This window comes from Dipodomys spectabilis, unplaced genomic scaffold (genome assembly GCF_019054845.1).
Source record: "Dipodomys spectabilis isolate Male_0828 unplaced genomic scaffold, ASM1905484v1 ptg000098l, whole genome shotgun sequence".
In the NCBI taxonomy this organism is placed as follows: Eukaryota; Metazoa; Chordata; class Mammalia; order Rodentia; family Heteromyidae; genus Dipodomys; species Dipodomys spectabilis.
In genome coordinates, this window is record NW_024870775.1 from 3269585 (window position 1) to 3341673 (window position 72089).

At 41.7% G+C, this 72089-nt stretch overlaps 2 protein-coding genes and 2 pseudogenes across 2 annotated transcripts; all 4 read right to left on the bottom strand.

The window, feature by feature from the left end:
- Positions 1–4529: 4529 nt before the first annotated feature.
- On the bottom strand, positions 4530–8689 carry LOC122113776 (procathepsin L-like). Its single transcript, XM_042686861.1, has 7 exons — positions 8564–8689; positions 8166–8288; positions 7919–8068; positions 7510–7731; positions 6885–7047; positions 5682–5799; positions 4530–4629 (listed from the first exon to the last, which is right to left on the bottom strand). The coding sequence occupies exons 1-7, from the start codon at positions 8687–8689 to the stop codon at positions 4530–4532; spliced, it is 1002 nt and encodes a 333-aa protein (XP_042542795.1).
- Positions 8690–25108: 16419 nt separating this feature from the next.
- On the bottom strand, positions 25109–29254 carry LOC122113778 (procathepsin L-like). Its single transcript, XM_042686864.1, has 7 exons — positions 29129–29254; positions 28731–28853; positions 28483–28632; positions 28075–28296; positions 27449–27611; positions 26250–26367; positions 25109–25208 (listed from the first exon to the last, which is right to left on the bottom strand). Exons 1-7 carry the CDS (start codon positions 29252–29254, stop codon positions 25109–25111), a joined length of 1002 nt encoding a protein of 333 aa, XP_042542798.1.
- Positions 29255–45665: 16411 nt separating this feature from the next.
- LOC122113770 lies at positions 45666–49803 on the bottom strand (annotated as a pseudogene).
- A 16418-nt stretch (positions 49804–66221) lies between these two features.
- LOC122113773 lies at positions 66222–70359 on the bottom strand (annotated as a pseudogene).
- Between the last annotated feature and the right edge of the window lie 1730 nt (positions 70360–72089).

Below are 72089 nucleotides of genomic sequence, written 5' to 3' on the forward strand. Positions count from 1 at the left end.
TCCTCTTCCACCATGCACCTGTGATGTCTGACCACTCAGGCCAGTCATTGTCAAGAATTGTGTCAGGACTGTTGAGACAGAGTCACCTACCGTTCTTTTTCCTTGAGGTGTTTCCCTCCTGACCCTTGGCTGTTGAGTGGAAATGAATTCCCACTAGATCTTGCCCATGCTGCTTTAGGGGTTAAGGCAAATCTCTATCCCTTACTGACGGAACCCAATACAGTAGTAATACAGGAATACCGTCCCAAAGCCTTTAAACAAATATTCCTAGCTGTGCTTTGACAAGTGTCATTGTATAGCTTATGTCATTACTTTATTTCATGGTTTTTGTTGTGCTGGGAATTAAATTCAGGGCCCTGTGCCATGCCGCCAGAGACCTGTTGGCCTTGGTTCCTTGCTTTATGATAGGCTGGGATGAATTTCCCTTCTCCTATTTGCTTCCCAGTATCATAGGAAGATAACAAGGACCTGCCACGTTCCCCAGCCATCACTAAGTAGTCTGTATAACCTGTATGCCCAGGCTACTCTTGAAGTTTGATACCATGATTTCTACCTTCCAAGTAGCTAGGATGATAGAAGCTTGGGCCTATCATTATTGCCCTGGGACTAACAGCTATACGCCTGCTTTTCCTTTCCAGCAGGACAATAGTGAACCCACATCTGCTCCAAAGTCTTGATGCTGGCTCCTAAGAGCCTAGAGGCTTTACCTCAATGTCCTGAACATTGCATTCCATTTCTGCTGGCATAAAGTAGATGGTGAGTAGAGCTGTATAGAGAAGAAAAGTGCAAAACCTGAGCTTCCTCTACTAAACCCCATTTGCTGGCTTACACTACAGTTATTTCTGAGTTTTAGAAGGGATTTGACACTCATCACTCTTCTGATTTTGTGCACCAGAACTAGTGCTGAAACTCAGGGTTTGGCCGTGTTGCAGGATGGCATTCTACCACTTGAGTTACAGATCCTCTTCTAGCTTGCTGGTTGCTAAAGATAAAAAAAATCTCACAGACTTTCCTCAACCAGCTGGCTTTGAACCATGACCCCTCAGATCTCAGACTCCTTGGTAGCTTGAATTACAGCTAGAATTGCATGTGCCACCTGCCCCAACACTTACCAGGCTTACCTCTGCATTCCTCTCTGCCTTGACCAACCTCAGATGTAAAATGGGCACAGAGTGACCTCTGCACAACTGTTTGTTCCCACTCTCTTCAATATTGTGACAATGGAACCAACATTTGTGAACAGACTTGCAGGAAAGTACTTTTTCATTTCCCTTTGAATACCCAGGATACTAATCGTATGCATAACTTTCTGGAAACTGCCAGACTATTTCTACAGTAGCTAAACTGTCCTGTTTTCACTTTAATTTTCATCCATATCATGGATGAGAAGAAGGTCATTAGAGACTTGTCTGAATTTTTATTTCAGTTTGATCTTTTTGTTATTCAATCTGGATTATCAGAATGGTGAGAATTTGTATGCTTTTTCTGCTTCCTTTGTTAATTTAATTGATGTTTGTTAGAGTTGTTAAAAAAGAACATGTTTACTGAAAATTCTAAACATTGATAACCCAAGTTACCCAACATCAAGAAGCTTCTACTTAAAAAAAAAAAAAAAAAAGAACCTTCTACTTAAGTAAATTTTATGCTCTATATTTATGTCTACATTTATATGTAATGAATTAAAAATTTCCATGAGTTAAGCAGCACATGTCCAGGAAGCTTGACCCAATTCTACTTGATTATATGGTTTTCAATTGTAAATAATTTTCATTACATTTATTAGGCATGAATATAAGGAAATAATATACCATCCCTAAATGTTGATCATATCTAGTATAAAAAGTGGATAACACCAGTGGCCACACAGAATTGTGTTGCGAATTTAATGAGACAAGAAAGCACTGGTTAACCAGTCATGTTCTGATTTTTCACTTGAACTATATGTATACTTGAGATACGACTTTTCATCAAAGGCTTATTAGTCCTACAGTAGATTGTAAAAACCTCTATATTGGGGCTGGGAAGATGGCTCAGTGGTAGAGTGCTTGGCTTGCATGCATTAGGCCCTGGGTTCCATTTCTCAGCACTATATATGCAGAAAAACCTGAAGTGGCACTGTGGCTCAAGTGGTAGAGCTCTAGCCTTGAGCTGAAGAGCTGAGAGACAGTGCCCAGGCTCAGAGCTCAGGCCCCAGGACCAAAAACAACAAAAAACAATCTATATTGATGGTCTTTATTGCCTAGAGCTTACCAGTCATTCACATCTGGACTATAGTCAGATTCAAGAGTTTATCTTGATCCTAGAAAACCCTGAAAAGGACTGAGCAACCTTTCTGCCTGTCTTCTATTTAGAATGGGTCTCTGTCCATATATACACAAACTTATGTGTATTTACATATTGGTGGTTGTGCTGGTAACTGGGTCATCAACTCAGGGCCTGCACACTATCCTTTAGCTTTTCCACACAAGGCTAGTGCTTTACAATTTGAGCCACAGCTCTACCCCTGGCTTGTTGGTAGTTATACTTTACATTCTCAGGAACTTCCTCTTCAAGCTGGCTTTGAGCTCTGATCCTAAGATGTCAGCATCCTTTCTAGTCAGGATTACAAGTGTGAGCCACTGGCATCTGGGCAATTTGCTACTTTTTAACTTACTGTTTGTGGAAGTTCTTCAAAATCCAGCTACTTCCTTGCTCTGGGGCAATTAGAGCTGGAGGAAACAAAAGGAGGAATCAGTGAGTCCTTTCCAATTCCCATTTGCTTGTCATCTATGTAATGAAGTGGGTTATTTTCTCAGTTTATTCAGCTACTCAATGAATAAATGTTATGGATGTTCAGCGCAGCATAACCTCCATGTTTTTCCAGGATGAAGAAAGAACTCTAAATGACAAACTAGGAAGTTGAGTCTAGCCGGAAAAGGGGGACATTGTTATTTTTCAGGCCGATGGGTTTTAGGTCATTGTTTTCCTAGAAGAGACTGCCTGGAATGTTCTTCTACTCCATGCCACGGTGGTGCCTCTGTGTCCCAAACCCACCCATCACCAGTATCATCCTCCACATCTCAACCCTGTATCTTCCTCAAGGGCTCTAACCACATCTCTTGTCTCTGGGGTTTTGACCTCTGGTCTCTGCTAAGATGCTCATATCTTTTATTCCCATTGATCACTATTCTGGCTGATGCCTTCCTCCCACCTCATGCCCTGAGTAGAGCAGCACCTGCCCACTGAAGTCAGAACTGTGTTCCACAGTGGTGATGGCTGGTACTCAGTGGGTGCTATGCACATTTCAGTTATATCAGATCTGGGTCCCATCCTGCAGAGGAAGGGTGACTCTCACAAGTCTCCCTACAACACTGCCTGCTGGTATTCAAAACCCAAGGAGCTTCACTGCTGGTGTGACATTTTTCCTTTAGTTAAAAAATAAACAGTATCTCATGTAGTAGGGAAAGCCAAAAGAGAATCGAACACCACATAGCACCCAGTCTAGAGGGATGTGGATGGATTGTGCTGTAGGCTCTGTTGGCTGGGTCCAGTTTTCTATCTTACTATCCCCTCAGGGAGGATGAAAATATTTCACTAACTACTTCTAGCCTTCCTTTATGTTTATCTGGGACATTTAAGGCTTTTGAAAACACATGGATGATGAACCTCTTTACTATATACTAATAATGTCTGGGAGTCATTTCTGTGAAACTTTTTCATAATGTAAAGATTGTATCTAGCTTGGTCATAAGGAAGCTCTCATTCTCACTTAGGATTTTCCCTCTAGGATTCACCTCCCAAGTCTGGAACTATTTTTCCCAACAAGTCTCAAAACCAGGTCTTTCTCCCTTAATTCCCGTGTGTCCTATTTCACACGGGCAATCTACCAGTGTCCTGTTTTTCTTCACTGCAAGATGACCAGAGGTCTTCACCAGTAGTTGGAGAAGATGCTCTAGGGGCTAGCTCTGAGTCTTTGGTGCCATACCTCAACTCGACTGCCTTCATCTTGAATGTAATGCATGTATTTCCTCAGATCATTTTGTAGTAGTAAAATAATGCACGCTTCTCATTGCTTTTGTGATCTTTTTTCTTTATTAAAACTATTTTCCTTTATCAATATTTGTCTAATTTGACTCCAGTCAATGATTGCCTTAGACACAGCCCTGGGAAGCTGATTCCAGAGATCTGCATGACTGGAAGACCAGACCACCCACTTCTCCTAGCGGATGATTAGTCTCTTCATGTCTATGTTTCTGACAGACTTAATTGCAATCTTGATTACACACACACATACACAAAATGAAATAAAACAGAAAACTTAAAACAAATTAGTCATTTGAGTCAACACATTATTAAGTGAATCAGTAATATACATCCATTTATGGTAGCAATCACACGCGTGGTATCATCTTACAAGTAGAAAAAGATCTTAAAATGTACATCACAACTTGGATCATCAAGCATTTGGTCCTACATAGTAGGACGGGGTTGCGGTGAAGACAATGCCCCCTTCAGAGAAGGCTGTCCCAGACTTATGTCCATCCAAGATCTCACACAGTGGGATAGAGGGAAAAGGAGGCAATTCCACAGTGGTTGTTTCGGTCTCGGGCCACCTTTGCATAGCCGTTTATGCCCCAGTTTGTGCCATAGCTGAAGAAGAGCAAGTGTTAGTTTTAATACATAACATAAACTGCAAGGGCTTTAGGAACAGTCACATGCAATCAAAACCGTGCTAAACACAACACAGTCAGCAGAGAGAATTGAGATGGGCCAATGTCCTTCACCCTTCCTTGATCTAAATCTGCTCATAACCTCTTGTCCATGTCCAATGTGATGAGTTCACAAGGGATTACAACAGTAGAGGTAGATGGTCCTGGGGCTCACACCTCTAATTTTAGCTATTCAGGAGGCTGAGATCTGAGGGTCCCAGTTCAAAGCCAGCCCAGGCAGGAAAGACTGGGAGACTCTTATCTCAATACAAAAAAAACTCAGAAAACCATATGTAGCACTGTGGCTCAAGTGGAGGAGCACTAGGCTTTTGCTGAAGACCTAATGGACAGTGTGCAGGCCCAGAGTTCCACCCCATGACCAACAAAAGATAAATAAAATATAAAGTAGAGACAGAAAGGACATTCTGTTTCAAAACTTTCAGAATGTATATGAAATGGTAAAAATACCATATTAAAAGCCTGTCCCTAGAGAGCTGATGTCAGAATCTAGTTCTATAGTCCCACATTCATAGGTCAGTAGAATAAAAATTGGTAGAGCCTGTATACCAATACTGACTCTCCACATTAAATTCTCTTTGGACTTTTTTCTACAAGTAGGTTAGGCAATTTATTGCTCCCTCCTTCACTTCCCATCTTTCTTTTTTCCTTGTTTGCTTGCTTCCTTGCTTGCTTGCCTGCCTCCTTGCCTGCTTGCTTGCTTCCTTCCTTTTTCTTTTTTTTTTTCTTTTTTTTTTTACGATTGTGCTAGCACTTGAACTCAGAACCTGGGTGCTGTTCTTTTTGCTCAAGGCTGGTCTTCTACCCCTTAAGCCACAGCATCACTTCTGGTCTTTTGGTGGTTAACTGAAGATAAGGGTCTCATGGACATTCCTGCCTGGCTGGCTCTGAACCTTGAACCTCAGAGCTCAGCCTTGTAGTGAGTAGGATTATAGTCATGAACCTGGAAAGCTGCATGTTTTGGCCATTTCTTACCTGTTCTTGATCAGCCAGTATTTGTTGTTTTCTGTTTCTTCTTCTCCTTCATATCCATAGCCAACCACCACAACGCCATGAGTCAGGTACTTGGGGCAGGTTGGATTATAATGAATACCTAAAAAAGAAAACCAAACCACATAGGACGCTCCAGGAACCTGACAGCACCCCACTCTGAGGAACAATAAGGAAAGTATTTCTACATTCACCAAAATTATGTAAAGTCCAGGTAAGCCTTCAGAACTACATGAACAAAGTTAGGAATTAGGCTGAAAACTGACAGAAATACATATTAGCACATATGCCTTGGTAAAAAGGTTTGTCTAATAGGAGAGGAGACCAGTGTGTGAAATCTGGGCATTTTATTTCAAGGACACTGCATAAAATTCAAAGTTCCTTGAACCAAGGAAGGTTGTCCAGGTGCAGTTCCTATCTATAATACTAGAAGGAAGCTGAGATTACAGACTTGCAGTTCCAAGCCAACCTTGGCCGGAAATTCCATGAGACTCATCTCTAATTAACAAGCACAAAGCTCAATGAAGAAAAGGGTCTCAAATGGGACACTATTAGTTTTGAGTGAAAAAAGCCAGGCTAAAGCACAGGGCCTGTGTTCAACTTCCAGCATTGACAGAAGTCAATGAATATGTGAACCTAAAAAATATAAACTATTAAAATCTTTGGCCATTTATAAATATTCCATAATTGAATAAAATTTCAATTATACAACCAATACTTCATGATGCAACTACTTTTACTTTGACAAATTTAAATAGGGATATGGAGACAGGCTTGAAATAATATCTAATGGGCCGCTGGGAAGGTGGCCCAGTTGTAGAGCGCTTGCCTTGCATGAATGAGTCCCTGGGTTCAATTCCTGAGCACCACATAAGCAACAAGACAAAAGCCAGTAGTGGCACTGTGGCTCAAGTGGTAGAGGGCTAGCCTTGAGCTGAAGAGCTGAGGGACAGCGCCCAGGCCCAGAGTTCAGGCCCCACGACCGTACCCCCCACAAAATAATAATAATAATAATATCAAAAGGGAAAATAAAGTCCAAAAGAATTGTATGTACATATTGAAAAACCAGGTGCCCTTTCTACACCAAAACATCTATGTTCCCTGACCCTTGCATGACAAAGAATCAGTCGAGTGTTAGGATCCTTTTGTCATTTGTCCTGCATCTATTTCTACAAAGAACACACTTACCTCCTTTATAGTACTTGAAGGATGAATGGGCCGAATGAAACCCAGTAGCGATGGGACCCACCGTGGCCACAGCCCTCATAAGGGCCTGCTCACTGGGAGGTAGAATAACGTATCCAGTGACATTAGCAGCAGAATTCTCAGGTTTGTACCTGCAGGGTCCATTCTTTGAAGGGAAAGAGGGAACAGATGTGATTAGAGACATCCAGCTCTGAAGTTTCACTTTGCAACTTAGGGTTTCTAAGTCAGCACTGTTGGAAACCAGAAGGTGAAATTCTATTCCTAGCTCATTTGAAACGGAAAATCTTCTCTGGTCTGTTGAGCCAATCAGGCTATCTCTATCTCTTCATACCAGGTGTTCACCATGGACAGATCCTTGGCTAAAGAATAGCATACATATGCACTGGGTCACACAGCAATAAAAAAATCACCCGATTGTTACCCATCTATGTTCTCCAGTCCACAGAACTCTGACCCAGCTAATGATGACAGTGACAGAAACAGAGAGTTGACAGAAAAAGACCCTATCATCTGAAGTGTGAATTGGGAAGAGCAAGTCTTATCTCTGAAGTTGTGGACTGTCTGCAATGCAGGCAGGAGTGACAACAAGGTACAGAGCTGCAATTACCTTTGCTTCATAGGGGTAGGATTCCTCTGAGTCCAGGCCTCCGTTGTTCTTAACATATTGATAAGCAAGGTGTGGTAGGCCACCAGTGCAGCCGTTGTTTTGGGGACGAGAACAGTCCACTAGGTTCTGCTCACTGAGGGAGACCAGTTTGCCCGTTTTCTTGAACATCTGTCCTTCTAGTGCACCAGTTGCGCAAAAAGCCCAACACGAATTACATTGACCCTGATAAGAGAAGAAAATTCCCTCATACACAAAGCAAATACCAAGCCATGGACATCAGCTCCTGTGTGTGAACAGGCTTCCAAAAGAACCGCGAACTCCAGGACACTACAGAGTCTGCCAAACCAAGTGACAACTACTCCTGGCTTTGCTATGGGCAGTGAAAGGGTCGACAGTGACACTGTCATACCTGATCCTTCACAGGGGTCACATAGCCTTTCTCTCTCCAGTCCACAGAGGCAGGCAGGTCACCGAATAGAAGATCTGGATATATTTGTTCCTCCTCATTGGGCCTAACGGGCTGAAACTCAGTTTCCCCCTGCTGCAATTCTTCATCAGTCTTCAGGAAAGAGTAAAGAAGATATTTCAAAAGCAGGTCATTTTGTGGAGAAGTAAGGAGAGCAAGCCCCGTTGTAAGCAAAGCCCAGGACACTTACCATGTCTCCAAAGGCGTTCATTTCCAGGGTGTAGGTATGTTTCCCTTGGCGCTCTTCCTCATTGTGCACTTCAATCATTTTCCAGTTCTCCTCCCATATTGCTCTCCTCAATCCTTCTTCATCCTAGGAATAAGCACAAGGGATGAGCACTCTGTCTACTTAAACCCAACCGCCGTTCACTAAATGGAACTGCTGACAAAGATGGAGAGAGACGCTGTCCAGGATGTTGTGCATTTGGGGAAGCTGTTTTCTGGAGTCAGAGAACAGCAGGCTATCTGCCCACATCCTGCTTATATGACTGGTATTAGCTGACTGCCTTGGAGACCTGGCTTGGATAAAGTTAAATCAGCAAGGATCTCGTCTGTGGCGTCCTTCAGAACACTTTCCATATTACCCACCGAATGGTAGCTTTTGCCATATTCTGTCTTCCACTTTGTCCACTGTGCATCCAAACTGGGATCCAACACTGGAGCAGCTGAGGCCATTCCCAAGCAAAGGATGGCCAGCAACAGAGAAGGATCCATATTGGAAAGCCTGGAAAGGGAAATGAAGCCGGGATTTCCAGTGACTCATGATGTCAACAGTCTGCTTAGTCTTAGCTAGAAAAGAATTAATGCCACCATGAACATTTAGATATTTAAATAAGACTTTCCAATATTTGTCCAGAGCCATATTAAGGCTTAAGGATATACTTGGGTTAAAACATCAAAGTAGAGGTATGTGGTCAAGCAATGGGCATGAACATTATCCTGGCGAGAGCTCTTGGAGTTGAAGCAAAGTGTGCAAGGTTAATGGTTGGTTTAAAGGTTAGGATTCCAGCTAAAATCTCACCCAATGGGATATCTGATCTCAGCTAGGAGCAATGCTATCCCCCAAAGCTCAGAGTCCACTGACATCTCCTTAGCCAATGCAGAGTAGAAGATGGATGTGTCGTGCACTGCCTTCTCCCCTTCTTGGGTGAAACCCTCTGGAATATCTTTCCTAGACAAACTAGGAAGACAACACCCCACATTCTCACTTTTACACATCAGCTTCCAATATCACAACCTGCTGTCACATTCATGCACTTGGTCATGTACTGCACAGAGTGCAATCTAGAACTCCAAGGTCGAGCCCCTGAGCAGGAGCAGGTAGCTCATGGGGCTCCATGCTTAGGTTTGGATCAGCCCATGTTTCTGCCCACTGCACGTTACCTGATAATGATGCAAAAGAGCATATTACCTGATGGTTCAAGAATGGGAGAGCATTACAGTGCAGTTTGCAGGCGTCCAGCTGCCTTATGCAACCTGGACAGATCCCGAGTCTGACCAAACTGCACGACCTGAGATCTTCTGGCTGATGGAGTAGCCACCCTTGGGTTTCACTCCACCGCCCTATGCCATCCCCACCACCCTTCTCAGCTGGCCCCCAATGTCCATGCTGAGGCAGAAATGGAAGTTGATCTGCTTGTGCTCTTGCCCCTGAAAGGCCTTCTATTCCACCCCTGTTCCCACCATGCCTCTGTGGGCTGGGATGCTCACCTGAACTTGAAGCTGTGCAGGAGCCCTCTGCAGTGCAACTCTCCAAAGACAGCTGTCCTAAAAGCACCTGGCCCTGAGATCAGGTTTTAAAGTCTCAGGACACTCACTGGCCTGCAGTCCTCCCCACTTCCTGAACTGTGATTGGCTCCTGCTGCCCCAGGGCACGACCTGTTCAGCCTTTTGGCAAGGTCAGCTCCACTTCTTTTTCCTGGATCCATCCTCTATTCTTCTGCCATATGATGCCTTCTGCCATGGCATAAGCCAGCAAGATGGCCCTTCCTCGATGCTGGCATCTTGATATTGAACTTCTCACATTCCTCATCCACTTGCCATCAATTTCCTATGATCCATTATACAATCTGTTGAATTCCACTATGGCCACATGTAATAGACTAGGTCCTGCACAAGTAGAACCACACAGTATCTGCCTTTTTGTCTCTGGATAGTTCACTTAGCATAGTCTTAGCAAGTTTGCTCTATGTTGTAACATGTGTCATAGTATCCTTTCTTTTGAACCTGACTAATATTTTATTCTATGTAGACAGAATATTTTGATTATTTGAGTGTTTGAGTTATTTGGGCATTTTAGAAATATTCCTATCCACACGAATGTACACATGTAGGCTTACATTCCTTGCTTTAGATTCTTTTTTATATGTACTTAAAACTGGAATTGGTAGATAAGTAATTGTGTGCTTGAGTTTTCCTCTGTATTTACCACAGCACATGTCCCATTTTCATTAACACCAGCCATGTCCAATGGTTCCCACTTATAATCACTGTTCACTGTGCTTTACTTCCTTTCTGTTTTCCTTCCTTCCTTCCTTCCTTCCTTCTTTCCTTCTTTCCTTCCTTCCTTCCTTCCTTCCTTCCTTCCTTCCTTCCTTCCTTCCTTCCTTCCTTCCTTCCTTTCTTGCTTCCTTCCTTGTTTCTATTTTGCCTTCCTTCTTTCCTTCTATTCTGACTTCTTTCCTTGCTTCCTTGATGTTTCTTTTTCCCTTCTTTCTTCTCACCTTTCCCTCTTTCCCCTGTCTCTTTTTTCTACAATTACTTGTCTTTCTCCTTCCTTTCTATTACTCTCATGAGAAATACATACAATATAAAAAATATTTTCATATGCTTCCTTGCTTTTTTTATATATTCAGGAGAAGAATAGCTAGTCCAGTCTCGTTTTTGACAGTATTCGATGGAAATACTTTGTTATTCCTGGTGATCTTGAGTTTTATTTAGGAGCTGTTTATATTTTCTTTCTTTTGTGGGGGGGATGGGGGTCCGGTCGTTGGGCCTTAATTCTAGGCCTAGGCGCTGTCCCTCAGCTCTTCAGCTCAAGGCTAGCGCTCTACCACTTGAGCCACAATGCCACTGCTGGCTTATTTCTTTTTGTTTATGTGGTGCTGAGGAATCGATCCCAGGGCCTCAGGCATGGAAGGCAAGCACTCTACCACTGAGCCACTTTCCTAGCCCCTCTTTATATTTTCTAGGTTTAATTCCTCATTACCTCTATGCTTTGCAAATATTTTCCGTGGATTCATTTTGCACTCTAATCTAGGACCAAAAAATGCTCAAAAGGTTTTCATCATGATAAGATCCTATTTACATATTTTTACTATGATCATTTTTACTATATTTAAAAATCATTGCAAAGTTCCATCTCATGCTGTTTTTACTTCTTTCGTCCTCAACTTTCCCTTTATGTTGAAATGCTTGATTCACTTGAGTAATTTCTATACCCCTTTTTCCTTAAGCAAAGGTGGTTTTCTAGCATTGTTGTAGAATATAATCTTCTTTCCCTAAGAGAAATCCTTATCTTTCTCAGTTAAGATTTTCTAAAACTCAATTTCTGCAGATTCCATTCTAAGACCTTTGAAGAACTAGGAACCTTACTTCCCATAGCCAGGGGCTGCAGCACAGGTGATCATGAAACTATACTATATTGCTAGTGACTGGAAGGAGATTGTTGATTGTTCTTCGTAAATAATTCGTGGAATTCAACAGAGTCATTCAAAATGACTACACAGAATTCTAAAATCGAGGTTTTACAGTTGCTTCTGAGCCTCCTCTCCAGGAGATTCAGGTAGAAAACCTTGTGACTGCCTAAGCCCCACCCACCCATTGAACTTAACCAGCCTGAGTGGCAGCTGCTACTGTGAACAGCAGCCTCTTGGTTCCTTGGAAAGCAATCTCAAGCTAGGGTACACACTATGGACTCATTTTCTATCAAGTGAGCCTGAAAGAAATTAAACCAGGGCCTCATTAAACTAACACTTCTCTAGCTGCAGGAGGAACAGAGAGAAGGCTGTGTTCAAAAGAAACTACAAGACATCAGCTCTCCCACTTACCAATGTCTGTTTATGCAATACCAGTGTCTATTTATACAAAATCTCCTCAACAATGCACCAAGCAAAGGAGGGTTCTAGCTTTCCTTTTGCATCCCAAGTCTTGCAAACACCCCACTTCACACATCATGGTATAATCCCTTTGCTGGGGGCTGATGGAAGCATTTAACCATATCACCAACGCTGCATCTTTAATCAAAACCCAGGTTGGCAGAGCTTCCCAGTTCCTAGGTTAAGTGCATATTTGTGAAAGTATGTTCTTCTCCGCATCTGCCAAGGTTCTTTTTCACATTAAGGAAGCAGGACAGGATTCCCTCTCCCACCCAGGATGTTCTTAGCTACAAAATACCTGGCAAATCTCATGTAAACCAGACACTGTGATGTCACTTAACAGTTCTCCCCATTGGACCAACCCAAGGTTATGAGTTTAAAACAACTGGATTAGGCAATGAGTCACCATTGTCAGCATTGTCCATGAAAAATTTAATTGCAAGATGATACATATATATCACAATATATACTATAGTTATATGGAAAAGTTAGTCAATTGGTATTCATATGGCTCCTGAAATAGCTGTATTTCTGAAGATTTTTGTTTTGTTTTTGTGCAGGTACTGAGACTTGAATTCAGTCTCAAATTATTTTTCACCTAGGCCAGTGCTGTATCACTTGAGTCAAATCTCTTCTTCCAAAACTTCGCTGGCCAATAGGAGATAGGTCTTGAGAATTTTCTGCTCCAACTGGCTTCCAACCATGATTCTGAGATTTCTTTTATTTTTTAGTTACATGTATTTATTGTAAAAATACTGAACAGTGGCGGCACAATTACATGAGGAAGGCAATGAGTACATTTCCTATCAAGCATTGTTACCTCCTCCTTTGTTTTTCCCCTACCATCCCTTCCCTCTCCCACCTCCCCAACTCCCCCCATCCCTGAAATTGTAAAGTTTTCAACATAGTGTCTTGTGCATCTCTTTGATGCCATGGGTTATCCTGTACCCTTATTTCAGCATTTCATTATTTACCTTCCCTTCCCACAATTAGAAAAATGTATAAGCAAGATGCAGGGCACTGGAATAAAATACAGTGAAAACAGGAGTTATACCATGGGGGAAGAACATAAAAAAGAAACAAAAAATCATATACTACATAACAAATACATTCAAAAAAAAAAAGAGCGGGGCTGGGAAGGTGGCTCAGTGGTAGAGCGCTTGCCTTGCATGCATGAGACCCTGGGTTCGATTCCTCAGCACCACATAAGCAAAAAGAAAAAACCCGGAAGTGGCGCTGTGGCTCAAGACATAGAGCGTTAGCCTTGAGTTGAAGAGCTGAGGGGCAGCGCCCAGGCCCAGAGTTCAGGCCCCACGACCGGACCAAAAAAAAAAAAAAAAAAAGAGCAAGAAAGGTATAACCTCTTATGTTCCTATCTTGGGTTTCATTTCACTTAGCATCATCTTATATGGTCATATGTACATAGCTTTTGAACTTTTCTGCTTCTCCTAGACATATACTAGTTATTGCAAATAAAGGAAAACGCGACCTATGTTTCTTTGAGTCTTGCTTACTTCACTTAATATAATTTTTTCCAAGTCTTCCATTTTCTAACAAATGGGACAATGTCATTCTTTATGTTGGAAGCATAGGATTCAATCATACATACATACAAACACACACACACACACAGAAACACACACACACACATATCACATTTTCTTGATCCATTCATCTACCAAGGGCATCTGGATTGACTTCAAACTCCAGAGTAGGGAAGATTATAGACATGATAAACTCCTGAGCACCCACCAATTCTGGTTGTTTATGCCTTGTTTTTTCTAGAGAATTAATCATCAGCCCGAGCAGGACAGACCAGGAGACTCTTATCTCCTGTAAACCACCAGAAAACTGGAAGTGGTGCTGTGACTCAAGTGGTAGATTGATACCCTTGAGCTGAGGAGTTGACCAATAGTGCCCAAGCACAGAGTTCACACCCCAATGTGGACAAAAAAATTGATTTGTATGCATTTTTAGAATTGGTCAATGAATGAACTGCATGTTTATGTTACCTTTAGCTTTCACGGAAGCATTTTGCTTGATTTAAGTTATCAAAATAGATGTAGAAATATCCATTCACATCCTTGCTCTTGATACATTTGTGAATGTACTTAAAACTGGAATTGCTAGATAAGTGATTGTATGCTTGATTTTTCCCTGTATTTCCATAATATATGTGCCATACTCATTAACACCAGTAGAGTACAATGGTTTCCAATTCTAATCACATCTTCTATTTTTTCCTTCCTTCCTCTTTCCTTCTCGTCTTCCTTTCTTCCTTCCTTGTTTTCTTCCTTCCTTCCTTCCATTTTTCTTTGCTGTCTTCCTCTTTCCCTCCTTTCCTTTCTTTCTCCTTTCTGACTTTTCTCCACTCTATTTTTCTCCTCTTTCTCCTTCCTTTCAGTGCTTCTCCTAATGCCTGTGAGCTGGTAGTTCATTGTGATTCTGATTTGTCTTTTCCACATGAGCAATACATATGATATGAAACATATCTTCATGCGCTTATTTGTCCTCAATTCTCCTTTTGGACCCTATTCAATGCAGTTATTGTGTTAGTCGTGGTGGTGTTGAGTTTTATTTAGGAGCTCTTTAAGTTTTCTTGATTTTAATTCCTCATTCCCTCTGTGATTTGCAAATGTTTTCTCTGGATTGCTTTTCCCTTCTATTCTGGAGCCTTTGAATGCAAAAATTTTTTCATTATGAAGACATCTTGCTTATCTAATTTTCCTATAATTACTTTTACTACATGTGAAAATCATTGCCAAGTTCTAAGTCATAAAGATTTTACCTTATGCTTTTTTGTTAACTTCTTTGATCATCTTTACTTTTATCTTTAAATGTTTGATTCATTTGATTAACTTCTATACCCACATCAACTATGAAAAGATGGTTTTCTAATCATTGTTGAAAATAATCTCCTTTCCCTAGGAGATAACTTTTACCCTCTCCCTTAAGGATTTTAAACTCAATTTTCCAAGATTCCATTCTGAGATTCTGAAGAACTAGGAATCCTTCTTTCCATGTCCAGGGGCTGAAGCACAGGTGATTGTGAAACTATACTATATTGCTAGTGACTGGAAGGAGATTATTGATTGTCTGTTGTTTGGAAATACTTCCTGGAATTCAACAGAATCATTCCAAATATCTATATTAGAATTCTAAAGTTCAGGTTTTACAGTTGCCCTTGGGCTTCCTCTGCAGGGAGGTGAAGGGAGAAAACCTTGTGACTGCCTTGGGCCCACCCACCCATGGAGGTTGGCCAGGCTGAGTGGCAGCTGCTGCTCTGCCTCTTGGTTCCTTGGAAAGCAAGCTAAGCCTAGAGGACAGAATGTGAGCCCAACTAGAATTAAGCCAAGAAGTCCCTAGCTGCAGGAGAAATAGAGAGAAGGCAGTGTTCACATGAAACTACAAGACATGAGCACTGCAAGTTATCAGCGTCTGTCTAGACAATACCAGTTTCTATTTAGTATTATTTTTTTACTGTGAAAATGCTGTACAGAAGGGTTGCAATTACATGGGCAAGAAAATGAGTTCATTTCTTATCAAGCATTGTAGCCTCTTCCTTTGTTTCTCCTTCCCATCCCTTCCCATCCTCCCCCTAAGCCCCCACCCAAACCTTCCCCCACCCCACCAAAATTGTGAAGTTCGTTTTCGACAGAACGACTTGTACATCTCGTTGCTGCAATGGGTCCATCTGTATCCCTATTTATTCAATTTGTTTTTCCCGGGGCTGAGAAGGTGGCTCAGTGGTAGAGCGCTTGCCTTGCATGCATGAGGCCCTGGGTTCGATTCCTCAGCACCACATAAGCAGAAGAAAAAAAAAAGCCGAAAGTGGTCCTGTGGCTCACGTGGTAGCGCGCTAGCCTTGAGCTGAAGAGCTGAGGGCCAGCTCCAGGTCCAGAGTTCAGACCCCACGACCTTACCCAAAAAAAAAAAAAAAAAAAAAGAGTCAATTTGTTTTTCCCCTTCCAGTACACAAATTATACCGACATGAAATAAAGTGAAAGCAGGGGTTATACTGTGGGGGAGGGACATACAAAGCAACAAAGAAATAATCTTATAAATGTGTTAGAAACAATCACATCAGAGAAAAAAAATACTTGAATACATATCATTTCCCTAACAACAAGATTTTCTGCTTGACTCAGACATATACTAGATATTGAAAGTAAAGGAAACCATGGGACCTATGTTTGTTTGGGCCTGGCTTACTTCAATGAATATAATTTTTTCCAATCCATTCCATTTACAAACAAATGGGACAATGTCATTCTTTCTGATGGAAGCATAGAATTCCATTGTGTATATATACCACATTTTCTTGATCCATTCATCTTGATCCATTCATCTTGGTCCATCCATTCATCTGGGTTGGTTCCAAATCTTAGCTATAGTAAATAATGCTGCAATAAACATACTGGTGCTGGTAGCTTTAGTGTGGTCTTGTTTGTGAACATTTGGGTAAATGCCCAAAAGTGGGATTTCTGGGTCATAGGGGAGCTCTATGTGGAGTCTTTTGAGGAACCTCCATACTGCTTTCCAAAGTGGTTGAACAAGTTTACACTCCCACCAACAATGCAATAAGGTTCCCTTCAGTCCACAACCTCTCCAGCATCTAGAATGGAAGAAAGACAGCCTCTTCAGTAAATGGTGCTGGAAAAATTGGTTAAATACTTGTAGAAAACTAAAGCTAGATCTTTATATATCACCCTGCACCAGAATCAACTCCAAAGGGATCAAAGACCTCAGGGTCAAAGCAGACACTCTGAAAACATTACAGGATGGAATAGGAGAAACCCTAGGTCTTGTTGGCACCAGTTTCTACTTAGACAAAATCTCCTCAACAAAGCACATAGTAAAGTGGGGTTCTAGCCATTTCTTTCACTTCCAACTCTTCTAATCCCCACCCCCAATGCCATGGTAAAATCCTTTTGATGGTGGCTCATGCACACATATTAGGCACAAACCCACCCTGTATCTTCCCAGTTCCTATGTAAAGTGCAGTATCTGAGAAAGTATGTTCTTCTGTGCATCTGCTGAAGTTCTTTTTCACATTAAGATTTTCCCTCCAGCCCAGGACGTCCAGAGTTACAAAAAAAAAAAAGTGACAAATCAAATGGGGAGCAGACACCTCTTATCACTTAACACTTCTCCCCAGTGGAACAACCTGAGATCAGAAATTTAAATTAACTGGATTAGCCAAAAAGTCAGCATTATCAGCATTAGCCAATATAACTTTTCTTGCAAGGTAATACACACACACACACACACACACACACACACACACACACACACACACACACACACATCCTAATAAATACTATCTATGGAAAAGTGTTAGTTAATTGATATTCATATGACTCATGAAATAATTTTACTTCAGAGATCTTTTTGGGTTTTTTTATGCAGGAACTAACGAACACTTGAATTCAAAGTCTTGAATTCTCAGTGAGCTTTTTTACTCCAGGCCGATGCAGTACCACATGAGCCAAACCGATTCGTCCAAGTTTTACTGGTTAATTGGAGATAGGTCTTGAGAATTTTTCTGTCCCAACTGGCTTCCAACCATGATTCTCAGATTTCAACCTCTAGAGCACGGAAGATTATACACATGAGAAATTAGTGAGTACCAGCAATTTCTGAGTGTTTGTGCCTTCCAATTTGTGGAGAATAATGTCATCAGAAAATTAACTGAATAGGTAAGTAAGTCCACCATCAAGAATTCATGAAACTCTACCAGGCATCTGTGTCTCAATTCTGTAATCTTAACTATGTAGAAAATGAGATCTGAGGATCAAGTTTCAATGCCAGCCTGGGCAGAAAAATCCAGTTGACTCAGCCAATTAAATTTCAAAATGCTGGAAGTAGAGCTGTGGCTCAAGTGGTAGATTGCTAGCCTTTTAGAACAAAAGCTCCTAGGCATTCTCCAGACTTCCAGTTCAAGCCTGAGAATTCTTATCACAAGGGGGGGAGGAAGGAGGGTGGAGTGGGAAGGCATGGGAAGGGAAAACAAAGGAGGAGGCAACAATGCTTGATAAGAAATGTACTCATTATCTTGCCCATGTAATTGTAACCCCTGGGTATGGTATTTTCACAATACAAAAGAAGTATAAGAATGATGATGGTGATAATAATAAAAATAATAGCCATAACTAATGAAGATAGCTTGGTGCCTGTGTCTGAAGCCTGTAACCTAGCAAGTTGGCAAACTGAGATCTGATGATTGTAGATCTGAGCAGCCAGCACAGGTAGCAAAGTGCATGAGAATCCTATCTCCAATTACCTACCAAACATCACAAAGCAAAAAGTGGCTTAGGTGGTAGAGCGCTAGTCTGGAGCAACAAAAACTGTGACTACAACCAGGCCCAGAATTCAAGCCCCAGACCACCTTCACACACACACACACACACACACACACACATAATGAAGGTATCACTTTCTTCTCATAGTCCCTGACTTGTAGGTTGAACTTTCCCTTAGATTCCATCCATGTGTGCCTTTCCTATCAGCTTCTCCAAGCCTCAGCCTCCCCATCTTAGATCTGAGATGACCACCTTACTCTTATTTTCACTGAGAAAAAGCTGAAAATGATATTGTGTTGATCAAATGGTAGGACATTTACTTTGATCACAAAAAGCCTCTGGGACAGCACCTAGGCCCTAAATTCAAAACACTGGACCATGCAAAAGAAACAAAGAATAATAAATAGAAAATGCATATTAAAACTGTAACTCCCTGAACATAGACCAAGCATTCCATAGTGAGCTCTTGCTTCTTAGTGCATCTGGCTTCTTAGCATCGGTCCAGAAAAACACCAGATACCATACTCAGAGGCTGGCTTCACTCTCCAAACAGAAACTGGCTTTTCAGTGACTCATTTGCAGTTGAGGATAGCACTGGGGAGCACAGCTCCAGGAGTGATGTGAGGACAGTTACATCAAGGCAGAGGCAGCAGACACCAAAATGAGCAGGTGTGCAAGGGAGACTGGTCCCAGGGAAAGCAGAACCCAAGGGAAGTCACTGGTGAGTCAAACCTTACAGACCTTATATTGTGCAGACCTTGGTTGTATGAGAATCATGAATGAAATTGAAGATCTTCATTACCAGATTCAATTACTTTTTCATGATCTTGTAAGATAGAAAGCGATTTGTATGTGTTTTTAGACTTGGTGAATGAATGAACAACATGTTTTTCTTTCTTTTTTTTATTGTGAAAATACTGGGGGTTACAATTACATGGGCAAGATAATGAGTACATTTCTTATCAAGCATTGTAGCCTCCTCCTTTGTTTCCCCTTCCCATCCCAACCTTCTCTGCCCCCCAAATCCTCCCCCCTCCTCTGCACCAAAGTTGTAAAGTTCCTTTTCGACATAATGACTTGCACATCTCATCATTGCAATGGGTCCACCTGTATCCCTAGTTAAACGATTTGTTTTTCCACTTCCCCTCCACAAATTATACTGACATCAAATACAGTGAAAGCAGGAGTTATACTGTAGGGGAGCTACATACAAAGCAACAAAGAAATAATCTTATAAATGTGTTAGAAACAATCGCATGAAAGAAAAAAAATCATTTGAATACATATCTTAGGGTTCATTTCCCTAACATCACCTTATCTGACCTTTTCTGCTTGACTCAGACATATACTAGATATTGAAAATAAGGGAAACCATGGGACCTATGTTTCTTTGAGCCTGGCTTACTTCACTTAATAGAATTTTTTCCAAGCCTTTCCATTTCCTAACAAATGGGGCATTGTCATTCTTTCTAATGGAGGCATAGAAGTCCATTGTGTATATATACCACATTTTCTTGATCCATTCATCTACTGAGGAGCATCTGGGTTGGTTCCATATCTTAGCTATAGTAAATAATGCTGAACAGCATGTTTTTAATACCTTTACCTTGAACTGAACCATTTATGCTTGATTTAGACTTAAAGGCATGCAGCTAAATGAATCTAGCAAGGGGCTAAGCTCTTGGCTCCTAAAAGCACCAAGGGAGGAATCAGTCATGAGGCACAGGGCAAGGGACATATTGAGCTCTTGAGCCAAAAAGCTGTGGCTTCCCATCCTCTCTACAAACAACTCTTCACATTTTGATAACGGTTACTCTGATCACACTGCTGAATCATATTTTAGTCCTGTCTACATACCTCTAGTCCTAGGAAAGAATCCTGGTTTTCTTTCTTTCTCTCTTTATTTCATCCTTTCATTCTTTCTTTCTTTAGTGTTCTTTCCTTCTTACATTCTCTTTGTCTAGCTTTCATTCTTTGTATAATTGCAGAATTGGGACTTGAATTCGGGGTCTTGTTCTTGCTAAGCAATTCCTGCAACCACCTGAGTCACACTGTCAACCTGGTTTGCTCTAGTTGTTTTTCAGCTAGTGTCTTCCCTCTTTCTTTCCTTTGTTAGCATCCACCATTCTCCTTCACATTAGCTAGACTTGCAGGTATGACCCACTGCACCTGACAAAAAGATCCTGTTCTTCATATTTGATCATCCTTCACATCAGTTCAGATTCCTCTTCCACCATGCACCTGTGATGTCTGACCACTCAGGCCAGTCATTGTCAAGAATTGTGTCAGGACTGTTGAGACAGAGTCACCTACTGTTCTTTTTCCTTGAGGTGTTTCCCTCCTGACCCTTTGCTGTTGAGTGGAAATGAATTCCCACTAGACCTTGCCCATGCTGCTTTAGGGGTTCAGGCAAATCTCTATCCCTTACTGCAGGAACCCAATACAGTAGTAATACAGGAATACAGGAATAATACAGGAATACAGGAATACCTGTCCCAAAGCCTTTAAACAAATATTCCTAGCTGTCCTTTGACAAGTGTCATTCTATAGCTTACGTCATTATTTTATTTCATGGTTTTTGTTGTGCTGGGAATTAAATTTATGGCCCTGTGTCATGCCTCCAGCCATCTCTTGGCCTTGGTTCCTTGTTTTATGCCAGACTGGCATGAATTTCCCTCCTCCTCTTTGCTTCCCAGTGTCATAGGAAGATAACAAGGACCTGCCACCTTGTCCAGCCATCACTAAGTAGTCTGTCTAACTTGTATGCCTGGGCTAGTCTTGAAGTTTGATACCACAATCTCTACCTTCCAAGTAGCTAGGATGATAGAAGCTTGGGCCTATCATTATTGCCCTGGGACTAACAGCTATACGCCTGCTTTTCCTTTCCAGCAGGACAATAGGTGAACCCACATCTGCCCCAAAGTCTTGATGCTGGCCCCTAAGAGCCTAGAGGCTTTACCTCAATGCCCTGAACATTGCATTCCATTCCTGCTGGCATAAAATAGATGGTGAATAGAGCTGTATAGACAAGAAAAGTGCAAAACCTGAGCTTGCTCTACTAAACCCCATTTGTTGGCTTACACTACAGTTATTTCTGAGTTTTAGAAGGGATTTGACATTCATCACTCTTCTGATTTTGTGCACCAGAACTAGTGCTGAAACTCAGGGTTTGGCCGTGTTGCAGGATGGCACTCTACCACTTGAGGTACAGATCCTCTTCTTGGTTACTGGTTGCTAAAGATAAAAAAATCTCACAGACTTTCCTCAACCAGCTGGCTTTGAACCATGATCCCTCAGATCTCAGACTCCTTGGTAGCTCGAATTACAGCTAGAATTACACGTGTCGCCTGCCCCAACACTTACCAGGCTTACCTCTGCATTCCTCTCTGCCTTGACCAACTTCACATGTAAAATGGGCACAGAGTGACCTCTGCACAACTGTTTGTTCCCACTCTCTCCACTACTGTGACAATGCAACCAACATTTGTGAACAGACTTGCAGGAAAGTACTTTCTCATTTCCCTTTGAATACCCAGGATACTAATCATATGCATAACTTTCTGGAAACTGCCAGACTATTTCTACAGTAGCTAAACTGTCCTGTTTTCACTTTAATTTTCAGCCACATCATGGATGAGAAGAAGGTCATTGGAGACTTGTCTGAATTTTTATTTCAGTTTGATCTTTTCGTTATTCAATCTGGATTGTCAGAGTGGTGAGAATATGTATGCTTTTTCTGGTTCTTTTGTTAATTTTATTGATGTTTGTTAGAGTTGTTAAATAAGAACATGTTTACTGAATATTCTAAACATTGATAACCCAAGTTACCCAACATCAAGAAGCTTCTAGTTAAATAAATTTTATGCTCTATATTCATGTCCACATTTATATGTAATGAATTTAAAAATTGCCATGAGTTAAGCATGCATGTCCAGGCAGCTTGACACAATTCCACTTGATTATAAGGTTTTCTATTGTAAATCATTTTCATTACATTTATTAGGCATGAATTTAGGGAAATAAGATACCATCCCTAAATGTTGATCATATCTAGTATAAAAAGTGGATAACACCAGTGGCCACACAGAATTGTGTTGAGAATTTAATGAGACAAGAAAGTTCTGGTGTAACCAATCATGTGCTGATTTTTCATTTGAACTATATGTATACTTGAGAAATGACTTTTCATCAAAGGCATATTAGTCCTGCAATAGATTCTAAAAAACTCTATATTGGGGCTGGGAAGAAGACTCAGTGGTGGATGCATGAGGCCTTGGGTTCGATTTCTCAGCACCATATATGCAGAAAAATCGGAACTGGCACTGTGGATCAAGTGTTAGAGCTCTGGCCTGGAGCTGAAGAGCTGAGGGACAGTGCCTAGGCCCAGAGCTCAGGCCCCATGACCAACAACAACAAAAAAACCCACTATATTGATGCTGTTTTTTGCCTAGAGCTTACCAGTCATTCACATCTGGAATGTAGTAAGATTCAACAGTTTATCTTGGTCCTAGGAAACCCTGAAAAGGACAGAGCAACCTTTCTGCCTGTCTTCTATTTAGAATGGGTCTTTGTCCATATATACACAAACTCATGTGTATATACATATTTGTAGTTGTGCTGGTAACTGGGTCATCAACTCAGGGCCTGCACACTATCCTTTAGCTTTTTCACACAAGGCTAGTGCTTTACAATTTGAGCCACAGCTCTACCCCTGGCTTGTTGGTGCTTATAGTTTACATTCTCAGGAACTTCCTCTTCAAGCTGGCTTAGAGCTGTGAGCCTAAGATCTCAGCATCCTTTCTAGTCAGGATTACAAGTGTGAGCCACTGGTATATGGGCAAGTTGCTACTTTTTAACTTACTGTTTTTGGAAATTCTTCAAAATCCAGCTACTTCCTTGCTCTGGGGCAATGACTGCTGGAGGAAGCAGAAGGAGGAATCAGTGAGTCCTTTCCAATTCCCCTTTGCATGTCATCTACGTAATGAACTGGATTGTTTTCTCAGTTTATTCAGCTACTCAATGAATAAATGTTATGGATGTTCAGCGCAGCATAACCTCCAGGTTTTTCCAGGATGAAGAAAGAACTCTAAATGACAAACTAGGAAGTTGAGTCTAGCCAGAAAAGGGGGACATTGTTATTTTTCAGGCTGCTGGGTTTTAGATCATTGTTTTCCTAGAAGAGACTGCCTGGAATGTTCTTTTACTCCATGCCACGGTGGTGCCTCTGTGTCCCAAACCCACCCATCACCAGTATCATCCTCCACATCTCAACCCTGTATCTTCATCAAGGGCTCTAACCACATCTCTTGTCTCTGGGGTTTTGACCTCTGGTCTCTGCTAAGATGCTCTTTTATTCCCACTGACCGCTATTCTGGCTGATGCCTTCCTCCCACCTCACGCCCTGAGCAGAGCAGCACCTGCGCACTGAGGTCAGGACTGTCTTCCACAGTGGTGATGGCTGGTACTCAGTGGGTGCTATGCACCTTTTAGTTATATCAGATCTGGATCCCATCTTGCAGAGGCAGGGTGATTCTCACAAGTCTCCCTACCACACTGCCTGCTGGTATTCAAAGCCCAAGGAGCTTCACTTCTGGTGTGACATTTGTCCTTTTGTTAAAAAGTAAACAGTATCTCAAGTAGTAGGGAAAGCCAAAAGAGAATCGCACACCACATAGCACCCAGTCTAGAGGGATGTGGATGGAGTGTGCTGTAGGCTCTGTGGGCTGGGTCCAGTTTTCTATCTTACTATCCCCTCAGGGAGGATGAAATTATTTTACTAACTACTTCTAGCCTTCCTTTATGGTTATCTGGGACACTTGCGGCTTTTGAAAACACATGGATGATGAACCTCCTTATTGAATACTAATAATGTCTGGGAGTCATTTCTGTGTAACTTTTTCATAATGTAAGGATTGTATCTAGCTTGGTCATAAGGAAGCTCTTGTTCTCACTTAGGATTTTCCCTCTAGGATTCACCTCCCAAGTTCTGGAACTATTTTTCCCAACAAGTCTCAAAACCAGGTCTTTCTCTCTTAATTCTGTTGTGTCCTATTTCACACGGGCAATCTACCAGTGTCCTGTTTTTCTTCACTGCAAGATGGCCAGAGGTCTACACCAGTAGTTGAAGAACATGCTCTAGGGGCTAGCTCTGAGACTTTGGTGCCATACCTCAAATGGACTGCCTCCATCCTGAATGTAATGCATGTATTTCCTCAGATCATTTTCTAGTAGTAAAATAATGCATGCTTCTCATTTCTTTTGTGATCTTTTTTTCTTTATTAAAACTATTTTCCTTTATCAATATTTGTCTAATTTGACTCCAGTAAATGATTGCCTTAGACACAGCCCTGGGAAGCTGATTCCAGAGATCTGCATGACTGGAAGAGCAGATCACCCACTTCTCCTAGTGGATGATTAGTCTCTTCACGTCTATGTTTCTGACAGACCTCATTGCAATCTTGATTACACACACACATACACACAATGAAATAAAACAGAAAACTTAAAACAAATTAGTCATTTGAGTCAACACATTATTAAGTGAATCAATAATATACATCCATTTATGGTAGCAATCACACGCGTGGTATCATCTTACAAGTAGAAAAAGATCTTAAAATGTACATCACAACTTGGATCATCAAGGATTTGGTCCTACATAGTAGGACGAGGTTGCGGTGAAGACAATGCCCCCTTCAGAGAAGGCTGTCCCAGACTTATCTCCATCCAAGATCTCACACAGTGGGATAGAGGGAAAAGGAGGCAATTCCACAGTGGTTGTTTCGGTCTCGGGCCACCTTTGCATAGCCGTTTATGCCCCAGTTTGTGCCATAGCTGAAGAAGAGCAAGTGTTAGTTTTAATACATAACATAAACTGCAAGGGCTTTAGGAACAGTCACATGCAATCAAAACCGTGCTAAACACAACACAGTCAGCAGAGAGAATTGAGATGGGCCAATGTCCTTCACCCTTCCTTGATCTAAATCTGCTCATAACCTCCATGTCCAATGTAATGAGTTCACATGGGATTAGAAAAGTAGAGGTAGATGGTCCTGGGGCTCACACCTCTAATTTTAGCTATTCAGGAGGCTGAGATCTGAGGGTCCCAGTTCAAAGCCAGCCCAGGCAGGAAAGACTGGGAGACTCTTATCTCAATACAAAAAAAACTCAGAAAACCATATGTAGCACTGTGGCTCAAGTGGAGGAGCACTAGGCTTTTGCTGAAGACCTAATGGACAGTGTGCAGGCCCAGAGTTCCACCCCATGACCAACAAAAGATAAATAAAATATAAAGTAGAGACAGAAAGGACATTCTGTTTCAAAACTTTCAGAATGTATATCAAATGGTAAAAATACCATATTAAAAGCCTGTCCCTAGAGAGCTGATGTCAGAATCTAGTTCTATAGTCCCACATTCATAGGTCAGTAGAATAAAAATTTGTAGAGCCTGTATACCAATACTGACTCTCCACATTAAATTCTCTTTGGACTTTTTTCTACAAGTAGGTTAGGCAATTTATTGCTCCCTCCTTCACTTCCCATCTTTCTTTTTTCCTTGTTTGCTTGCTTCCTTGCTTGCTTGCCTGCCTCCTTGCCTGCTTGCTTGCTTCCTTCCTTTCTCTTTTTTTTTTTTTTTTTACGATTGTGCTAGCACTTGAACTCAGAACCTGGGTGCTGTTCTTTTTGCTCAAGGCTGGTCTTCTACCCCTTAAGCCACAGCATCACTTCTGGTCTTTTGGTGGTTAACTGAAGATAAGGGTCTCATGGACATTCCTGCCTGGCTGGCTCTGAACCTTGAACCTCAGAGCTCAGCCTTGTAGTGAGTAGGATTATAGTCATGAACCTGGAAAGCTGCATGTTTTGGCCATTTCTTACCTGTTCTTGATCAGCCAGTATTTGTTGTTTTCTGTTTCTTCTTCTCCTTCATATCCATAGCCAACCACCACAACGCCATGAGTCAGGTACTTGGGGCAGGTTGGATTATAATGAATACCTAAAAAAGTAAACCAAACCACATAGGACGCTCCAGAAACCTGACAGCACCCCACTCTGAGGAACAATAAGGAAAGTATTTCTACATTCACCAAAATTATGTAAAGTCCAGGTAAGCCTTCAGAACTACATGATCAAAGCTAGGAATTAGGCTGAAAACTGACAGAAATACATATTAGCACATATGCCTTGGTAAAAGGTTTGTCTAATAGGAGAGGAGACCAGTGTGTGAAATCTGGGCATTTTATTTCAAGGACACTGCATAAAATTCAAAGTTCCTTGAACCAAGGAAGGTTTTCCAGGTGCAGTGGTTCCTATCTATAATACTAGAAGGAAGCTGAGATTACAGACTTGCAGTTCCAAGCCAACCTTGGCCGGAAATTCCATGAGACTCATCTCTAATTAACCAGCACAAAGCTCAATGAAGAAAAGGGTCTCAAATGGGACACTATTAGTTTTGAGTGAAAAAAGGCAGGCTAAAGCACAGGGCCTGTGTTCAACTTCCAGCAATGACAGAAGTCAATGAATATGTGAACCTAAAAAATATAAACTATTAAAATCTTTGGCCATTTATAAATATTCCATAATTGAATAAAATTTCAATTATACAACCAATACTTCATGATGCAACTACTTTGACAAATTTAAATAGGGATATGGAGACAGGCTTGAAATAATATCTAATGGGCCGCTGGGAAGGTGGCCCAGTTGTAGAGCGCTTGCCTTGCATGCATGAGGCCCTGCGTTCGATTCCTGAGCACCACATAAGCAACAAGACAAAAGCCAGTAGTGGCACTGTGGCTCAAGTGGTAGAGCGCTAGCCTTGAGCTGAAGAGCTGAGGGACAGCGCCCAGGCCCAGAGTTCAGGCCCCACGACCGTACCCCCCACAAAATAATAATAATAATATTATGCAAAGGGAAAATAAAGTCCAAAAGAATTGTATGTACATATTGAAAAACCAGGTGCCATTTCTACACAGAAATATCTATGTTCCCTGACCCTTGCATACCAAAGAATCAGTCGAGTGTTAGGACCCTTTTGTCATTTGTCCTGCATCTATTTCTACAAAGAACACACTTACCTCCTCTATAGTACTTGAAGGATGAATGGGCCGAATGAAACCCAGTAGCGATGGGACCCACCGTGGCCACAGCCCTCATAAGGGCCTGCTCACTGGGAGGTAGAATAACGTATCCAGTGACATTAGCAGCAGAATTCTCAGGTTTGTACCTGCAGGGTCCATTCTTTGAAGGGAAAGAGGGAACAGATGTGATTAGAGACATCCAGCTCTGAAGTTTCACTTTGTAACTTAGGGTTTCTAAGTCAGCACTGTTGGAAACCAGAAGGTGAAATTCTATTCCTAGCTCATTTGAAACGGAAAATCTTCTCTGGTCTGTTGAGCCAATCAGGCTATCTCTATCTCTTCATACCAGGTGTTCACCATGGACAGATCCTTGGCTAAAGAATAGCATACATATACACTGGGTCACACAGCAATAAAAAAATCACCCGATTGTTACCCATCTATGTTCTCCAGTCCACAGAACTCTGACCCAGCTAATGATGACAGTGACAGAAACAGAGAGTTGACAGAAAAAGACCCTATCATCTGAAGTGTGAATTGGGAAGAGCAAGTCTTATCTCTGAAGTTGGTGGACTGTCTGCAATGCAGGCAGGAGTGACAACAAGGTACAGAGCTGCAATTACCTTTGCTTCATAGGGGTAGGATTCCTCTGAGTCCAGGCCTCTGTTGTTCTTAACATATTGATAAGCAAGGTGTGGTAGGCCACCAGTGCAGCCGTTGTTTTGGGGACGAGAACAGTCCACTAGGTTCTGCTCACTGAGGGAGACCAGTTTGCCCGTTTTCTTGAACATCTGTCCTTCTAGTGCACCAGTTGCGCAAAAAGCCCAACACGAATTACATTGACCCTGATAAGAGAAGAAAATTCCCTCATACACAAAGCAAATACCAAGCCATGGACATCAGCTCCTGTGTGTGAACAGGCTTCCAAAAGAACCGCGAACTCCAGGACACTACAGAGTCTGCCAAAGGAATGACAACTACTCCTGGCTTTGCTATGGGCAGTGAAAGGGTCGACAGTGACACTGTCATACCTGATCCTTCACAGGGGTCACATAGCCTTTCTCTCTCCAGTCCACAGAGGCAGGCAGGTCACCAAATAGAAGATCTGGATATATTTGTTCCTCCTCATTGGGCCTAACGGGCTGAAACTCAGTTTCCCCCTGCTGCAATTCTTCATCAGTCTTCAGGAAAGAGTAAAGAAGATATTTCAAAAGCAGGGTCATTTTGTGGAGAAGTAAGGAGAGCAAGCCCCGTTGTAAGCAGAGCCCAGGACACTTACCATGTCTCCAAAGGCGTTCATTTCCAGGGTGTAGGTATGTTTCCCTTGGCGCTCTTCCTCATTGTGCACTTCAATCATTTTCCAGTTCTCCTCCCATATTGCTCTCCTCAATCCTTCTTCATCCTAGGAATAAGCACAAGGGATGAGCACTCTGTCTACTTAAACCCAACTGCCGTTCACTAAATGGAACTGCTGACAAAGATGGAGAGAGACGCTGTCCAGGATGTTGTGCATTTGGGGAAGCTGTTTTCTGGAGTCAGAGAACAGCAGGCTATCTGCCCACATCCTGCTTATATGACTGGTATTAGCTGACTGCCTTGGAGACCTGGCTTGGATAAAGTTAAATCAGCAAGGATCTCGTCTGTGGCATCCTTCAGAACACTTTCCATATTACCCACCGAATGGTAGCTTTTGCCATATTCTGTCTTCCACTTTGTCCACTGTGCATCCAAACTGGGATCCAATACTGGAGCAGCTGAGGTCATTCCCAAGCAAAGGATGGCCAGCAACAGAGAAGGATCCATATTGGAAAGCCTAGAAAGGGAAATGAAGCCGGGATTTCCAGTGACTCATGATGTCAACAGTCTGCTTAGTCTTAGCTAGAAAAGAATTAATGCCACCATGAACATTTAGATATTTAAATAAGACTTTCCAATATTTGTCCAGAGCCATATTAAGGCTTAAGGATATACTTGGGTTAAAACATCAAAGTAGAGGTATGTGGTCAAGCAATGGGCATGAACATTATCCTGGCGAGAGCTCTTGGAGTTGAAGCAAAGTGTGCAAGGTTAATGGTTGGTTTAAATGTTAGGATTCCAGCTAAAATCTCACCCAATGGGATATCTGATCTCAGCTAGGAGCAATGCTATCCCCCAAAGCTCAGAGTCCACTGACATCTCCTTAGCCAATGCAGAGTAGAAGATGGATGTGTCGTGCACTGCCTTCTCCCCTTCTTGGGTGAAACCCTCTGGAATATCTTTCCTAGACAAACTAGGAAGACAACACCCCACATTCTCACTTTTACACATCAGCTTCCAATATCACAACCTGCTGTCACATTCATGCACTTGGTCATGTACTGCACAGAGTGCAATCTAGAACTCCAAGGTCGAGCCCCTGAGCAGGAGCAGGTAGCTCATGGGGCTCCATGCTTAGGTTTGGATCAGCCCATGTTTCTGCCCACTGCACGTTACCTGATAATGATGCAAAAGAGCATATTACCTGATGGTTCAAGAATGGGAGAGCATTACAGTGCAGTTTGCAGGCGTCCAGCTGCCTTATGCAACCTGGACAGATCCCGAGTCTGACCAAACTGCACGACCTGAGATCTTCTGGCTGATGGAGTTGCCACCCTTGGGTTTCACTCCACCGCCCTATGCCATCCCCACCACCCTTCTCAGCTGGCCCCCAATGTCCATGCTGAGGCAGAAATGGAAGTTGATCTGCTTGTGCTCTTGCCCCTGAAAGGCCGTCTATTCCACCCCTGTTCCCACCATGCCTCTGTGGGCTGGGATGCTCACCTGAACCTGAAGCTGTGCAGGAGCCCTCTGCAGTGCAACTCTCCAAAGACAGCTGTCCTAAAAGCACCTGGCCCTGAGATCAGGTTTTAAAGTCTCAGGACACTCAGTGGTCTGTCCTCCCCACTTCCTGAACTGTGATTGGCTCCTGCTGCCCCAGGGCAGGACCTGTTCAGCCTTCTGGCAAGGTCAGCTCCACTTCTTTTTCCTGGATCCATCCTCTGTTCCTCTGCCATATGATGCCTTCTGCCATGGCATAAGCCAGCCAGAGGGCCCTTCCTCGATGGTGGCATCTTGATATTGAACTTCTCACATTCCTCATCCACTTGCCATCAATTTCCTATGATCCATTATACAATCTGTTGAATTCCACTATGGCCACATTTAATAGACTAGGTCCTGCACAAGTAGAACCACACAGTATCTGTCTTTTTGTCTCTGGATAGTTCACTTAGCATAGTCTTAGCAAGTTTGCTCTATGTTGTAACATGTGTCATAGTATCCTTTCTTTTGAACCTGACTAATATTTTATTCTGTGTAGACAGAATATTTTGATTATTTGAGTGTTTGAGTTATTTGGGCATTTTAGAAATATTCCTATCCACACGAATGTACACATGTAGGCTTACATTCCTTGCTTTAGATTCTTTTTTATATGTACTTAAAACTGGAATTGGTAGATAAGTAATTGTGTGCTTGAGTTTTCCTCTGTATTTACCACAGCACATGTCCCATTTTCATTAACACCAGCCATGTCCAATGGTTCCCACTTATAATCACTGTTCACTGTGCTTTACTTCCTTTCTGTTTTCCTTCCTTCCTTCCTTCCTTCCTTCTTTCCTTCCTTCCTTCCTTCCTTCCTTCCTTCCTTCCTTCCTTCCTTCCTTCCTTCCTTCCTTCCTTCCTTCCTTCCTTTCTTGCTTCCTTCCTTGTTTCTATTTTGCCTTCCTTCTTTCCTTCTATTCTGACTTCTTTCCTTGCTTCCTTGATGTTTCTTTTTCCCTTCTTTCTTCTCACCTTTCCATCTTTCCCCTGTCTCTTTTTTCTACAATTACTTGTCTTTTTCCTTCCTTTCTATTACTCTCATGAGAAATACATACAATATAAAAAATATTTTCATATGCTTCCTTGCTTTTTTTATATATTCAGGAGAAGAATAGCTAGTCCAGTCTCGTTTTTGACAGTATTCGATGGAAATACTTTGTTATTCCTGGTGATCTTGAGTTTTATTTAGGAGCTGTTTATATTTTCTTTCTTTTGTGGGGGGGATGGGGGTCCGGTCGTTGGGCCTTAATTCTAGGCCTAGGCGCTGTCCCTCAGCTCTTCAGCTCAAGGCTAGCGCTCTACCACTTGAGCCACAATGCCACTGCTGGCTTATTTCTTTTTGTTTATGTGGTGCTGAGGAATCGATCCCAGGGCCTCAGGCATGGAAGGCAAGCACTCTACCACTGAGCCACTTTCCTAGCCCCTCTTTATATTTTCTAGGTTTAATTCCTCATTACCTCTATGCTTTGCAAATATTTTCCGTGGATTCATTTTGCACTCTAATCTAGGACCAAAAAATGCTCAAAAGGTTTTCATCATGATAAGATCCTATTTACATATTTTTACTATGATCATTTTTACTATATTTAAAAATCATTGCAAAGTTCCATCTCATGCTGTTTTTACTTCTTTCGTCCTCAACTTTCCCTTTATGTTGAAATGCTTGATTCACTTGAGTAATTTCTATACCCCTTTTTCCTTAAGCAAAGGTGGTTTTCTAGCATTGTTGTAGAATATAATCTTCTTTCCCTAAGAGAAATCCTTATCTTTCTCAGTTAAGATTTTCTAAAACTCAATTTCTGCAGATTCCATTCTAAGACCTTTGAAGAACTAGGAACCTTACTTCCCATAGCCAGGGGCTGCAGCACAGGTGATCATGAAACTATACTATATTGCTAGTGACTGGAAGGAGATTGTTGATTGTTCTTCGTAAATAATTCGTGGAATTCAACAGAGTCATTCAAAATGACTACACAGAATTCTAAAATCGAGGTTTTACAGTTGCTTCTGAGCCTCCTCTCCAGGAGATTCAGGTAGAAAACCTTGTGACTGCCTAAGCCCCACCCACCCATTGAACTTAACCAGCCTGAGTGGCAGCTGCTACTGTGAACAGCAGCCTCTTGGTTCCTTGGAAAGCAACCTCAAGCTAGGGTACACACTATGGACTCATTTTCTATCAAGTGAGCCTGAAAGAAATTAAACCAGGGCCTCATTAAACTAACACTTCTCTAGCTGCAGGAGGAACAGAGAGAAGGCTGTGTTCAAAAGAAACTACAAGACATCAGCTCTCCCACTTACCAATGTCTGTTTATACAATACCAGTGTCTATTTATACAAAATCTCCTCAACAATGCACCAAGCAAAGGAGGGGTCTAGCTTTCCTTTTGCATCCCAAGTCTTGCAAACACCCCTCTTCACACATCATGGTATAATCCCTTTGCTGGGGGCTGATGGAAGCATTTAACCATATCACCAACGCTGCATCTTTAATCAAAACCCAGGTTGGCAGAGCTTCCCAGTTCCTAGGTTAAGTGCATATTTGTGAAAGTATGTTCTTCTCCGCATCTGCCAAGGTTCTTTTTCACATTAAGGAAGCAGGACAGGATTCCCTCTCCCACCCAGGATGTTCTTAGCTACAAAATACCTGACAAATCTCATGTAAACCAGACACTGTGATGTCACTTAACAGTTCTCCTCATTGGACCAACCCAAGGTTATGAGTATAAAACAACTGGATTAGGCAATGAGTCAGCATTGTCAGCATTGTCCATGAAAAATTTAATTGCAAGACGATACATATATATCACAATATATACTATAGTTATATGGAAAAGTTAGTCAATTGGTATTCATATGGCTCCTGAAATAGCTGTATTTCTGAAGATTTTTGTTTTGTTTTTGTGCAGGTACTGAGACTTGAATTCACTCTCAAATTATTTTTCACCTAGGCCAGTGCTGTATCACTTGAGTCAAATCTCTTCTTCCAAAACTTCGCTGGCCAATAGGAGATAGGTCTTGAGAATTTTCTGCTCCAACTGGCTTCCAACCATGATTCTGAGATTTCTTTTATTTTTTAGTTACATGTATTTATTGTAAAAATACTGAACAGTGGGGGCACAATTACATGAGGAAGGCAATGAGTACATTTCCTATCAAGCATTGTTACCTCCTCCTTTGTTTTTCCCCTACCATCCCTTCCCTCCCCCACCTCCCCAACTCCCCCCATCCCTGAAATTGTAAAGTTTTCAACATAGTGTCTTGTGCATCTCTTTGATGCCATGGGTTATCCTGTACCCTTATTTCAGCATTTCATTATTTACCTTCCCTTCCCACAATTAGAAAAATGTATAAGCAAGATGCAGGGCACTGGAATAAAATACAGTGAAAACAGGAGTTATACCATGGGGGAAGAACATAAAAAAGAAACAAAAAATCATATACTACATAACAAATACATTCAAAAAAAAAAAGACCGGGGCTGGGAAGGTGGCTCAGTGGTAGAGCGCTTGCCTTGCATGCATGAGACCCTGGGTTCGATTCCTCAGCACCACATAAGCAAAAAGAAAAAACCCGGAAGTGGCGCTGTGGCTCAAGAGATAGAGCGTTAGCCTTGAGTTGAAGAGCTGAGGGGCAGCGCCCAGGCCCAGAGTTCAGGCCCCACGACTGGACCAAAAAAAAAAAAAAAGAGCAAGAAAGGTATAACCTCTTGTGTTCCTATCTTGGGTTTCATTTCACTTAGCATCATCTTATATGGTCATATGTACATAGCTTTTGAACTTTTCTGCTTGTCCTAGACATATACTAGTTATTGCAAATAAAGGAAAACGCGACCTATGTTTCTTTGAGTCTTGCTTACTTCACTTAATATAATTTTTTCCAAGTCTTCCATTTTCTAACAAATGGGACAATGTCATTCTTTATGTTGGAAGCATAGGATTCAATCATACATACATACAAACACACACACACACACACAGAAACACACACACACACATATCACATTTTCTTGATCCATTCATCTACCAAGGGCATCTGGATTGACTTCAAACTCCAGAGTAGGGAAGATTATAGACATGATAAACTACTGAGCACCCACCAATTCTGGTTGTTTATGCCTTGTTTTTTCTAGAGAATTAATCATCAGCCCGAGCAGGACAGACCAGGAGACTCTTATCTCCTGTAAACCACCAGAAAACTGGAAGTGGTGCTGTGACTCAAGTGGTAGATTGATACCCTTAAGCTGAGGAGTTGACCAATAGTGCCCAAGCACAGAGTTCACACCCCAATGTGGACAAAAAAATTGATTTGTATGCATTTTTAGAATTGGTGAATGAATGAACTGCGTGTTTATGTTACCTTTAGCTTTCACAGAAGCATTTTGCTTGATTTAAGTTATCAAAATAGATGTAGAAATATCCATTCACATCCTTGCTCTTGATACATTTGTGAATGTACTTAAAACTAGAATTGCTAGATAAGTGATTGTATGCTTGATTTTTCCCTGTATTTCCATAATATATGTGCCATACTCATTAACACCAGTAGAGTACAATGGTTTCCAATTCTAATCACATCTTCTATTTTTTCCTTCCTTCCTCTTTCCTTCTCGTCTTCCTTTCTTCCTTCCTTGTTTTCTTCCTTCCTTCCATTTTTCTTTGCTGTCTTCCTCTTTCCCTCCTTTCCTTTCTTTCTCCTTTCTGACTTTTCTCCACTCTATTTTTCTCCTCTTTCTCCTTCCTTTCAGTGCTTCTCCTAATGCCTGTGAGCTGGTAGTTCATTGTGATTCTGATTTGTCTTTTCCACATGAGCAATACATATGATATGAAACATATCTTCATGCGCTTATTTGTCCTCAATTCTCCTTTTGGACCCTATTCAATGCAGTTATTGTGTTAGTCGTGGTGGTGTTGAGTTTTATTTAGGAGCTCTTTCAGTTTTCTTGGTTTTAATTCCTCATTCCCTCTGTGATTTGCAAATGTTTTCTCTGGATTGCTTTTCCCTTCTATTCTGGAGCCTTTGAATGCAAAAATGATTTCATTATGAAGACATCTTGCTTATCTAATTTTCCTATAATTACTTTTACTACATGTGAAAATCATTGCCAAGTTCTAAGTCATAAAGATTTTACCTTATGCTTTTTTGTTAACTTCTTTGATCATCATTACTTTTATCTTTAAATGTTTGATTCATTTGATTAACTTCTATACCCACATCAACTATGAAAAGATGGTTTTCTAATCATTGTTGAAAATAATCTCCTTTCCCTAGGAGATAACTTTTACCCTCTCCCTTAAGGATTTTAAACTCAATTTTCCAAGATTCCATTCTGAGATTCTGAAACTAGGAATCCTTCTTTCCATGTCCAGGGGCTGAAGCACAGGTGATTGTGAAACTATACTATATTGCTAGTGACTGGAAGGAGATTATTGATTGTCTGTTGTTTGGAAATACTTCCTGGAATTCAACAGAATCATTCCAAATATCTATATTAGAATTCTAAAGTCCAGGTTTTACAGTTGCCCTTGGGCTTCCTCTGCAGGGAGGTGAAGGGAGAAAACCTTGTGACTGCCTTGGGCCCACCCACCCATGGAGGTTGGCCAGGCTGAGTGGCAGCTGCTGCTCTGCCTCTTGGTTCCTTGGAAAGCAAGCTAAGCCTAGAGGACAGAATGTGAGCCCAACTAGAATTAAGCCAAGAAGTCCCTAGCTGCAGGAGAAATAGAGAGAAGGCAGTGTTCACATGAAACTACAAGACATGAGCACTGCAAGTTATCAGCGTCTGTCTAGACAATACCAGTTTCTATTTAGTATTATTTTTTTACTGTGAAAATACTGTACAGAGGGGTTGCAATTCCATGGGCAAGATAATGAGTTCATTTCTTATCAAGCATTGTAGCCTCTTCCTTTGTTTCTCCTTCCCATCCCTTCCCATCCTCCCCCTAAGCCCCCACACACCCCACCAAAATTGTGAAGTTCGTTTTCGATAGAACGACTTGTACATCTCGTTGCTGCAATGGGTCCATCTGTATCCCTATTTATTCAATTTGTTTTTCCCGGGGCTGAGAAGGTGGCTCAGTGGTAGAGCGCTTGCCTTGCATGCATGAGGCCCTGGGTTCGATTCCTCAGCACCACATAAGCAGAAGAAAAAAAAAAGCCGAAAGTGGTCCTGTGGCTCACGTGGTAGCGCGCTAGCCTTGAGCTGAAGAGCTGAGGGCCAGCTCCAGGTCCAGAGTTCAGACCCCACGACCTTACCCAAGAAAAAAAAAAAAAAAAGAGTCAATTTGTTTTTCCCCTTCCAGTACACAAATTATACCGACATGAAATAAAGTGAAAGCAGGGGTTATACTGTGGGGGAGGGACATACAAAGCAACAAAGAAATAATCTTATAAATGTGTTAGAAACAATCACATCAGAGAAAAAAAATACTTGAATACATATCATTTCCCTAACAACAAGATTTTCTGCTTGACTCAGACATATACTAGATATTGAAAATAAAGGAAACCATGGGACCTATGTTTGTTTGGGCCTGGCTTACTTCAATGAATATAATTTTTTCCAATCCATTCCATTTACGAACAAATGAGACAATGTCATTCTTTCTGATGGAAGCATAGAATTCCATTGTGTATATATACCACATTTTCTTGATCCATTCATCTTGATCCATTCATCTTGATCCATCCATTCATCTGGGTTGGTTCCAAATCTTAGCTATAGTAAATAATGCTGCAATAAACATACTGGTGCTGGTAGCTTCAGTGTGGTCTTGTTTGTGAACATTTGGGTAAATGCCCAAAAGTGGGATTTCTGGGTCATAGGGGAGCTCTATGTGGAGTCTTTTGAGGAACCTCCATACTGCTTTCCAAAGTGGTTGAACAAGTTTACACTCCCACCAACCATGCAATAAGGTTCCCTTCAGTCCACAACTCTCCAGCATCTAGAATGGAAGAAAGACAGCCTCTTCAGTAAATGGTGCTGGAAAAATTGGTTAAATACTTGTAGAAAACTAAAGCTAGATCTTTATATATCACCCTGCACCAGAATCAACTCCAAAGGGATCAAAGACCTCGGGGTCAAAGCAGACACTCTGAAAACATTACAGGATGGAATAGGAGAAACCCTAGGTCTTGTTGGCACCAGTTTCTACTTAGACAAATTCTCCTCAACAAAGCACATAGTAAAGTGGGGTTCTAGCCATTTCTTTCACTTCCAACTCTTCTACTCCCCACCCCCAATGCCATGGTAAAATCCTTTTGATGGTGGCTGATGCACACATATTAGGCACGAACCCACCCTGTATCTTCCCAGTTCCTATGTAAAGTGCAGTATCTGAGAAAGTATGTTCTTCTGTGCATCTGCTGAAGTTCTTTTTCACATTAAGATTTTCCCTCCAGCCCAGGACGTCCAGAGTTACAAAAAAAAAAAAGTGACAAATCAAATGGGGAGCAGACACCTCTTATCACTTAACACTTCTCCCCAGTGGAACAACCTGAGATCAGAAATTTAAATTAACTGGATTAGCCAAAAAGTCAGCATTATCAGCATTAGCCAATATAACTTTTCTTGCAAGGTAATACACACACACACACACATACATCCTAATAAATACTATCTATGGAAAAGTGTTAGTTAATTGATATTCATATGACTCATGAAATAATTTTACTTCAGAGATCTTTTTGGGTTTTTTTATGCAGGAACTAACGAACACTTGAATTCAAAGTCTTGAATTCTCAGTGAGCTTTTTTACTCCAGGCCGATTCAGTACCACATGAGCCAAACCGCTTCTTCCAAGTTTTACTGGTTAATTGGAGATAGGTCTTGAGAATTTTTCTGTCCCAACTGGCTTCCAACCATGATTCTCAGATTTCAACCTCTAGAGCACGGAAGATTATACACATGAGAAATTAGTGAGTACCAGCAATTTCTGAGTGTTTGTGCCTTCCAATTTGTGGAGAATAATGTCATCAGAAAATTAACTGAATAGGTAAGTAAGTCCACCATCAAGAATTCATGAAACTCTACCAGGCATCTGTGTCTCAATTCTGTAATCTTAACTATGTAGAAAATGAGATCTGAGGATCAAGTTTCAATGCCAGCCTGGGCAGAAAAATCCATTTGACTCAGCCAATTAAATTTCAAAATGCTGGAAGTAGAGCTGTGGCTCAAGTGGTAGATTGCTAGCCTTTTAGAACAAAAGCTCCTAGGCATTCTCCAGACTTCCAGTTCAAGCCTGAGAATTCTTATCACAAGGGGGGGAGGAAGGAGGGTGGAGTGGGAAGGCATGGGAAGGGAAAACAAAGGAGGAGGCAACAATGCTTGATAAGAAATGTACTCATTATCTTGCCCATGTAATTGTAACCCCTGGGTATGGTATTTTCACAATACAAAAGAAGTATAAGAATGATGATGGTGATAATAATAAAAATAATAGCCATAACTAATGAAGATAGCTTGGTGCCTGTGTCTGAAGCCTGTAACCTAGCAAGTTGGCAAACTGAGATCTGATGATTGTAGATCTGAGCAGCCAGCACAGGTAGCAAAGTGCATGAGAATCCTATCTCCAATTACCTACCAAACATCACAAAGCAAAAAGTGGCTTAGGTGGTAGAGCGCTAGTCTGGAGCAACAAAAACTGTGACTACAACCAGGCCCAGAATTCAAGCCCCAGACCACCTTCACACACACACACACACACACACACACACACACACAAGCACACACACACACACACACACATAATGAAGGTATCACTCTCTTCTCATAGTCCCTGACTTGTAGGTTGAACTTTCCCTTAGATTCCATCCATGTGTGCCTTTCCTATCAGCTTCTCCAAGCCTCAGCCTCCCCATCTTAGATCTGAGATGACCACCTTACTCTTATTTTCACTGAGAAAAAGCTGAAAATGATATTGTGTTGATCAAATGGTAGGACATTTACTTTGATCACAAAAAGCCTCTGGGACAGCACCTAGGCCCTAAATTCAAAACACTGGACCATGCAAAAGAAACAAAGAATAATAAATAGAAAATGCATATTAAAACTGTAACTCCCTGAACATAGAACCAAGCATTCCATAGTGAGCTCTTGCTTCTTAGTGCATCTGGCTTCTTAGCATCGGTCCAGAAAAACACCAGATACCATACTCAGAGGTTGGCTTCACTCTCCAAACAGAAACTGGCTTTTCAGTGACTCATTTGCAGTTGAGGATAGCACTGGGGAGCACAGCTCCAGGAGTGATGTGAGGACAGTTACATCAAGGCAGAGGCAGCAGACACCAAAATGAGCAGGTGTGCAAGGGAGACTGGTCCCAGGGAAAGCAGAACCCAAGGGAAGTCACTGGTGAGTCAAACCTTACAGACCTTATATTGTGCAGACCTTGGTTGTATGAGAATCATGAATGAAATTGAAGATCTTCATTACCAGATTTAATTACTTTTTCATGATCTTGTAAGATAGAAAGGGATTTGTATGTGTTTTTAGACTTGGTGAATGAATGAACAACATGTTTTTCTTTCTTTTTTTTATTGTGAAAATACTGGGGGTTACAATTACATGGGCAAGATAATGAGTACATTTCTTATCAAGCATTGTAGCTTCCTCCTTGGTTTCCCCTTCCCATCCCATCCTCTCTGCCCCCCCAAATCCTCCCCCCTCCCCTGCACCAAAGTTGTAAAGTTCCTTTTCGACATAATGACTTGCACATCTCATCATTGCAAGGAGTCCACCTGTATCCCTAGTTAAACGATTTGTTTTTCCACTTCCCCTCCACAAATTATACTGACATCAAATACAGTGAAAGCAGGGGTTATACTGTGGGGGCAGACATACAAAGCAACAAAGAAATAATCTTATAAATGTGTTAGAAACAATCCCATGAAAGAAAAAAAACATTTGAATACATATCTTAGGGTTCATTTCTCTAACATCACCTTATCTGACCTTTTCTGCTTGACTCAGACATATACTAGATATTGCAAATAAGGGAAACCATGGGACCTATGTTCCTTTGGGTCTGGCTTACTTCACTTAATAGAATTTTTTCCAAGCCTTTCCATTTCCTAACAAATGGGGCATTGTCATTCTTTCTAATGGAGGCATAGAAGTCCATTGTGTATATATACCACATTTTCTTGATCCATTCATCTACTGAGGGGCATCTGGGTTGGTTCCATATCTTAGCTATAGTAAATAATGCTGAACAGCATGTTTTTAATACCTTTACCTTGAACTGAACCATTTATGCTTGATTTAGACTTAAAGGCATGCAGCTAAATGAATCTAGCAAGCGGCTAAGCTCTTGGCTCCTAAAAAGCACCAAGGGAGGAATCAGTCATGAGGCACAGGGCAAGGGACATATTGAGCCCTTGAGCCAGAAAGCTGTGGCTTCCCATCCTCTGTACAAACAACTCTTCACATTTTGATAACGGTTACTCTGATCACACTGCTGAATCATATTTTAGTCCTGTCTACATACCTCTAGTCCTAGGAAAGAATCCTGGTTTTCTTTCTTTCTCTCTTTATTTCATCCTTTCATTCTTTCTTTCTTTAGTGTTCTTTCCTTCTTACATTCTCTTTGTCTAGCTTTCATTCTTTGTATAATTGCAGAATTGGGACTTGAATTTGGGGTCTTGTTCTTGCTAAGCAATTCCTGCAACCACCTGAGTCACACTGTCAACCTGGTTTGCTCTAGTTGTTTTTCAGCTAGTGTCTTCCCTCTTTCTTTCCTTTCTTAGCATCCACCATTCTCTTTCACATTAGCTAGACTTGCAGGTATGAGCCACTGCACCTGACAAAAAGATCCTGTTCTTCATATTTGATCATCCTTCACATCGGTTCAGATTCCTCTTCCACCATGCACCTGTGATGTCTGACCACTCAGGCCAGTCATTGTCAAGAATTGTGTCAGGACTGTTGAGACAGAGTCACCTACCGTTCTTTTTCCTTGAGGTGTTTCCCTCCTGACCCTTGGCTGTTGAGTGGAAATGAATTCCCACTAGATCTTGCCCATGCTGCTTTAGGGGTTAAGGCAAATCTCTATCCCTTACTGACGGAACCCAATACAGTAGTAATACAGGAATACCGTCCCAAAGCCTTTAAACAAATATTCCTAGCTGTGCTTTGACAAGTGTCATTGTATAGCTTATGTCATTACTTTATTTCATGGTTTTTGTTGTGCTGGGAATTAAATTCAGGGCCCTGTGCCATGCCGCCAGAGACCTGTTGGCCTTGGTTCCTTGCTTTATGATAGGCTGGGATGAATTTCCCTTCTCCTATTTGCTTCCCAGTATCATAGGAAGATAACAAGGACCTGCCACGTTCCCCAGCCATCACTAAGTAGTCTGTATAACCTGTATGCCCAGGCTACTCTTGAAGTTTGATACCATGATTTCTACCTTCCAAGTAGCTAGGATGATAGAAGCTTGGGCCTATCATTATTGCCCTGGGACTAACAGCTATACGCCTGCTTTTCCTTTCCAGCAGGACAATAGTGAACCCACATCTGCTCCAAAGTCTTGATGCTGGCTCCTAAGAGCCTAGAGGCTTTACCTCAATGTCCTGAACATTGCATTCCATTTCTGCTGGCATAAAGTAGATGGTGAATAGAGCTGTATAGAGAAGAAAAGTGCAAAACCTGAGCTTCCTCTACTAAACCCCATTTGCTGGCTTACACTACAGTTATTTCTGAGTTTTAGAAGGGATTTGACACTCATCACTCTTCTGATTTTGTGCACCAGAACTAGTGCTGAAACTCAGGGTTTGGCCGTGTTGCAGGATGGCATTCTACCACTTGAGTTACAGATCCTCTTCTAGCTTGCTGGTTGCTAAAGATAAAAAAAATCTCACAGACTTTCCTCAACCAGCTGGCTTTGAACCATGACCCCTCAGATCTCAGACTCCTTGGTAGCTTGAATTACAGCTAGAATTGCATGTGCCACCTGCCCCAACACTTACCAGGCTTACCTCTGCATTCCTCTCTGCCTTGACCAACCTCAGATGTAAAATGGGCACAGAGTGACCTCTGCACAACTGTTTGTTCCCACTCTCTTCAATATTGTGACAATGGAACCAACATTTGTGAACAGACTTGCAGGAAAGTACTTTTTCATTTCCCTTTGAATACCCAGGATACTAATCGTATGCATAACTTTCTGGAAACTGCCAGACTATTTCTACAGTAGCTAAACTGTCCTGTTTTCACTTTAATTTTCATCCATATCATGGATGAGAAGAAGGTCATTAGAGACTTGTCTGAATTTTTATTTCAGTTTGATCTTTTTGTTATTCAATCTGGATTATCAGAATGGTGAGAATTTGTATGCTTTTTCTGCTTCCTTTGTTAATTTAATTGATGTTTGTTAGAGTTGTTAAAAAAGAACATGTTTACTGAAAATTCTAAACATTGATAACCCAAGTTACCCAACATCAAGAAGCTTCTACTTAAAAAAAAAAAAAAAAAAGAACCTTCTACTTAAGTAAATTTTATGCTCTATATTTATGTCTACATTTATATGTAATGAATTAAAAATTTCCATGAGTTAAGCAGCACATGTCCAGGAAGCTTGACCCAATTCTACTTGATTATATGGTTTTCAATTGTAAATAATTTTCATTACATTTATTAGGCATGAATATAAGGAAATAATATACCATCCCTAAATGTTGATCATATCTAGTATAAAAAGTGGATAACACCAGTGGCCACACAGAATTGTGTTGCGAATTTAATGAGACAAGAAAGCACTGGTTAACCAGTCATGTTCTGATTTTTCACTTGAACTATATGTATACTTGAGATACGACTTTTCATCAAAGGCTTATTAGTCCTACAGTAGATTGTAAAAACCTCTATATTGGGGCTGGGAAGATGGCTCAGTGGTAGAGTGCTTGGCTTGCATGCATTAGGCCCTGGGTTCCATTTCTCAGCACTATATATGCAGAAAAACCTGAAGTGGCACTGTGGCTCAAGTGGTAGAGCTCTAGCCTTGAGCTGAAGAGCTGAGAGACAGTGCCCAGGCTCAGAGCTCAGGCCCCAGGACCAAAAACAACAAAAAACAATCTATATTGATGGTCTTTATTGCCTAGAGCTTACCAGTCATTCACATCTGGACTATAGTCAGATTCAAGAGTTTATCTTGATCCTAGAAAACCCTGAAAAGGACTGAGCAACCTTTCTGCCTGTCTTCTATTTAGAATGGGTCTCTGTCCATATATACACAAACTTATGTGTATTTACATATTGGTGGTTGTGCTGGTAACTGGGTCATCAACTCAGGGCCTGCACACTATCCTTTAGCTTTTCCACACAAGGCTAGTGCTTTACAATTTGAGCCACAGCTCTACCCCTGGCTTGTTGGTAGTTATACTTTACATTCTCAGGAACTTCCTCTTCAAGCTGGCTTTGAGCTCTGATCCTAAGATGTCAGCATCCTTTCTAGTCAGGATTACAAGTGTGAGCCACTGGCATCTGGGCAATTTGCTACTTTTTAACTTACTGTTTGTGGAAGTTCTTCAAAATCCAGCTACTTCCTTGCTCTGGGGCAATTAGAGCTGGAGGAAACAAAAGGAGGAATCAGTGAGTCCTTTCCAATTCCCATTTGCTTGTCATCTATGTAATGAAGTGGGTTATTTTCTCAGTTTATTCAGCTACTCAATGAATAAATGTTATGGATGTTCAGCGCAGCATAACCTCCATGTTTTTCCAGGATGAAGAAAGAACTCTAAATGACAAACTAGGAAGTTGAGTCTAGCCGGAAAAGGGGGACATTGTTATTTTTCAGGCCGATGGGTTTTAGGTCATTGTTTTCCTAGAAGAGACTGCCTGGAATGTTCTTCTACTCCATGCCACGGTGGTGCCTCTGTGTCCCAAACCCACCCATCACCAGTATCATCCTCCACATCTCAACCCTGTATCTTCCTCAAGGGCTCTAACCACATCTCTTGTCTCTGGGGTTTTGACCTCTGGTCTCTGCTAAGATGCTCATATCTTTTATTCCCATTGATCACTATTCTGGCTGATGCCTTCCTCCCACCTCATGCCCTGAGTAGAGCAGCACCTGCCCACTGAAGTCAGAACTGTGTTCCACAGTGGTGATGGCTGGTACTCAGTGGGTGCTATGCACATTTCAGTTATATCAGATCTGGGTCCCATCCTGCAGAGGAAGGGTGACTCTCACAAGTCTCCCTACAACACTGCCTGCTGGTATTCAAAACCCAAGGAGCTTCACTGCTGGTGTGACATTTTTCCTTTAGTTAAAAAATAAACAGTATCTCATGTAGTAGGGAAAGCCAAAAGAGAATCGAACACCACATAGCACCCAGTCTAGAGGGATGTGGATGGATTGTGCTGTAGGCTCTGTTGGCTGGGTCCAGTTTTCTATCTTACTATCCCCTCAGGGAGGATGAAAATATTTCACTAACTACTTCTAGCCTTCCTTTATGTTTATCTGGGACATTTAAGGCTTTTGAAAACACATGGATGATGAACCTCTTTACTATATACTAATAATGTCTGGGAGTCATTTCTGTGAAACTTTTTCATAATGTAAAGATTGTATCTAGCTTGGTCATAAGGAAGCTCTCATTCTCACTTAGGATTTTCCCTCTAGGATTCACCTCCCAAGTCTGGAACTATTTTTCCCAACAAGTCTCAAAACCAGGTCTTTCTCCCTTAATTCCCGTGTGTCCTATTTCACACGGGCAATCTACCAGTGTCCTGTTTTTCTTCACTGCAAGATGACCAGAGGTCTTCACCAGTAGTTGGAGAAGATGCTCTAGGGGCTAGCTCTGAGTCTTTGGTGCCATACCTCAACTCGACTGCCTTCATCTTGAATGTAATGCATGTATTTCCTCAGATCATTTTGTAGTAGTAAAATAATGCACGCTTCTCATTGCTTTTGTGATCTTTTTTCTTTATTAAAACTATTTTCCTTTATCAATATTTGTCTAATTTGACTCCAGTCAATGATTGCCTTAGACACAGCCCTGGGAAGCTGATTCCAGAGATCTGCATGACTGGAAGACCAGACCACCCACTTCTCCTAGCGGATGATTAGTCTCTTCATGTCTATGTTTCTGACAGACTTAATTGCAATCTTGATTACACACACACATACACAAAATGAAATAAAACAGAAAACTTAAAACAAATTAGTCATTTGAGTCAACACATTATTAAGTGAATCAGTAATATACATCCATTTATGGTAGCAATCACACGCGTGGTATCATCTTACAAGTAGAAAAAGATCTTAAAATGTACATCACAACTTGGATCATCAAGCATTTGGTCCTACATAGTAGGACGGGGTTGCGGTGAAGACAATGCCCCCTTCAGAGAAGGCTGTCCCAGACTTATGTCCATCCAAGATCTCACACAGTGGGATAGAGGGAAAAGGAGGCAATTCCACAGTGGTTGTTTCGGTCTCGGGCCACCTTTGCATAGCCGTTTATGCCCCAGTTTGTGCCATAGCTGAAGAAGAGCAAGTGTTAGTTTTAATACATAACATAAACTGCAAGGGCTTTAGGAACAGTCACATGCAATCAAAACCGTGCTAAACACAACACAGTCAGCAGAGAGAATTGAGATGGGCCAATGTCCTTCACCCTTCCTTGATCTAAATCTGCTCATAACCTCTTGTCCATGTCCAATGTGATGAGTTCACAAGGGATTACAACAGTAGAGGTAGATGGTCCTGGGGCTCACACCTCTAATTTTAGCTATTCAGGAGGCTGAGATCTGAGGGTCCCAGTTCAAAGCCAGCCCAGGCAGGAAAGACTGGGAGACTCTTATCTCAATACAAAAAAAACTCAGAAAACCATATGTAGCACTGTGGCTCAAGTGGAGGAGCACTAGGCTTTTGCTGAAGACCTAATGGACAGTGTGCAGGCCCAGAGTTCCACCCCATGACCAACAAAAGATAAATAAAATATAAAGTAGAGACAGAAAGGACATTCTGTTTCAAAACTTTCAGAATGTATATGAAATGGTAAAAATACCATATTAAAAGCCTGTCCCTAGAGAGCTGATGTCAGAATCTAGTTCTATAGTCCCACATTCATAGGTCAGTAGAATAAAAATTGGTAGAGCCTGTATACCAATACTGACTCTCCACATTAAATTCTCTTTGGACTTTTTTCTACAAGTAGGTTAGGCAATTTATTGCTCCCTCCTTCACTTCCCATCTTTCTTTTTTCCTTGTTTGCTTGCTTCCTTGCTTGCTTGCCTGCCTCCTTGCCTGCTTGCTTGCTTCCTTCCTTTTTCTTTTTTTTTTTCTTTTTTTTTTTACGATTGTGCTAGCACTTGAACTCAGAACCTGGGTGCTGTTCTTTTTGCTCAAGGCTGGTCTTCTACCCCTTAAGCCACAGCATCACTTCTGGTCTTTAGGTGGTTAACTGAAGATAAGGGTCTCATGGACATTCCTGCCTGGCTGGCTCTGAACCTTGAACCTCAGAGCTCAGCCTTGTAGTGAGTAGGATTATAGTCATGAACCTGGAAAGCTGCATGTTTTGGCCATTTCTTACCTGTTCTTGATCAGCCAGTATTTGTTGTTTTCTGTTTCTTCTTCTCCTTCATATCCATAGCCAACCACCACAACGCCATGAGTCAGGTACTTGGGGCAGGTTGGATTATAATGAATACCTAAAAAAGAAAACCAAACCACATAGGACGCTCCAGGAACCTGACAGCACCCCACTCTGAGGAACAATAAGGAAAGTATTTCTACATTCACCAAAATTATGTAAAGTCCAGGTAAGCCTTCAGAACTACATGAACAAAGTTAGGAATTAGGCTGAAAACTGACAGAAATACATATTAGCACATATGCCTTGGTAAAAAGGTTTGTCTAATAGGAGAGGAGACCAGTGTGTGAAATCTGGGCATTTTATTTCAAGGACACTGCATAAAATTCAAAGTTCCTTGAACCAAGGAAGGTTGTCCAGGTGCAGTTCCTATCTATAATACTAGAAGGAAGCTGAGATTACAGACTTGCAGTTCCAAGCCAACCTTGGCCGGAAATTCCATGAGACTCATCTCTAATTAACAAGCACAAAGCTCAATGAAGAAAAGGGTCTCAAATGGGACACTATTAGTTTTGAGTGAAAAAAGCCAGGCTAAAGCACAGGGCCTGTGTTCAACTTCCAGCATTGACAGAAGTCAATGAATATGTGAACCTAAAAAATATAAACTATTAAAATCTTTGGCCATTTATAAATATTCCATAATTGAATAAAATTTCAATTATACAACCAATACTTCATGATGCAACTACTTTTACTTTGACAAATTTAAATAGGGATATGGAGACAGGCTTGAAATAATATCTAATGGGCCGCTGGGAAGGTGGCCCAGTTGTAGAGCGCTTGCCTTGCATGAATGAGTCCCTGGGTTCAATTCCTGAGCACCACATAAGCAACAAGACAAAAGCCAGTAGTGGCACTGTGGCTCAAGTGGTAGAGGGCTAGCCTTGAGCTGAAGAGCTGAGGGACAGCGCCCAGGCCCAGAGTTCAGGCCCCACGACCGTACCCCCCACAAAATAATAATAATAATAATATCAAAAGGGAAAATAAAGTCCAAAAGAATTGTATGTACATATTGAAAAACCAGGTGCCCTTTCTACACCAAAACATCTATGTTCCCTGACCCTTGCATGACAAAGAATCAGTCGAGTGTTAGGATCCTTTTGTCATTTGTCCTGCATCTATTTCTACAAAGAACACACTTACCTCCTTTTTAGTACTTGAAGGATGAATGGGCTGAATGAAACCCAGTAGCGATGGGACCCACCGTGGCCACAGCCCTCATAAGGGCCTGCTCACTGGGAGGTAGAATAACATATCCAGTGACATTAGCAGCAGAATTCTCAGGTTTGTACCTGCAGGGTCCATTCTTTGAAGGGAAAGAGGGAACAGATGTGATTAGAGCCATCCAGCTCTGAAGTTTCACTTTGTAACTTAGGGTTTCTAAGTCAGCACTGTTGGAAACCAGAAGGTGAAATTCTATTCCTAGCTCATTTGAAACGGAAAATCAGGCTATCTCTATCTCTTCATACCAGGTGTTCACCATGGACAGATCCTTGGCTAAAGAATAGCATACATATACACTGGGTCACACAGCAATAAAAAAATCACCCGATTGTTACCCATCTATGTTCTCCAGTCCACAGAACTCTGACCCAGCTAATGATGACAGTGACAGAAACAGAGAGTTGACAGAAAAAGACCCTATCATCTGAAGTGTGAATTGGGAAGAGCAAGTCTTATCTCTGAAGTTGGTGGACTGTCTGCAATGCAGGCAGGAGTGACAACAAGGTACAGAGCTGCAATTACCTTTGCTTCATAGGGGTAGGATTCCTCTGAGTCCAGGCCTCCGTTGTTCTTAACATATTGATAAGCAAGGTGTGGTAGGCCACCAGTGCAGCCGTTGTTTTGGGGACGAGAACAGTCCACTAGGTTCTGCTCACTGAGGGAGACCAGTTTGCCCGTTTTCTTGAACATCTGTCCTTCTAGTGCACCAGTTGCGCAAAAAGCCCAACACGAATTACATTGACCCTGATAAGAGAAGAAAATTCCCTCATACACAAAGCAAATACCAAGCCATGGACATCAGCTCCTGTGTGTGAACAGGCTTCCAAAAGAACCGCGAACTCCAGGACACTACAGAGTCTGCCAAACCAAGTGACAACTACTCCTGGCTTTGCTATGGGCAGTGAAAGGGTCGACAGTGACACTGTCATACCTGATCCTTCACAGGGGTCACATAGCCTTTCTCTCTCCAGTCCACAGAGGCAGGCAGGTCACCGAATAGAAGATCTGGATATATTTGTTCCTCCTCATTGGGCCTAACGGGCTGAAACTCAGTTTCCCCCTGCTGCAATTCTTCATCAGTCTTCAGGAAAGAGTAAAGAAGATATTTCAAAAGCAGGTCATTTTGTGGAGAAGTAAGGAGAGCAAGCCCCGTTGTAAGCAAAGCCCAGGACACTTACCATGTCTCCAAAGGCGTTCATTTCCAGGGTGTAGGTATGATTCCCTTGGCACTCTTCCTCATTGTGCACTTCAATCATTTTCCAGTTCTCCTCCCATATTGCTCTCCTCAATCCTTCTTCATCCTAGGAATAAGCACAAGGGATGAGCACTCTGTCTACTTAAACCCAACCGCCGTTCACTAAATGGAACTGCTGACAAAGATGGAGAGAGACGCTGTCCAGGATGTTGTGCATTTGGGGAAGCTGTTTTCTGGAGTCAGAGAACAGCAGGCTATCTGCCCACATCCTGCTTATATGACTGGTATTAGCTGACTGCCTTGGAGACCTGGCTTGGATAAAGTTAAATCAGCAAGGATCTCGTCTGTGGCGTCCTTCAGAACACTTTCCATATTACCCACCGAATGGTAGCTTTTGCCATATTCTGTCTTCCACTTTGTCCACTGTGCATCCAAACTGGGATCCAACACTGGAGCAGCTGAGGCCATTCCCAAGCAAAGGATGGCCAGCAACAGAGAAGGATCCATATTGGAAAGCCTGGAAAGGGAAATGAAGCCGGGATTTCCAGTGACTCATGATGTCAACAGTCTGCTTAGTCTTAGCTAGAAAAGAATTAATGCCACCATGAACATTTAGATATTTAAATAAGACTTTCCAATATTTGTCCAGAGCCATATTAAGGCTTAAGGATATACTTGGGTTAAAACATCAAAGTAGAGGTATGTGGTCAAGCAATGGGCATGAACATTATCCTGGCGAGAGCTCTTGGAGTTGAAGCAAAGTGTGCAAGGTTAATGGTTGGTTTAAATGTTAGGATTCCAGCTAAAATCTCACCCAATGGGATATCTGATCTCAGCTAGGAGCAATGCTATCCCCCAAAGCTCAGAGTCCACTGACATCTCCTTAGCCAATGCAGAGTAGAAGATGGATGTGTCGTGCACTGCCTTCTCCCCTTCTTGGGTGAAACCCTCTGGAATATCTTTCCTAGACAAACTAGGAAGACAACACCCCACATTCTCACTTTTACACATCAGCTTCCAATATCACAACCTGCTGTCACATTCATGCACTTGGTCATGTACTGCACAGAGTGCAATCTAGAACTCCAAGGTCGAGCCCCTGAGCAGGAGCAGGTAGCTCATGGGGCTCCATGCTTAGGTTTGGATCAGCCCATGTTTCTGCCCACTGCACGTTACCTGATAATGATGCAAAAGAGCATATTACCTGATGGTTCAAGAATGGGAGAGCATTACAGTGCAGTTTGCAGGCGTCCAGCTGCCTTATGCAACCTGGACAGATCCCGAGTCTGACCAAACTGCACGACCTGAGATCTTCTGGCTGATGGAGTAGCCACCCTTGGGTTTCACTCCACCGCCCTATGCCATCCCCACCACCCTTCTCAGCTGGCCCCCAATGTCCATGCTGAGGCAGAAATGGAAGTTGATCTGCTTGTGCTCTTGCCCCTGAAAGGCCTTCTATTCCACCCCTGTTCCCACCATGCCTCTGTGGGCTGGGATGCTCACCTGAACTTGAAGCTGTGCAGGAGCCCTCTGCAGTGCAACTCTCCAAAGACAGCTGTCCTAAAAGCACCTGGCCCTGAGATCAGGTTTTAAAGTCTCAGGACACTCACTGGCCTGCAGTCCTCCCCACTTCCTGAACTGTGATTGGCTCCTGCTGCCCCAGGGCACGACCTGTTCAGCCTTTTGGCAAGGTCAGCTCCACTTCTTTTTCCTGGATCCATCCTCTATTCTTCTGCCATATGATGCCTTCTGCCATGGCATAAGCCAGCAAGATGGCCCTTCCTCGATGCTGGCATCTTGATATTGAACTTCTCACATTCCTCATCCACTTGCCATCAATTTCCTATGATCCATTATACAATCTGTTGAATTCCACTATGGCCACATGTAATAGACTAGGTCCTGCACAAGTAGAACCACACAGTATCTGCCTTTTTGTCTCTGGATAGTTCACTTAGCATAGTCTTAGCAAGTTTGCTCTATGTTGTAACATGTGTCATAGTATCCTTTCTTTTGAACCTGACTAATATTTTATTCTATGTAGACAGAATATTTTGATTATTTGAGTGTTTGAGTTATTTGGGCATTTTAGAAATATTCCTATCCACACGAATGTACACATGTAGGCTTACATTCCTTGCTTTAGATTCTTTTTTATATGTACTTAAAACTGGAATTGGTAGATAAGTAATTGTGTGCTTGAGTTTTCCTCTGTATTTACCACAGCACATGTCCCATTTTCATTAACACCAGCCATGTCCAATGGTTCCCACTTATAATCACTGTTCACTGTGCTTTACTTCCTTTCTGTTTTCCTTCCTTCCTTCCTTCCTTCCTTCTTTCCTTCTTTCCTTCCTTCCTTCCTTCCTTCCTTCCTTCCTTCCTTCCTTCCTTCCTTCCTTCCTTCCTTCCTTTCTTGCTTCCTTCCTTGTTTCTATTTTGCCTTCCTTCTTTCCTTCTATTCTGACTTCTTTCCTTGCTTCCTTGATGTTTCTTTTTCCCTTCTTTCTTCTCACCTTTCCCTCTTTCCCCTGTCTCTTTTTTCTACAATTACTTGTCTTTCTCCTTCCTTTCTATTACTCTCATGAGAAATACATACAATATAAAAAATATTTTCATATGCTTCCTTGCTTTTTTTATATATTCAGGAGAAGAATAGCTAGTCCAGTCTCGTTTTTGACAGTATTCGATGGAAATACTTTGTTATTCCTGGTGATCTTGAGTTTTATTTAGGAGCTGTTTATATTTTCTTTCTTTTGTGGGGGGGATGGGGGTCCGGTCGTTGGGCCTTAATTCTAGGCCTAGGCGCTGTCCCTCAGCTCTTCAGCTCAAGGCTAGCGCTCTACCACTTGAGCCACAATGCCACTGCTGGCTTATTTCTTTTTGTTTATGTGGTGCTGAGGAATCGATCCCAGGGCCTCAGGCATGGAAGGCAAGCACTCTACCACTGAGCCACTTTCCTAGCCCCTCTTTATATTTTCTAGGTTTAATTCCTCATTACCTCTATGCTTTGCAAATATTTTCCGTGGATTCATTTTGCACTCTAATCTAGGACCAAAAAATGCTCAAAAGGTTTTCATCATGATAAGATCCTATTTACATATTTTTACTATGATCATTTTTACTATATTTAAAAATCATTGCAAAGTTCCATCTCATGCTGTTTTTACTTCTTTCGTCCTCAACTTTCCCTTTATGTTGAAATGCTTGATTCACTTGAGTAATTTCTATACCCCTTTTTCCTTAAGCAAAGGTGGTTTTCTAGCATTGTTGTAGAATATAATCTTCTTTCCCTAAGAGAAATCCTTATCTTTCTCAGTTAAGATTTTCTAAAACTCAATTTCTGCAGATTCCATTCTAAGACCTTTGAAGAACTAGGAACCTTACTTCCCATAGCCAGGGGCTGCAGCACAGGTGATCATGAAACTATACTATATTGCTAGTGACTGGAAGGAGATTGTTGATTGTTCTTCGTAAATAATTCGTGGAATTCAACAGAGTCATTCAAAATGACTACACAGAATTCTAAAATCGAGGTTTTACAGTTGCTTCTGAGCCTCCTCTCCAGGAGATTCAGGTAGAAAACCTTGTGACTGCCTAAGCCCCACCCACCCATTGAACTTAACCAGCCTGAGTGGCAGCTGCTACTGTGAACAGCAGCCTCTTGGTTCCTTGGAAAGCAATCTCAAGCTAGGGTACACACTATGGACTCATTTTCTATCAAGTGAGCCTGAAAGAAATTAAACCAGGGCCTCATTAAACTAACACTTCTCTAGCTGCAGGAGGAACAGAGAGAAGGCTGTGTTCAAAAGAAACTACAAGACATCAGCTCTCCCACTTACCAATGTCTGTTTATGCAATACCAGTGTCTATTTATACAAAATCTCCTCAACAATGCACCAAGCAAAGGAGGGTTCTAGCTTTCCTTTTGCATCCCAAGTCTTGCAAACACCCCACTTCACACATCATGGTATAATCCCTTTGCTGGGGGCTGATGGAAGCATTTAACCATATCACCAACGCTGCATCTTTAATCAAAACCCAGGTTGGCAGAGCTTCCCAGTTCCTAGGTTAAGTGCATATTTGTGAAAGTATGTTCTTCTCCGCATCTGCCAAGGTTCTTTTTCACATTAAGGAAGCAGGACAGGATTCCCTCTCCCACCCAGGATGTTCTTAGCTACAAAATACCTGGCAAATCTCATGTAAACCAGACACTGTGATGTCACTTAACAGTTCTCCCCATTGGACCAACCCAAGGTTATGAGTTTAAAACAACTGGATTAGGCAATGAGTCACCATTGTCAGCATTGTCCATGAAAAATTTAATTGCAAGATGATACATATATATCACAATATATACTATAGTTATATGGAAAAGTTAGTCAATTGGTATTCATATGGCTCCTGAAATAGCTGTATTTCTGAAGATTTTTGTTTTGTTTTTGTGCAGGTACTGAGACTTGAATTCAGTCTCAAATTATTTTTCACCTAGGCCAGTGCTGTATCACTTGAGTCAAATCTCTTCTTCCAAAACTTCGCTGGCCAATAGGAGATAGGTCTTGAGAATTTTCTGCTCCAACTGGCTTCCAACCATGATTCTGAGATTTCTTTTATTTTTTAGTTACATGTATTTATTGTAAAAATACTGAACAGTGGCGGCACAATTACATGAGGAAGGCAATGAGTACATTTCCTATCAAGCATTGTTACCTCCTCCTTTGTTTTTCCCCTACCATCCCTTCCCTCTCCCACCTCCCCAACTCCCCCCATCCCTGAAATTGTAAAGTTTTCAACATAGTGTCTTGTGCATCTCTTTGATGCCATGGGTTATCCTGTACCCTTATTTCAGCATTTCATTATTTACCTTCCCTTCCCACAATTAGAAAAATGTATAAGCAAGATGCAGGGCACTGGAATAAAATACAGTGAAAACAGGAGTTATACCATGGGGGAAGAACATAAAAAAGAAACAAAAAATCATATACTACATAACAAATACATTCAAAAAAAAAAAGAGCGGGGCTGGGAAGGTGGCTCAGTGGTAGAGCGCTTGCCTTGCATGCATGAGACCCTGGGTTCGATTCCTCAGCACCACATAAGCAAAAAGAAAAAACCCGGAAGTGGCGCTGTGGCTCAAGACATAGAGCGTTAGCCTTGAGTTGAAGAGCTGAGGGGCAGCGCCCAGGCCCAGAGTTCAGGCCCCACGACCGGACCAAAAAAAAAAAAAAAAAAAGAGCAAGAAAGGTATAACCTCTTATGTTCCTATCTTGGGTTTCATTTCACTTAGCATCATCTTATATGGTCATATGTACATAGCTTTTGAACTTTTCTGCTTCTCCTAGACATATACTAGTTATTGCAAATAAAGGAAAACGCGACCTATGTTTCTTTGAGTCTTGCTTACTTCACTTAATATAATTTTTTCCAAGTCTTCCATTTTCTAACAAATGGGACAATGTCATTCTTTATGTTGGAAGCATAGGATTCAATCATACATACATACAAACACACACACACACACAGAAACACACACACACACATATCACATTTTCTTGATCCATTCATCTACCAAGGGCATCTGGATTGACTTCAAACTCCAGAGTAGGGAAGATTATAGACATGATAAACTCCTGAGCACCCACCAATTCTGGTTGTTTATGCCTTGTTTTTTCTAGAGAATTAATCATCAGCCCGAGCAGGACAGACCAGGAGAGTCTTATCTCCTGTAAACCACCAGAAAACTGGAAGTGGTGCTGTGACTCAAGTGGTAGATTGATACTCTTGAGCTGAGGAGTTGACCAATAGTGCCCAAGCACAGAGTTCACACCCCAATGTGGACAAAAAAATTGATTTGTATGCATTTTTAGAATTGGTGAATGAATGAACTGCATGTTTATGTTACCTTTAGCTTTCACGGAAGCATTTTGCTTGATTTAAGTTATCAAAATAGATGTAGAAATATCCATTCACATCCTTGCTCTTGATACATTTGTGAATGTACTTAAAACTGGAATTGCTAGATAAGTGATTGTATGCTTGATTTTTCCCTGTATTTCCATAATATATGTGCCATACTCATTAACACCAGTAGAGTACAATGGTTTCCAATTCTAATCACATCTTCTATTTTTTCCTTCCTTCCTCTTTCCTTCTCGTCTTCCTTTCTTCCTTCCTTGTTTTCTTCCTTCCTTCCTTCCATTTTTCTTTGCTGTCTTCCTCTTTCCCTCCTTTCCTTTCTTTCTCCTTTCTGACTTTTCTCCACTCTATTTTTCTCCTCTTTCTCCTTCCTTTCAATGCTTCTCCTAATGCCTGTGAGCTGGTAGTTCATTGTGATTCTGATTTGTCTTTTCCACATGAGCAATACATATGATATGAAACATATCTTCATGCGCTTATTTGTCCTCAATTCTACTTTTGGACCCTATTCAATGCAGTTATTGTATTAGTCGTGGTGGTGTTGAGTTTTATTTAGGAGCTCTTTAAGTTTTCTTGATTTTAATTCCTCATTCCCTCTGTGATTTGCAAATGTTTTCTCTGGATTGCTTTTCCCTTCTATTCTGGAGCCTTTGAATGCAAAAATGATTTCATTATGAAGACATCTTGCTTATCTAATTTTCCTATAATTACTTTTACTACATGTGAAAATCATTGCCAAGTTCTAAGTCATAAAGATTTTACCTTATGCTTTTTTGTTAACTTCTTTGATCATCTTTACTTTTATCTTTAAATGTTTGATTCATTTGATTAACTTCTATACCCACATCAACTATGAAAAGATGGTTTTCTAATCATTGTTGAAAATAATCTCCTTTCCCTAGGAGATAACTTTTACCCTCTCCCTTAAGGATTTTAAACTCAATTTTCCAAGATTCCATTCTGAGATTCTGAAGAACTAGGAATCCTTCTTTCCATGTCCAGGGGCTGAAGCACAGGTGATTGTGAAACTATACTATATTGCTAGTGACTGGAAGGAGATTATTGATTGTCTGTTGTTTGGAAATACTTCCTGGAATTCAACAGAATCATTCCAAATATCTATATTAGAATTCTAAAGTTCAGGTTTTACAGTTGCCCTTGGGCTTCCTCTGCAGGGAGGTGAAGGGAGAAAACCTTGTGACTGCCTTGGGCCCACCCACCCATGGAGGTTGGCCAGGCTGAGTGGCAGCTGCTGCTCTGCCTCTTGGTTCCTTGGAAAGCAAGCTAAGCCTAGAGGACAGAATGTGAGCCCAACTAGAATTAAGCCAAGAAGTCCCTAGCTGCAGGAGAAATAGAGAGAAGGCAGTGTTCACATGAAACTACAAGACATGAGCACTGCAAGTTATCAGCGTCTGTCTAGACAATACCAGTTTCTATTTAGTATTATTTTTTTACTGTGAAAATACTGTACAGAGGGGTTGCAATTCCATGGGCAAGATAATGAGTTCATTTCTTATCAAGCATTGTAGCCTCTTCCTTTGTTTCTCCTTCCCATCCCTTCCCATCCTCCCCCTAAGCCCCCACACACCCCACCAAAATTGTGAAGTTCGTTTTCGATAGAACGACTTGTACATCTCGTTGCTGCAATGGGTCCATCTGTATCCCTATTTATTCAATTTGTTTTTCCCGGGGCTGAGAAGGTGGCTCAGTGGTAGAGCGCTTGCCTTGCATGCATGAGGCCCTGGGTTCGATTCCTCAGCACCACATAAGCAGAAGAAAAAAAAAAGCCGAAAGTGGTCCTGTGGCTCACGTGGTAGCGCGCTAGCCTTGAGCTGAAGAGCTGAGGGCCAGCTCCAGGTCCAGAGTTCAGACCCCACGACCTTACCCAAGAAAAAAAAAAAAAAAAGAGTCAATTTGTTTTTCCCCTTCCAGTACACAAATTATACCGACATGAAATAAAGTGAAAGCAGGGGTTATACTGTGGGGGAGGGACATACAAAGCAACAAAGAAATAATCTTATAAATGTGTTAGAAACAATCACATCAGAGAAAAAAAATACTTGAATACATATCATTTCCCTAACAACAAGATTTTCTGCTTGACTCAGACATATACTAGATATTGAAAATAAAGGAAACCATGGGACCTATGTTTGTTTGGGCCTGGCTTACTTCAATGAATATAATTTTTTCCAATCCATTCCATTTACGAACAAATGAGACAATGTCATTCTTTCTGATGGAAGCATAGAATTCCATTGTGTATATATACCACATTTTCTTGATCCATTCATCTTGATCCATTCATCTTGATCCATCCATTCATCTGGGTTGGTTCCAAATCTTAGCTATAGTAAATAATGCTGCAATAAACATACTGGTGCTGGTAGCTTTAGTGTGGTCTTGTTTGTGAACATTTGGGTAAATGCCCAAAAGTGGGATTTCTGGGTCATAGGGGAGCTCTATGTGGAGTCTTTTGAGGAACCTCCATACTGCTTTCCAAAGTGGTTGAACAAGTTTACACTCCCACCAACCATGCAATAAGGTTCCCTTCAGTCCACAACTCTCCAGCATCTAGAATGGAAGAAAGACAGCCTCTTCAGTAAATGGTGCTGGAAAAATTGGTTAAATACTTGTAGAAAACTAAAGCTAGATCTTTATATATCACCCTGCACCAGAATCAACTCCAAAGGGATCAAAGACCTCGGGGTCAAAGCAGACACTCTGAAAACATTACAGGATGGAATAGGAGAAACCCTAGGTCTTGTTGGCACCAGTTTCTACTTAGACAAATTCTCCTCAACAAAGCACATAGTAAAGTGGGGTTCTAGCCATTTCTTTCACTTCCAACTCTTCTACTCCCCACCCCCAATGCCATGGTAAAATCCTTTTGATGGTGGCTGATGCACACATATTAGGCACGAACCCACCCTGTATCTTCCCAGTTCCTATGTAAAGTGCAGTATCTGAGAAAGTATGTTCTTCTGTGCATCTGCTGAAGTTCTTTTTCACATTAAGATTTTCCCTCCAGCCCAGGACGTCCAGAGTTACAAAAAAAAAAAAGTGACAAATCAAATGGGGAGCAGACACCTCTTATCACTTAACACTTCTCCCCAGTGGAACAACCTGAGATCAGAAATTTAAATTAACTGGATTAGCCAAAAAGTCAGCATTATCAGCATTAGCCAATATAACTTTTCTTGCAAGGTAATACACACACACACACACATACATCCTAATAAATACTATCTATGGAAAAGTGTTAGTTAATTGATATTCATATGACTCATGAAATAATTTTACTTCAGAGATCTTTTTGGGTTTTTTTATGCAGGAACTAACGAACACTTGAATTCAAAGTCTTGAATTCTCAGTGAGCTTTTTTACTCCAGGCCGATTCAGTACCACATGAGCCAAACCGCTTCTTCCAAGTTTTACTGGTTAATTGGAGATAGGTCTTGAGAATTTTTCTGTCCCAACTGGCTTCCAACCATGATTCTCAGATTTCAACCTCTAGAGCACGGAAGATTATACACATGAGAAATTAGTGAGTACCAGCAATTTCTGAGTGTTTGTGCCTTCCAATTTGTGGAGAATAATGTCATCAGAAAATTAACTGAATAGGTAAGTAAGTCCACCATCAAGAATTCATGAAACTCTACCAGGCATCTGTGTCTCAATTCTGTAATCTTAACTATGTAGAAAATGAGATCTGAGGATCAAGTTTCAATGCCAGCCTGGGCAGAAAAATCCATTTGACTCAGCCAATTAAATTTCAAAATGCTGGAAGTAGAGCTGTGGCTCAAGTGGTAGATTGCTAGCCTTTTAGAACAAAAGCTCCTAGGCATTCTCCAGACTTCCAGTTCAAGCCTGAGAATTCTTATCACAAGGGGGGGAGGAAGGAGGGTGGAGTGGGAAGGCATGGGAAGGGAAAACAAAGGAGGAGGCAACAATGCTTGATAAGAAATGTACTCATTATCTTGCCCATGTAATTGTAACCCCTGGGTATGGTATTTTCACAATACAAAAGAAGTATAAGAATGATGATGGTGATAATAATAAAAATAATAGCCATAACTAATGAAGATAGCTTGGTGCCTGTGTCTGAAGCCTGTAACCTAGCAAGTTGGCAAACTGAGATCTGATGATTGTAGATCTGAGCAGCCAGCACAGGTAGCAAAGTGCATGAGAATCCTATCTCCAATTACCTACCAAACATCACAAAGCAAAAAGTGGCTTAGGTGGTAGAGCGCTAGTCTGGAGCAACAAAAACTGTGACTACAACCAGGCCCAGAATTCAAGCCCCAGACCACCTTCACACACACACACACACACACACACACACACACACAAGCACACACACACACACACACACATAATGAAGGTATCACTCTCTTCTCATAGTCCCTGACTTGTAGGTTGAACTTTCCCTTAGATTCCATCCATGTGTGCCTTTCCTATCAGCTTCTCCAAGCCTCAGCCTCCCCATCTTAGATCTGAGATGACCACCTTACTCTTATTTTCACTGAGAAAAAGCTGAAAATGATATTGTGTTGATCAAATGGTAGGACATTTACTTTGATCACAAAAAGCCTCTGGGACAGCACCTAGGCCCTAAATTCAAAACACTGGACCATGCAAAAGAAACAAAGAATAATAAATAGAAAATGCATATTAAAACTGTAACTCCCTGAACATAGAACCAAGCATTCCATAGTGAGCTCTTGCTTCTTAGTGCATCTGGCTTCTTAGCATCGGTCCAGAAAAACACCAGATACCATACTCAGAGGTTGGCTTCACTCTCCAAACAGAAACTGGCTTTTCAGTGACTCATTTGCAGTTGAGGATAGCACTGGGGAGCACAGCTCCAGGAGTGATGTGAGGACAGTTACATCAAGGCAGAGGCAGCAGACACCAAAATGAGCAGGTGTGCAAGGGAGACTGGTCCCAGGGAAAGCAGAACCCAAGGGAAGTCACTGGTGAGTCAAACCTTACAGACCTTATATTGTGCAGACCTTGGTTGTATGAGAATCATGAATGAAATTGAAGATCTTCATTACCAGATTTAATTACTTTTTCATGATCTTGTAAGATAGAAAGGGATTTGTATGTGTTTTTAGACTTGGTGAATGAATGAACAACATGTTTTTCTTTCTTTTTTTTATTGTGAAAATACTGGGGGTTACAATTACATGGGCAAGATAATGAGTACATTTCTTATCAAGCATTGTAGCTTCCTCCTTGGTTTCCCCTTCCCATCCCATCCTCTCTGCCCCCCCAAATCCTCCCCCCTCCCCTGCACCAAAGTTGTAAAGTTCCTTTTCGACATAATGACTTGCACATCTCATCATTGCAAGGAGTCCACCTGTATCCCTAGTTAAACGATTTGTTTTTCCACTTCCCCTCCACAAATTATACTGACATCAAATACAGTGAAAGCAGGGGTTATACTGTGGGGGCAGACATACAAAGCAACAAAGAAATAATCTTATAAATGTGTTAGAAACAATCCCATGAAAGAAAAAAAACATTTGAATACATATCTTAGGGTTCATTTCTCTAACATCACCTTATCTGACCTTTTCTGCTTGACTCAGACATATACTAGATATTGCAAATAAGGGAAACCATGGGACCTATGTTCCTTTGGGTCTGGCTTACTTCACTTAATAGAATTTTTTCCAAGCCTTTCCATTTCCTAACAAATGGGGCATTGTCATTCTTTCTAATGGAGGCATAGAAGTCCATTGTGTATATATACCACATTTTCTTGATCCATTCATCTACTGAGGGGCATCTGGGTTGGTTCCATATCTTAGCTATAGTAAATAATGCTGAACAGCATGTTTTTAATACCTTTACCTTGAACTGAACCATTTATGCTTGATTTAGACTTAAAGGCATGCAGCTAAATGAATCTAGCAAGCGGCTAAGCTCTTGGCTCCTAAAAAGCACCAAGGGAGGAATCAGTCATGAGGCACAGGGCAAGGGACATATTGAGCCCTTGAGCCAGAAAGCTGTGGCTTCCCATCCTCTGTACAAACAACTCTTCACATTTTGATAACGGTTACTCTGATCACACTGCTGAATCATATTTTAGTCCTGTCTACATACCTCTAGTCCTAGGAAAGAATCCTGGTTTTCTTTCTTTCTCTCTTTATTTCATCCTTTCATTCTTTCTTTCTTTAGTGTTCTTTCCTTCTTACATTCTCTTTGTCTAGCTTTCATTCTTTGTATAATTGCAGAATTGGGACTTGAATTTGGGGTCTTCTTCTTGCTAAGCAATTCCTGCAACCACCTGAGTCACACTGTCAACCTGGTTTGCTCTAGTTGTTTTTCAGCTAGTGTCTTCCCTCTTTCTTTCCTTTCTTAGCATCCACCATTCTCTTTCACATTAGCTAGACTTGCAGGTATGAGCCACTGCACCTGACAAAAAGATCCTGTTCTTCATATTTGATCATCCTTCACATCGGTTCAGATTCCTCTTCCACCATGCACCTGTGATGTCTGACCACTCAGGCCAGTCATTGTCAAGAATTGTGTCAGGACTGTTGAGACAGAGTCACCTACCGTTCTTTTTCCTTGAGGTGTTTCCCTCCTGACCCTTGGCTGTTGAGTGGAAATGAATTCCCACTAGATCTTGCCCATGCTGCTTTAGGGGTTAAGGCAAATCTCTATCCCTTACTGACGGAACCCAATACAGTAGTAATACAGGAATACCGTCCCAAAGCCTTTAAACAAATATTCCTAGCTGTGCTTTGACAAGTGTCATTGTATAGCTTATGTCATTACTTTATTTCATGGTTTTTGTTGTGCTGGGAATTAAATTCAGGGCCCTGTGCCATGCCGCCAGAGACCTGTTGGCCTTGGTTCCTTGCTTTATGATAGGCTGGGATGAATTTCCCTTCTCCTATTTGCTTCCCAGTATCATAGGAAGATAACAAGGACCTGCCACGTTCCCCAGCCATCACTAAGTAGTCTGTATAACCTGTATGCCCAGGCTACTCTTGAAGTTTGATACCATGATTTCTACCTTCCAAGTAGCTAGGATGATAGAAGCTTGGGCCTATCATTATTGCCCTGGGACTAACAGCTATACGCCTGCTTTTCCTTTCCAGCAGGACAATAGTGAACCCACATCTGCTCCAAAGTCTTGATGCTGGCTCCTAAGAGCCTAGAGGCTTTACCTCAATGTCCTGAACATTGCATTCCATTTCTGCTGGCATAAAGTAGATGGTGAATAGAGCTGTATAGAGAAGAAAAGTGCAAAACCTGAGCTTCCTCTACTAAACCCCATTTGCTGGCTTACACTACAGTTATTTCTGAGTTTTAGAAGGGATTTGACACTCATCACTCTTCTGATTTTGTGCACCAGAACTAGTGCTGAAACTCAGGGTTTGGCCGTGTTGCAGGATGGCATTCTACCACTTGAGTTACAGATCCTCTTCTAGCTTGCTGGTTGCTAAAGATAAAAAAAATCTCACAGACTTTCCTCAACCAGCTGGCTTTGAACCATGACCCCTCAGATCTCAGACTCCTTGGTAGCTTGAATTACAGCTAGAATTGCATGTGCCACCTGCCCCAACACTTACCAGGCTTACCTCTGCATTCCTCTCTGCCTTGACCAACCTCAGATGTAAAATGGGCACAGAGTGACCTCTGCACAACTGTTTGTTCCCACTCTCTTCAATATTGTGACAATGGAACCAACATTTGTGAACAGACTTGCAGGAAAGTACTTTTTCATTTCCCTTTGAATACCCAGGATACTAATCGTATGCATAACTTTCTGGAAACTGCCAGACTATTTCTACAGTAGCTAAACTGTCCTGTTTTCACTTTAATTTTCATCCATATCATGGATGAGAAGAAGGTCATTAGAGACTTGTCTGAATTTTTATTTCAGTTTGATCTTTTTGTTATTCAATCTGGATTATCAGAATGGTGAGAATTTGTATGCTTTTTCTGCTTCCTTTGTTAATTTAATTGATGTTTGTTAGAGTTGTTAAAAAAGAACATGTTTACTGAAAATTCTAAACATTGATAACCCAAGTTACCCAACATCAAGAAGCTTCTACTTAAAAAAAAAAAAAAAAAAGAACCTTCTACTTAAGTAAATTTTATGCTCTATATTTATGTCTACATTTATATGTAATGAATTAAAAATTTCCATGAGTTAAGCAGCACATGTCCAGGAAGCTTGACCCAATTCTACTTGATTATATGGTTTTCAATTGTAAATAATTTTCATTACATTTATTAGGCATGAATATAAGGAAATAATATACCATCCCTAAATGTTGATCATATCTAGTATAAAAAGTGGATAACACCAGTGGCCACACAGAATTGTGTTGCGAATTTAATGAGACAAGAAAGCACTGGTTAACCAGTCATGTTCTGATTTTTCACTTGAACTATATGTATACTTGAGATACGACTTTTCATCAAAGGCTTATTAGTCCTACAGTAGATTGTAAAAACCTCTATATTGGGGCTGGGAAGATGGCTCAGTGGTAGAGTGCTTGGCTTGCATGCATTAGGCCCTGGGTTCCATTTCTCAGCACTATATATGCAGAAAAACCTGAAGTGGCACTGTGGCTCAAGTGGTAGAGCTCTAGCCTTGAGCTGAAGAGCTGAGAGACAGTGCCCAGGCTCAGAGCTCAGGCCCCAGGACCAAAAACAACAAAAAACAATCTATATTGATGGTCTTTATTGCCTAGAGCTTACCAGTCATTCACATCTGGACTATAGTCAGATTCAAGAGTTTATCTTGATCCTAGAAAACCCTGAAAAGGACTGAGCAACCTTTCTGCCTGTCTTCTATTTAGAATGGGTCTCTGTCCATATATACACAAACTTATGTGTATTTACATATTGGTGGTTGTGCTGGTAACTGGGTCATCAACTCAGGGCCTGCACACTATCCTTTAGCTTTTCCACACAAGGCTAGTGCTTTACAATTTGAGCCACAGCTCTACCCCTGGCTTGTTGGTAGTTATACTTTACATTCTCAGGAACTTCCTCTTCAAGCTGGCTTTGAGCTCTGATCCTAAGATGTCAGCATCCTTTCTAGTCAGGATTACAAGTGTGAGCCACTGGCATCTGGGCAATTTGCTACTTTTTAACTTACTGTTTGTGGAAGTTCTTCAAAATCCAGCTACTTCCTTGCTCTGGGGCAATTAGAGCTGGAGGAAACAAAAGGAGGAATCAGTGAGTCCTTTCCAATTCCCATTTGCTTGTCATCTATGTAATGAAGTGGGTTATTTTCTCAGTTTATTCAGCTACTCAATGAATAAATGTTATGGATGTTCAGCGCAGCATAACCTCCATGTTTTTCCAGGATGAAGAAAGAACTCTAAATGACAAACTAGGAAGTTGAGTCTAGCCGGAAAAGGGGGACATTGTTATTTTTCAGGCCGATGGGTTTTAGGTCATTGTTTTCCTAGAAGAGACTGCCTGGAATGTTCTTCTACTCCATGCCACGGTGGTGCCTCTGTGTCCCAAACCCACCCATCACCAGTATCATCCTCCACATCTCAACCCTGTATCTTCCTCAAGGGCTCTAACCACATCTCTTGTCTCTGGGGTTTTGACCTCTGGTCTCTGCTAAGATGCTCATATCTTTTATTCCCATTGATCACTATTCTGGCTGATGCCTTCCTCCCACCTCATGCCCTGAGTAGAGCAGCACCTGCCCACTGAAGTCAGAACTGTGTTCCACAGTGGTGATGGCTGGTACTCAGTGGGTGCTATGCACATTTCAGTTATATCAGATCTGGGTCCCATCCTGCAGAGGAAGGGTGACTCTCACAAGTCTCCCTACAACACTGCCTGCTGGTATTCAAAACCCAAGGAGCTTCACTGCTGGTGTGACATTTTTCCTTTAGTTAAAAAATAAACAGTATCTCATGTAGTAGGGAAAGCCAAAAGAGAATCGAACACCACATAGCACCCAGTCTAGAGGGATGTGGATGGATTGTGCTGTAGGCTCTGTTGGCTGGGTCCAGTTTTCTATCTTACTATCCCCTCAGGGAGGATGAAAATATTTCACTAACTACTTCTAGCCTTCCTTTATGTTTATCTGGGACATTTAAGGCTTTTGAAAACACATGGATGATGAACCTCTTTACTATATACTAATAATGTCTGGGAGTCATTTCTGTGAAACTTTTTCATAATGTAAAGATTGTATCTAGCTTGGTCATAAGGAAGCTCTCATTCTCACTTAGGATTTTCCCTCTAGGATTCACCTCCCAAGTCTGGAACTATTTTTCCCAACAAGTCTCAAAACCAGGTCTTTCTCCCTTAATTCCCGTGTGTCCTATTTCACACGGGCAATCTACCAGTGTCCTGTTTTTCTTCACTGCAAGATGACCAGAGGTCTTCACCAGTAGTTGGAGAAGATGCTCTAGGGGCTAGCTCTGAGTCTTTGGTGCCATACCTCAACTCGACTGCCTTCATCTTGAATGTAATGCATGTATTTCCTCAGATCATTTTGTAGTAGTAAAATAATGCACGCTTCTCATTGCTTTTGTGATCTTTTTTCTTTATTAAAACTATTTTCCTTTATCAATATTTGTCTAATTTGACTCCAGTCAATGATTGCCTTAGACACAGCCCTGGGAAGCTGATTCCAGAGATCTGCATGACTGGAAGACCAGACCACCCACTTCTCCTAGCGGATGATTAGTCTCTTCATGTCTATGTTTCTGACAGACTTAATTGCAATCTTGATTACACACACACATACACAAAATGAAATAAAACAGAAAACTTAAAACAAATTAGTCATTTGAGTCAACACATTATTAAGTGAATCAGTAATATACATCCATTTATGGTAGCAATCACACGCGTGGTATCATCTTACAAGTAGAAAAAGATCTTAAAATGTACATCACAACTTGGATCATCAAGCATTTGGTCCTACATAGTAGGACGGGGTTGCGGTGAAGACAATGCCCCCTTCAGAGAAGGCTGTCCCAGACTTATGTCCATCCAAGATCTCACACAGTGGGATAGAGGGAAAAGGAGGCAATTCCACAGTGGTTGTTTCGGTCTCGGGCCACCTTTGCATAGCCGTTTATGCCCCAGTTTGTGCCATAGCTGAAGAAGAGCAAGTGTTAGTTTTAATACATAACATAAACTGCAAGGGCTTTAGGAACAGTCACATGCAATCAAAACCGTGCTAAACACAACACAGTCAGCAGAGAGAATTGAGATGGGCCAATGTCCTTCACCCTTCCTTGATCTAAATCTGCTCATAACCTCTTGTCCATGTCCAATGTGATGAGTTCACAAGGGATTACAACAGTAGAGGTAGATGGTCCTGGGGCTCACACCTCTAATTTTAGCTATTCAGGAGGCTGAGATCTGAGGGTCCCAGTTCAAAGCCAGCCCAGGCAGGAAAGACTGGGAGACTCTTATCTCAATACAAAAAAAACTCAGAAAACCATATGTAGCACTGTGGCTCAAGTGGAGGAGCACTAGGCTTTTGCTGAAGACCTAATGGACAGTGTGCAGGCCCAGAGTTCCACCCCATGACCAACAAAAGATAAATAAAATATAAAGTAGAGACAGAAAGGACATTCTGTTTCAAAACTTTCAGAATGTATATGAAATGGTAAAAATACCATATTAAAAGCCTGTCCCTAGAGAGCTGATGTCAGAATCTAGTTCTATAGTCCCACATTCATAGGTCAGTAGAATAAAAATTGGTAGAGCCTGTATACCAATACTGACTCTCCACATTAAATTCTCTTTGGACTTTTTTCTACAAGTAGGTTAGGCAATTTATTGCTCCCTCCTTCACTTCCCATCTTTCTTTTTTCCTTGTTTGCTTGCTTCCTTGCTTGCTTGCCTGCCTCCTTGCCTGCTTGCTTGCTTCCTTCCTTTTTCTTTTTTTTTTTCTTTTTTTTTTTACGATTGTGCTAGCACTTGAACTCAGAACCTGGGTGCTGTTCTTTTTGCTCAAGGCTGGTCTTCTACCCCTTAAGCCACAGCATCACTTCTGGTCTTTTGGTGGTTAACTGAAGATAAGGGTCTCATGGACATTCCTGCCTGGCTGGCTCTGAACCTTGAACCTCAGAGCTCAGCCTTGTAGTGAGTAGGATTATAGTCATGAACCTGGAAAGCTGCATGTTTTGGCCATTTCTTACCTGTTCTTGATCAGCCAGTATTTGTTGTTTTCTGTTTCTTCTTCTCCTTCATATCCATAGCCAACCACCACAACGCCATGAGTCAGGTACTTGGGGCAGGTTGGATTATAATGAATACCTAAAAAAGAAAACCAAACCACATAGGACGCTCCAGGAACCTGACAGCACCCCACTCTGAGGAACAATAAGGAAAGTATTTCTACATTCACCAAAATTATGTAAAGTCCAGGTAAGCCTTCAGAACTACATGAACAAAGTTAGGAATTAGGCTGAAAACTGACAGAAATACATATTAGCACATATGCCTTGGTAAAAAGGTTTGTCTAATAGGAGAGGAGACCAGTGTGTGAAATCTGGGCATTTTATTTCAAGGACACTGCATAAAATTCAAAGTTCCTTGAACCAAGGAAGGTTGTCCAGGTGCAGTTCCTATCTATAATACTAGAAGGAAGCTGAGATTACAGACTTGCAGTTCCAAGCCAACCTTGGCCGGAAATTCCATGAGACTCATCTCTAATTAACAAGCACAAAGCTCAATGAAGAAAAGGGTCTCAAATGGGACACTATTAGTTTTGAGTGAAAAAAGCCAGGCTAAAGCACAGGGCCTGTGTTCAACTTCCAGCATTGACAGAAGTCAATGAATATGTGAACCTAAAAAATATAAACTATTAAAATCTTTGGCCATTTATAAATATTCCATAATTGAATAAAATTTCAATTATACAACCAATACTTCATGATGCAACTACTTTTACTTTGACAAATTTAAATAGGGATATGGAGACAGGCTTGAAATAATATCTAATGGGCCGCTGGGAAGGTGGCCCAGTTGTAGAGCGCTTGCCTTGCATGAATGAGTCCCTGGGTTCAATTCCTGAGCACCACATAAGCAACAAGACAAAAGCCAGTAGTGGCACTGTGGCTCAAGTGGTAGAGGGCTAGCCTTGAGCTGAAGAGCTGAGGGACAGCGCCCAGGCCCAGAGTTCAGGCCCCACGACCGTACCCCCCACAAAATAATAATAATAATAATATCAAAAGGGAAAATAAAGTCCAAAAGAATTGTATGTACATATTGAAAAACCAGGTGCCCTTTCTACACCAAAACATCTATGTTCCCTGACCCTTGCATGACAAAGAATCAGTCGAGTGTTAGGATCCTTTTGTCATTTGTCCTGCATCTATTTCTACAAAGAACACACTTACCTCCTTTTTAGTACTTGAAGGATGAATGGGCTGAATGAAACCCAGTAGCGATGGGACCCACCGTGGCCACAGCCCTCATAAGGGCCTGCTCACTGGGAGGTAGAATAACATATCCAGTGACATTAGCAGCAGAATTCTCAGGTTTGTACCTGCAGGGTCCATTCTTTGAAGGGAAAGAGGGAACAGATGTGATTAGAGCCATCCAGCTCTGAAGTTTCACTTTGTAACTTAGGGTTTCTAAGTCAGCACTGTTGGAAACCAGAAGGTGAAATTCTATTCCTAGCTCATTTGAAACGGAAAATCAGGCTATCTCTATCTCTTCATACCAGGTGTTCACCATGGACAGATCCTTGGCTAAAGAATAGCATACATATACACTGGGTCACACAGCAATAAAAAAATCACCCGATTGTTACCCATCTATGTTCTCCAGTCCACAGAACTCTGACCCAGCTAATGATGACAGTGACAGAAACAGAGAGTTGACAGAAAAAGACCCTATCATCTGAAGTGTGAATTGGGAAGAGCAAGTCTTATCTCTGAAGTTGGTGGACTGTCTGCAATGCAGGCAGGAGTGACAACAAGGTACAGAGCTGCAATTACCTTTGCTTCATAGGGGTAGGATTCCTCTGAGTCCAGGCCTCCGTTGTTCTTAACATATTGATAAGCAAGGTGTGGTAGGCCACCAGTGCAGCCGTTGTTTTGGGGACGAGAACAGTCCACTAGGTTCTGCTCACTGAGGGAGACCAGTTTGCCCGTTTTCTTGAACATCTGTCCTTCTAGTGCACCAGTTGCGCAAAAAGCCCAACACGAATTACATTGACCCTGATAAGAGAAGAAAATTCCCTCATACACAAAGCAAATACCAAGCCATGGACATCAGCTCCTGTGTGTGAACAGGCTTCCAAAAGAACCGCGAACTCCAGGACACTACAGAGTCTGCCAAACCAAGTGACAACTACTCCTGGCTTTGCTATGGGCAGTGAAAGGGTCGACAGTGACACTGTCATACCTGATCCTTCACAGGGGTCACATAGCCTTTCTCTCTCCAGTCCACAGAGGCAGGCAGGTCACCGAATAGAAGATCTGGATATATTTGTTCCTCCTCATTGGGCCTAACGGGCTGAAACTCAGTTTCCCCCTGCTGCAATTCTTCATCAGTCTTCAGGAAAGAGTAAAGAAGATATTTCAAAAGCAGGTCATTTTGTGGAGAAGTAAGGAGAGCAAGCCCCGTTGTAAGCAAAGCCCAGGACACTTACCATGTCTCCAAAGGCGTTCATTTCCAGGGTGTAGGTATGATTCCCTTGGCACTCTTCCTCATTGTGCACTTCAATCATTTTCCAGTTCTCCTCCCATATTGCTCTCCTCAATCCTTCTTCATCCTAGGAATAAGCACAAGGGATGAGCACTCTGTCTACTTAAACCCAACCGCCGTTCACTAAATGGAACTGCTGACAAAGATGGAGAGAGACGCTGTCCAGGATGTTGTGCATTTGGGGAAGCTGTTTTCTGGAGTCAGAGAACAGCAGGCTATCTGCCCACATCCTGCTTATATGACTGGTATTAGCTGACTGCCTTGGAGACCTGGCTTGGATAAAGTTAAATCAGCAAGGATCTCGTCTGTGGCGTCCTTCAGAACACTTTCCATATTACCCACCGAATGGTAGCTTTTGCCATATTCTGTCTTCCACTTTGTCCACTGTGCATCCAAACTGGGATCCAACACTGGAGCAGCTGAGGCCATTCCCAAGCAAAGGATGGCCAGCAACAGAGAAGGATCCATATTGGAAAGCCTGGAAAGGGAAATGAAGCCGGGATTTCCAGTGACTCATGATGTCAACAGTCTGCTTAGTCTTAGCTAGAAAAGAATTAATGCCACCATGAACATTTAGATATTTAAATAAGACTTTCCAATATTTGTCCAGAGCCATATTAAGGCTTAAGGATATACTTGGGTTAAAACATCAAAGTAGAGGTATGTGGTCAAGCAATGGGCATGAACATTATCCTGGCGAGAGCTCTTGGAGTTGAAGCAAAGTGTGCAAGGTTAATGGTTGGTTTAAATGTTAGGATTCCAGCTAAAATCTCACCCAATGGGATATCTGATCTCAGCTAGGAGCAATGCTATCCCCCAAAGCTCAGAGTCCACTGACATCTCCTTAGCCAATGCAGAGTAGAAGATGGATGTGTCGTGCACTGCCTTCTCCCCTTCTTGGGTGAAACCCTCTGGAATATCTTTCCTAGACAAACTAGGAAGACAACACCCCACATTCTCACTTTTACACATCAGCTTCCAATATCACAACCTGCTGTCACATTCATGCACTTGGTCATGTACTGCACAGAGTGCAATCTAGAACTCCAAGGTCGAGCCCCTGAGCAGGAGCAGGTAGCTCATGGGGCTCCATGCTTAGGTTTGGATCAGCCCATGTTTCTGCCCACTGCACGTTACCTGATAATGATGCAAAAGAGCATATTACCTGATGGTTCAAGAATGGGAGAGCATTACAGTGCAGTTTGCAGGCGTCCAGCTGCCTTATGCAACCTGGACAGATCCCGAGTCTGACCAAACTGCACGACCTGAGATCTTCTGGCTGATGGAGTAGCCACCCTTGGGTTTCACTCCACCGCCCTATGCCATCCCCACCACCCTTCTCAGCTGGCCCCCAATGTCCATGCTGAGGCAGAAATGGAAGTTGATCTGCTTGTGCTCTTGCCCCTGAAAGGCCTTCTATTCCACCCCTGTTCCCACCATGCCTCTGTGGGCTGGGATGCTCACCTGAACTTGAAGCTGTGCAGGAGCCCTCTGCAGTGCAACTCTCCAAAGACAGCTGTCCTAAAAGCACCTGGCCCTGAGATCAGGTTTTAAAGTCTCAGGACACTCACTGGCCTGCAGTCCTCCCCACTTCCTGAACTGTGATTGGCTCCTGCTGCCCCAGGGCACGACCTGTTCAGCCTTTTGGCAAGGTCAGCTCCACTTCTTTTTCCTGGATCCATCCTCTATTCTTCTGCCATATGATGCCTTCTGCCATGGCATAAGCCAGCAAGATGGCCCTTCCTCGATGCTGGCATCTTGATATTGAACTTCTCACATTCCTCATCCACTTGCCATCAATTTCCTATGATCCATTATACAATCTGTTGAATTCCACTATGGCCACATGTAATAGACTAGGTCCTGCACAAGTAGAACCACACAGTATCTGCCTTTTTGTCTCTGGATAGTTCACTTAGCATAGTCTTAGCAAGTTTGCTCTATGTTGTAACATGTGTCATAGTATCCTTTCTTTTGAACCTGACTAATATTTTATTCTATGTAGACAGAATATTTTGATTATTTGAGTGTTTGAGTTATTTGGGCATTTTAGAAATATTCCTATCCACACGAATGTACACATGTAGGCTTACATTCCTTGCTTTAGATTCTTTTTTATATGTACTTAAAACTGGAATTGGTAGATAAGTAATTGTGTGCTTGAGTTTTCCTCTGTATTTACCACAGCACATGTCCCA

Bases quoted from the DNA above. Each gene is read 5' to 3' on its own strand.
- LOC122113776 (XM_042686861.1), bottom strand. From the start codon at position 8,689: ATGGATCCTTCTCTGTTGCTGGCCATCCTTTGCTTGGGAATGGCCTCA. The intron at 8,069-8,165 runs GTAAGTGTCCTG...TCTTTCCTGAAG, and splicing joins TGAACGCCTTTGGAGACATG to ACTGATGAAGAATTGCAGCA. The intron at 7,732-7,918 runs GTATGACAGTGT...TTCTCTTATCAG, and splicing joins TGACCCCTGTGAAGGATCAG to GGTCAATGTAATTCGTGTTG.
- LOC122113778 (XM_042686864.1), bottom strand. From the start codon at position 29,254: ATGGATCCTTCTCTGTTGCTGGCCATCCTTTGCTTGGGAATGACCTCA. The intron at 28,633-28,730 runs GTAAGTGTCCTG...TCTTTCCTGAAG, and splicing joins TGAACGCCTTTGGAGACATG to ACTGATGAAGAATTGCAGCA. The intron at 28,297-28,482 runs GTATGACAGTGT...TTCTCTTATCAG, and splicing joins TGACCCCTGTGAAGGATCAG to GGTCAATGTAATTCGTGTTG.